General features: G+C 43.9%; 1 protein-coding gene across 1 annotated transcript; it reads right to left on the reverse strand.

Moving 5' to 3' along the window:
• Window positions 1-38,198: 38,198 nt before the first annotated feature.
• On the reverse strand, window positions 38,199-49,512 carry LOC123058718 (probable LRR receptor-like serine/threonine-protein kinase At1g06840). Its single transcript, XM_044481414.1, has 19 exons — window positions 49,133-49,512; window positions 48,675-48,702; window positions 47,878-47,949; window positions 47,343-47,414; window positions 46,581-46,724; window positions 46,417-46,488; window positions 46,249-46,320; window positions 45,810-45,884; window positions 44,568-44,636; window positions 43,746-43,812; window positions 43,603-43,676; window positions 43,054-43,122; window positions 42,345-42,835; window positions 41,539-41,691; window positions 40,354-40,640; window positions 40,113-40,164; window positions 39,344-39,594; window positions 39,047-39,181; window positions 38,199-38,860 (listed from the first exon to the last, which is right to left on the reverse strand). The coding sequence occupies exons 1-19, from the start codon at window positions 49,230-49,232 to the stop codon at window positions 38,495-38,497; spliced, it is 2,649 nt and encodes an 882-aa protein (XP_044337349.1). The 5' UTR covers window positions 49,233-49,512; the 3' UTR covers window positions 38,199-38,494.
• Window positions 49,513-72,089: the final 22,577 nt, after the last annotated feature.

Here is a 72,089-nt window from a genome sequence, read left to right on the forward strand (position 1 = left end):
CTTCGGGGAAATGTCACGCATTGAGTACCGGAGTCCTGTTAGCCCGCTACAGCCCGGTTTACCGGAGTCCTGCTAGCCCAGTGCTACAGCCCGGACCCACTTGCTGATGACCGACACGTTCGAAGCTGGGTCATGGATGCCTGTCCCTGTAAGTCTGTGCCACTTTGGGTTTACGACTAGTCATGTCAGCCCGGGCTCTTTATCATATTGATGCTAGCGACACTATCATATACGTGAGCCAAAATGCGCAAACGGTCCCTGGTAAAGGTAAGGCGACACCCGTGGGGATACCGTGCGTGAGGCCGCAAAGTGATATGAGGTGTTACCGGCTAGATCGATGTGACATCGAGTCGGGGTCCTGACAGCGTTGGCATCAGAGCCGGACTGCCTGTAGGTTCTCCAAGCCAAACTGGTCGATGTTGAGTCTAGAGATTCTTTAGTTATATGTAGGGAATTGTTTGTGGGTTGGAACGTAAGGCTCTTTTACTCCTTTATCTTATGACATTCTGATCTGAGTCAGTCCATTCTTCCACCGGGGGTTAAGGAATTAGGATCTGTTCTCTCTATCAGGATCACGTGTTACTAATCAGTAGTACCTTATAAGTTTGATGGATACAAGCCTAGTTCAGTTCTACTACCACATTATGTTGTTAGGATGGTCTCAGAACTTGATATGATGATGATGAGTGTGTATGTAATCCTTTGTCAAATGTCTCAAAATCCTTCTTGAGCATTTACAGCTGTTATGCTGCTGAAATTTTGCTAGAAATTCTAATGCCTTTGCATTATGATTGTGCTTTCAGATGGCCACTCGCGACCTCAATCAAGTGGTTCGCTTGACTCGATGCCTAGATGTACCCGGCCATACTGCTAAGTTGGTCAGGGTAATGACTGAGGCTGGATACCGCTGGTATCCCGAGTACACGGTCGAAGAGCAATTCCGAGACTTTAATAAAAGCCAGTATCTCTGCACTGTCAGCATATTTCCATCTTATCCTGGATCCACCGAGCCTCTTCACTGCTCCTATGGACTCGGGGTTACTATCGAGATGGCTGTGCAGGACGCCGCCTACTCTATGATGACCATTATGCGAGTCAGATCTGGTCTATTTCGGGACTCTGATTTCTGGTATATGCCAGGATCACTTCCGGGAGCACAAGGGTATCTCCAGGCTATCTATGCTGACCCCACTCAGGAGGATTCACGGACTCGCACCACTGCTGAGATGCTCGAGGATAAGGACCGTGAAAATCGGGCCTTAAGGTTAGAGCTCTTCAATACCCGTGCTGACCACTGGGCCACTTTGACTCGGTTCGCACCGGCGGTGCAAGCTGGATATTCAGATATGCGCGATCTCTATCCTGTGAGATCTGCTCTGCCAGACGTGATGGTTTGGCGTGATGTAGGAGGCATCACCCCACCTCGCGGTCCCCGCAGGCCACCGTTTGTTGGTCCACGACCTCATCCTAGCCCCTATGGTCCACAAGCTCCGCGAGATCGTCTGTTTCCGGATGATCATGTTGAGCTTCCAGGCTATGGAGGTGACTTCTACGAGGACTACTACGGATCGGTCTGAGTTAGTGGTAGTATCACTAGTTCGCACTAGCTGTGTCGTCTATCGTCCCGCGTGACTCGTGGGATATGACCTAGTTTGTACTCTTTCCGGAGGTGTAGAAAAATAATGTATAGGAGCTTGGGATGCCTCCGATGAGATGTAATCCTTTTCTCACCGTAATAGTACTTTGTTTGGTCTTGTACTAAACCCTGTATGGTGTGTATGACGATGGAATAAAAGAAGCAGTTTCTGTATCTACCATGTCATACGGATGATCATCTTGCATTTTGAGTTATTCTTTACATTTTATATCCTATGTCGGAATTTTATCATCCTGACTAAATCTTGTCATGTTTACCTAGGATGGTCAACACGCGCACTAACCCTGCTCCTCAAGAGCAGGCCGAAGGCAGTGAAGTCAGGGATGCAAATCTGCCTCATCCTCCTTCCCTAGCCAAGGTTATGATGGAAGCTGAGAGAAACAAGCGGGAGACCAACCGTTTGTTGGAGCGTATTGAACAGAACACAGCACACCATCAGAGGACTAACGTGGTGTCACTCAGTGATTTTATCAAATTGCATCCACCCACGTTCCACCATTCCGTCGAGCCTCTCGACGCTGATGACTGGCTTCGCAGTATTGCTCACAAACTGCGTTCCGCGCTGGTAGAGGAGGTTGACAAGGTCACCTTTGCTGCATATCATCTTGAAGGCCCCGCCAGCCTATGGTGGGAAAATTATGGAGCTATGCGCCCAGCGGGCCATGTCACTACTTGGGCTGATTTCAGCGAGGCTTTCCGTGAACATCACATTCCGGAGGGTCTCATGGACCGTAAACGTGAGGAATTTTGCAGTTTCACCCAAGGCCGACTTTCTGTGGATGCTTACAGCAGGGAGTTTGGTAATCTCGCACGATATGCAACTGAGGAAGTGTCTACTGATGCCAAGAAGCAAGCAAGGTTCCGTAAGGGCCTTAGTCCTGAGCTTCGTTGCGACCTCCGTCTGCATGAGTGCACATCTTTCCAGAAACTTGTCAACAAAGCCATCAGTGCTGAAACTGGTCAGACTGACTATGACGCAACACGCAAGCATGGCCGTGACATGGGTTCCTCATCCGGTGCTGGTCCTCAGAAGCGCCGCGTGTGGGTACCCAACACCGCCCTGCCACCCAGGTTCACACTGAGGCCATCTTTCCAGGCGCCTCGCCCTGTTCAACAGTCTGCACCGGCCAAGCCCTATGGGGGTCTAACCAATAATGCTCCTCCACGTACCAGTTCCGTGACTTGTTTCAAGTGTGGGGAATCTGGTCACTATATGCGTGAGTGTCCCCAGACCAACCCCAATCAATCTGCTAAAGCTGTTGGCCGAGGCAAGCCGACAGGAAAAATATTCCACGCCAAACCGGTCACCGTTTCACGTGGCCATGTCAACTGTATCTCTGCCGAAGAAGCTCAAGAGGATCCCAACATCGTTCTCGGTACGCTTCTTGTTAACTACCACCCGGCATCTGTTCTTTTCGATACAGGAGCCTCTCATTCATTTATATCCGAGAACTATGCTCGTTTGCATAACGTTGCATTCTGTGACATGCCATCCACTATGGAAATTTCTACTCCCGGGTCTAGATGGCAGACCTCTAGGGTAAGTTATGGAAATGAAATCCAAGTCGACAGACTTGTTTTCCTTGCATCGTTGATAGCCCTTAAATTTTCAGATATTAATATCATTTTGGGTATGGACTGGATGTCAGCTCATCATGCCAAAATTGATTGCTTCTCTAGGACTGTTCAACTCACTCACCCTTCGGGCAAGATAGTCAATGTCTTGACCCGATTAGCCAAGCGACAGTTATATTCTCTTAACGCCAGCCCTTTGCCAGACCTGGAGGACGTTCCGGTAGTCCGTGACTTCCCGGATGTCTTTCCAGAGGAATTGCCAGGTGTCCCACCTGACAGGGATGTTGAGTTCGTAATAGACCTCATTCCAGGAACCGTTCCGATTGCTAGAAGACCTTATAAGATGGCACCCTTAGAACTAGCCGAGCTTAAGAAACAACTCGATGAGTCCTTGAAAATGGTTTCATCCTACCTAGCTCATCTCCGTGGGCTTGCCCCGTCCTATTCGTCAAGAAGAAGGATGGTACGGACCGGATGGTTGTAGATTACCGACCTGTCAATTTGGTCACAATCAAGAACAAATATCCACTTCCCAGGATCAACGATCTATATGATCAGCTCGCTGGATCCTCAGTCTTCTCCAAGATGGATTTGAGGTTGGGCTACCATCAAATCAAAATCAGAAACGGGGACATTCCTAAAACGGCCTTTGTTACTCGTTATGGCCAATACGAGTACACCGTCATGTCCTTCGGATTAACCAATGCTCCAGCCACCTTTTCTCGGTTAATGAACTCAATCTTCATGGAGTATTTGGATAAATTCGTCGTAGTTTATCTCGATGATATACTCATCTACTCCAAGAACGAGAAAGAACATGCCGAACATTTAAGGCTAGTGTTGAAGAAACTTCGAGAGCATCGCCTTTATGCCAAATTTTCTAAATGTGAATTCTGGTTGTCAGAGGTGACCTATCTGGGTCATGTAATATCTGGTAAAGGTATTGCTGTTAACCCTGAGCGAGTTCAAGCCGTCCTTAATTGGACTCCACCTGAATCGGTCAAGCAAGTTCGGAGTTTTCTAGGCTTAGCGAGCTATTGTCGTCGCTTTGTCGAGAACTTCTCCAAGGTTGCTAAACCTCTAACTGAACTCCTCAAGAAAGATAAGAAGTTCGAATGGACTCCACAATGTGAGCACAGCTTTCAGGAACTGAAAAGACGCCTGACTTCTGCTCCCGTACTGGTACCGCCAGACTTCTCCAAAGACTTTGTTATCTACTGCGATGCCTCGCGACAAGGACTAGGTTGCATCCTTATGCAAGATCGACATGTAATTGCCTACGCTTCACGGCAATTGCACCCACATGAGGAGAATTATCCTACTCATGATCTAGAACTTGCAGCCGTAGTCTATGCACTTAAGACCTGGCGACATTACCTCCTCGGTAATCGTTGCGAAATATTCACTGATCACCAAAGTCTGAAGTACATCTTCACCCAACCGGATCTGAATCTCAAGCAAAGACGTTGGGTTGAGTTGATCACAGACTTCGACTTAGGAATAACCTACACCCCAGGGAAAGCCAACGTCATGGCTGATGCGCTAAGCCGTAAATCTTATTGTAACAACCTGATGTTACAACAAAGTCAACCGCTTCTCCATGAGGAATTTCGGAAGCTTAACCTTCACATTGTACCTCAAGGTTTTCTTTCCACCTTGGTAGCGAAACCTACCCTTACGGATCAGATTATCAAAGCACAGAAGGTAGATCCGGGAATCTCCCGCATCAAGAGAAACATTCAGAAAGGAATTGCGAATTGCTTCTCCATTAATGATCAAGGGGTCGTATACTTCGGGAATCGACTAGTGGTTCCCAAAGTGCGAAACCTGAGGCGTTTGATCCTTAAGGAAGCTCATGAATCTCCTCTCACTATTCATCCCGGTAGTACTAAGATGTATCAGGACCTACGCCAGAGGTTCTGGTGGACTAGGATGAAGAGAGAAATTGCTCAGTATATTGCTAATTGCGACGTCTGTCGTCGTGTAAAAGCAGAGCACCAACGGCCTGCTGGCACCCTTCAACCCTTAGCTATTCCTGAATGGAAATGGGATAAAATTAGTATGGATTTCATTACCGGTTTTCCCAGGACCAAGAGAGGGAATAATGCTATTTTCGTCGTTGTCGATCGTCTTTCCAAAGTAGCCCATTTCCTACCTGTTCGTGAGAGTATAACCGCTAGTCAGCTGGCAGACTTATACATCTCCCGAATAGTGTCCCTCCATGGTGTTCCTTTGGAAATTAACTCGGATCGAGGAAGTCTTTTCACCTCTCGATTTTGGGAAAGTTTCCAAAATGCTATGGGAACCCGCCTCTCCTTTAGCACCGCCTTCCACCCTCAGTCGAGTGGTCAAGTGGAACGCGTCAACCAGATTCTAGAAGACATGCTTCGAGCCTCTGTTATCTCATTTGGAATGGATTGGGAGAAGTGCCTTCCATTTGCCGAATTCGCTTACAACAACAGCTATCAATCTAGCTTGGGTAAAACCCCTTTTGAAGTTCTCTATGGACGACGGTGTCGAACACCCCTTAACTGGTCAGAGACCGGGGAAAGACAATTCTTTGGCCCGGATATGATTCAGGAAGCAGAAGAACAAGTTCGCATCGTTCGTGAAAAGTTGAAAACAGCCCAATCTCGTCAAAAGAGTCAATATGACCGAAAACATAAGGCTATGACTTTCGAGGTTGACGAGAAGGCTTATCTTCGGGTCACCCCTCTGAAGGGAACCCATCATTTCGGTATCAAAGGCAAATTGGCTCCTCGTTACATTGGACCTTTTCGCATTCTCGCCAAACGAGGAGAAGTTGCCTACCAGTTGGAACTACCTCCGCATCTCTCCAGAGTCCATGATGTCTTCCACGTTTCTCAACTCAGGCGTTGCTTCTCGGATCCTATCCGTGAAGTGGACCACGAAACGCTTGATCTCCAAGATAATCTTACATATCGAGAGTACCCCATCCGTATCCTCGATCAGGCCGAGCGTACCACTCGACGTCAGAATATCAAGTTCCTCAAAGCTCAGTGGTCTCATCATTCTGAGGATGAAGCAACTTGGGAAAGGGAGGATCGTCTTCGACTTGAGTATCCCGCCTTCTTCCCGGAGGAACCCAAAATCTCGGGACGAGATTCTTTTGAGTGGGGGTGAGTTGTCACACCCTAGCTAGTCATGCATCAGAGTGTGTGCATCATGTTTAAATTTCCATTTAATTTGAAATGAGGATTTGTGAAACCCTCAGAATCATTTTTGAAAATGACCCAAATAAAAACTTCTCCAAAAAGGTCCAAGAAAATGCTCATGTTGCTCTCTGAAAATATTGGACAGAGATAAAAATCAAACCAATATTTTTAAGAGCTCATAGGTATTTATTTTGCGCATTTGGAATTAATGCATAAATATTTGCATTGGAAATATATTAGTTATATATATTAATATATGTCCAAATATTATGCCAAATATAAAGGAGCTCTGGAATAATATATCTAGCTCCTGCAAAATTTGGCATAAGGTAAATAAATGATTTAATATTTTATTTAAATCAAAACAAATGTCAGAAATTAGAAAACAGAAATAATTAAAAAGGGAGAAGCTTACCTGGGCTCCTCCCTGTGCAGCCCATCCAGCTGGCCGGCCCAGCCAGCAGGCGGCCCAGCCCACCTCCCTCCTCTGTCGTCTTCGTCCTCGACAGAGGGAGGGGAGTGTGGCCGGCGCGCGCGCTCGCCACCGCGCCACGCCACCTCTCTCCCTGCCTGCCTGCCCTTCCCTCCTCGCTCGATGCCCCGGACGACGCCACGCCTCTCCCCCCTGCTCTCTCTCACTCTCCCTCAGTTCCTCCCTCCTCTCCCTCGCTCTCTCTCTCACACGGCCGAACACCACCGTCGCCGCCGTTCGCCATAGCAGCCGTCCCCGGCCACCCCTCGCTCCCCCGACTAGCTCAGGAGCTCCGCCTCGACCCCCTCTTCCTCCCCACCACTCCACGGGCCTCCGGAAGCCCTGCATCGCCGCCACGTCGCCGTTCCCCTCCTCGGGCTCCGACCACCGTCGCCGTCGATTCGCCGTCTCCAGCGCGTCCCCGAGCCCGCTTCGACGCCCACTGCAACCGCGGTGAGCTACGCCACCGTTTCCCCCTCTCCTCCCCCTCGTTCCCTCACCGTAGCCTCCTCCCCACCACGGCCGAACCTCCGCCGTCGCCGAGCTCGCCGTCGACGCAGCTCTGGTGACCATTTGGTCACCCCGGCGAGTCCAACAAGTCCGTAAGGACCCGTAGCACCCCTCCAGTGCCTCAGCTCCCTCGCTTGCGAGCAGCAGCACCGTTCCCGTGCACGACCGAACCCCGGCGGCCGCAGCCGAGCTCGCCGCCGTCAATTCCGGCCACCTCCGGCACGGCTACCACCACCATTCGATGCGCGGGAGCAAGGGCTCTCCAACGAGCCCAAGCACGGCCTCGCCCGTGCCCTATAGCGTGATTCCGCATCGCGCCGCCGTCTCGGGCCTCGCCGGCGTCATGTCGCCGGTGGGTTTGACCCACTTTGACCACGGCAGGACCCCCCCTGAGTCCCTGACAGGTGGGCCCAGCCCTGTAGCTAATTAGGATTAGCGCTAACCACCGTTAGTTAACCCCCTGCCACTGACCAGTGGGCCCCAGCGCCACTAATTAGTAATTAGGATTAAATTAACCCTGTTTAACCCCCCTGTCACTGACGTGTGGGCCCCACACGTCAGGTTTGACTTCAGCCAGCCGCAGTTGACCACTGACGTCATGCTGACGTCATGCTAGCGCAATAATTGTATTTCTGGATTTAATTTAAATCAGGAAATTCCAGAATATTATTTAAACTTCAAAAATTCATAACTTTTATTCTGTAACTCCAAATTAGACAAATTATATATGAAAAATGATCAGAAAAATCCAATCTATCCATCTGTACTATTTTCATGCATGATCAAACAAGTTAAATTGATGTTTTAAGCAGAACAAGGAAAAGCACTTTAAAAGGCCATGTTTGAGTTTGAAATTTGAATCTTTGATTCAAATTTGTTCAAACCCTTCTGGTTTTAGTTGCATTAGCCCAACACACTCATTTTGCCATGTTTCATACATGCATCATATTGTTGCACATTGTTTGGTGATGGTTGTGTATCGGTGTTCCTTGCGACAGGTTCTGCCTCCGAGGAGTACCGTGATTACCCTAACGAAGAACCGTATCAGTGCATCGAACCATCAGGCAAGCAACCAACCATTTGATCATATCGATACAAACCCATGTTCTCGCTCCTGCTCTCTGTTACTGCATTAAGACAACGCGTTTCAAACTGCTGTGTGCTACGGTAGTTGAACCCATTTCCTCTGCATGACCTGTCATTGCCACAGTAACTAGATGAAACCCACTAGCATGTGTAGGAGTTGATTGAGCCATATGTATGTGTTGTTCCTACCTTGCTATGCCTGCTATGCTTAGAGTCGTGTCAGGTCTGGTTCATCTGGGTGATGGGCTAGAGTGAAATGATTATGTCGGAAATGAGAGTGGTGTGGTGAACACGATTTGGTAAAGGTATTGATGAGAGGCCATGTAGGAGTACATGGTGGGTTGTTTCATTGAAGCCGACCTTAAGCACTGAGATCTGTATGTGTGATTTAAGAATCAGCTACTACCATGCATTGGGCCCGAAACCAATGGACCCTCTCGGCTTCTTATTCACCCTAGTTCTCCGTCCAGGAGTTGCAAGTAGTTTCTGGTGTTTGTAGCCTACTGGAGGCTGTGGACAGCGCTGACCGTAGGGGTGGGCTGTGATGCGGTAGGTACGTGGCCGGGTGTACCGAATACCCGTTAGGTATCTCGGGAACCTTGTTCACATCGTTCGGGGCCGTATGGGAAACCTCGGTCGGACTCCCTGCGGATGGAACCTGGATAGGCGATAAACCTGGACTGGAGGCTTAGGTGATTAGGTAGGTCGTGGCCGACACCCGCGTTGGGCTTCCGCTTGAAGGTTGCCGAGTACATGTCGTGTAAACGACGGTAAGTGGTGAGAGCGTGTATGAAGAAGTACACCCCTGCAGGGTTAACATGATCTATTCGAATAGCCGCGTCCGCGGTAAAGGACTACTTGGTTGCCTATACAGTTCATAGACAAGTAAATGGAAACTGCTAAAAGCCTCAAGATAAGTGTGAGTGCCGAGGATGGCTCTTCCGTAGGAAGACGGAGGTGGATCCTCGGTAGTGTATTGAAGTGGTGACTAGTGGACTCGTGTGCGCAAAACCATTTCAAGTTGGAGTATCGTAGGATAGCCTAGCCAAGAGTCAAAGCTGGCTTGCTGCAATAACTCCACCAACCCTTCTTGATAATATGCATGTATGTAGGATCTGATGTAAGTCTTGCTGAGTACCTTTGTACTCATGTTGCTATAATCTACATTTTTACAGAAGACGCTGCAACCCCTTCTGATGGGTTCTATGTAGACGTTGACATCAACGAGTAGGCTAAAGACCCAGGTGGTGACCCTGAGCTTGTGAAGGACCACGTAGTATAGCTAGGCTTTCCAAGCCTCTTTTATTTTACTAGTTGTCTGTACTCAGACAATGTACTTCCGCTGTTGGTTTGTATGACTGTATGACTTGAATGCTGGGTCGTGTGATCCGTATCTGTGTGTATGCTATGTATGGCTCCCTGAGCCTTAAATAAAGTACTTGTGTCGTAGAGTCATGTTGTGATGCTTCGTTGTATTTGCACATATCGAGCATATTGTGTGTATGATTGAAATGCTTGGCATGTGTGGGGTCTGACTATCTAGTTGTTTATCCTTAGTAGCCTCTCTTACCGGGAAATGTCTCCTAGTGTTACCACTGAGCCATGGTAGCTTGCTACTGCTCTGGAACACTTAGGCTGGCCGGCATGTGTCCTTCTTCGTTCCTGTGTCTGTCCCTTCGGGGAAATGTCACGCATTGAGTACCGGAGTCCTGTTAGCCCGCTACAGCCCGGTTTACCGGAGTCCTGCTAGCCCAGTGCTACAGCCCGGACCCACTTGCTGATGACCGACACGTTCGAAGCTGGGTCATGGATGCCTGTCCCTGTAAGTCTGTGCCACTTTGGGTTTACGACTAGTCATGTCAGCCCGGGCTCTTTATCATATTGATGCTAGCGACACTATCATATACGTGAGCCAAAATGCGCAAACGGTCCCGGGTAAAGGTAAGGCGACACCCGTGGGGATACCGTGCGTGAGGCCGCAAAGTGATATGAGGTGTTACCGGCTAGATCGATGTGACATCGAGTCGGGGTCCTGACAGATACGTTGGAGACGTATCAGATACCTAGAAATTTTGAGTATGTGTTCACTGACATAATTGTTCTCCTCATCTTACAGATATAGAACTTGTTGGAGACTTCATATCTCTCAACCCAAGCATTAGCTTGAAATATCAACTTCAGCTCTCCCGGTTCTAAGCCGTAAATCATTACACACTGAACTATCAAGTTGTCATCAAATCGAGCCTGCCATAAGTTCATAGCATCTGCATCAGCTCCTTCAACGGGTCTGTCACCTAGCGGTGCATCAAGGACATAATTCTTCTGTGGAGTAGTGAGGATAATCCTCAAGTTACGGACCCAGTCCATGTAGTTGCTACCAGCAACTTTCAACTTAGCTTTCTCTAGGAACACATTAAAATTCAAGGGAACAGAAGCACGGGCCATTGATCTACAACATAGATATGCAAAAACTATTAAGACTAAGTTCATGATAAACTTTAGTTCAAATAATCAAATTACTAATAAACTCCCACTAAAAATAACATCCCTCGAGTTGTCTAAGTGACACATGATCCAAATCAACTAACCCATGTTCGATTATCACGTGAGATGGGGTAGTCTTCAATGGTAAACATCTCTATGTTGCTCATATCTACATATGACTCACATTCGACCTTTCGGTCTCCAGTGTTCCGAGACCATGTTTGTACATGTGCTACCTCTTGAGCATGCATTGGTTTTCCCTTGAAGAGGAAAGGGTGATGCAGCAAAGTAGCGTAAGTATTTCCCTCAGTTTTTGAGAACCAAGGTATCAATCCAGTAGGACATAACATGCAAGTCACCTAGTACCTGCACAAACAATCAAGAACCTCGCAACAAACATGATAAAGGGGTTGTCAATCCCTTCATGGTCACTTGCGAAAGTGGGATCTGATAAAGATAGTAAGATAAATATTTTTGGTATTTTTGTTGTATAGATTGGAAAGTAAAGATTGCAAAATAGTAAACGAGATGCGATAATAAAAAGAGATGCAATATAATAAGTAAGAGACCCGGGGGCCATAGGTTTCACTAGTGGCTTCTCTCATGATAGCAAGTATTACGGTGGGTGAACAAATTACTGCCGAGCAATTGATAGAAAAGCGCATAATTATGAGAATATCTAGGCAATGATTATGAACATAGGCATCACGTCCGTGTTAAGTAGATCGAAATGATTCTGCATCTACTACTATTACTCCACACATCGACCGCTATCCAACATGCATCTAGAGTATTAAGTTCATAATAACAGAGTAATGCTTTAGGCAAGATGACATGATGTAGAGGGATAAACTCAAGCAATATGATATAAACCCCATCTTTTTATCCTCGATGGCAACAATACAATACGTGCCTTGCTGCCCCTACTATCACTGGGAAAGGACACCGCAAGATTGAACCCAAAGCTAAGCACTTCTCTCATTGCAAGAAAGATCAATCTAGTAGGCCAAACTAAACCGATAATTCGAACAGACTTGCAATGATATCAAATCATGCATATAAGAATTCATAGAAGAACCAAATATTGTTCATAGATAAACTTGATCATAAATCCACAATTCATCGGATCTCGGCAAACACACTGCAAAAAGTATTACATTCAATAGATGTCCAAGAACATCGAGGAGAACTTGGTATTGAGAACCAAAGAGAGAGAAGAAGCCATCTAGCTAATAACTATGGACCCGAAGGTCTGTGGTAAACTACTCACAAATCATCGGAGAGGTTATGGTGTTGATGTAGAAGACCTCCGTGATCGAATCCCCCTCCGGCAGATCGCCGGAAAAGGCCCCAGATGAGATCTCATGGGTACAGAAGGTTGCGGCGGTGGAAAAGTGGTTTCGTGGCTCCCCCTGATGTTTTTAGGGTATAAGAGTATATATAGGCGAAGGAAGTACGTCAGTGGAGATCCGTGGGGCCCACGAGGGTGGGGGCGTGCCTACCCCCTTGGGCGCGCCCTCCTGCCTCGTGGAAGCTTCCTACACTTCCAGACTTCCACTCCAAGTCTCATGGTTTGTGTTTGTTCCAAGAAAGATCCTCACGAAGGTTTCCTTCCATTTGGATTCCGTTTGATATTGCTTTTCTGTGAAACACTAAAATACGCAAAAAAAACACAAAAACTGGCACTGGGCCTCCTGTTAATAGGTTAGTCCCAAAATAATATAAAAGAGCATATTAAAGCCCATTAAACATCCAAAATAGATAATATAATAGCATGGAACAATTAAAAATTATAGATACGTTGGAGATGTATCAAGCATCCCCAAGCTTAATTCCTGCTCGTCCTCGAGTAGGTAAATGATAAAAACAGAATTTTTGATGTGGAATGCTACCTAACATAATTTTCAATGTAATTTTCTTTATTGTGGCATGAAAGTTCAGATCTGAAAGATTCAAGACAAAAGTTTAGTATTGGCATAATAATAATAATAATAATAATAATAATAATAATAATAATAATAATAATAATAATAATAATAATAATAATAATAATACTTCAAGCATACTAACCAAGCAATTATGTCTTCTCAAAATAACATAGCCAAAGAAAACTCATCCCTACAAAATCATATAGTTTGGCCATGCTTCATCTCCGTCACACAAAATGCTCCCATCATGCACAACCCCGATGACAAGCCAAGCAATTATTTCACACTTAGCATTTTCAAACTTTTTCAACTTTTACGCAATATATGAGCGCGAGCCATGGACATATCACTATGGGTGGAATAGAATGGTGGTTGTGGAGAAGACAAAAGGGAGGAAGATAGTCTCACATCAACTAGGCGTATCAATGGGCTATGGAGATGCCCATCGATAGATATCAATGTGAGTGAGTAGGGATTGCCATACAACGGATGCACTAGAGCTATAAGTGTATGAAAGCTCAACAAAATAAACTAAGTGGGTGTGCATCCAGCTTGCTTGCTCAATAAGACCTAGGGCAATTTGAGGAAGCCTGTCATTGGAATATACAAGCCAAGTTCTATGATGTAAAATTCCCATTAGTATATGAAAGTGACAACATAAGAAACTCTCTATCATGAAGATCATGGTGCTACTTTGAAGCACAAGTGTGGAAAAAGGATAGTAACATTGCCCATTCTCTCTTTTTCTCTCATTTTTTTGTTTGGGCCTTCTTCTTTTTTTGGCCTCCTTTTTTCGTCCGGAGTCTCATCTCGACTTGTGGGGGAATCATAGTCCCCATCATCCTTTCCTCGCATGGGACAATGCTCTAATAATGAAGATCATCACACTTTTATTTACTTACAACTCAAGAATTACAACTTGATACTTAGAACAAAATTTGACTCTATGTGAATGCCTCCGGTGGTGTACCGGGATGTGTGATGAATCAAGAGTGACATTTATAAAAATTACGAAAGGTGGCCATGCCACAAATACGATGTCAACTTCATGATCATGCAAAGCAATATGACTATGATGAAGCGTTTCATAATAAACGGGACGGTGGAAAGTTGCAAGGCAATATATCTCGGAATGGCTATGGAAATGCCATAATAGGTAGGTATGGTGGCTGTTTTGAGGAAGGTAAATGATGGGTTTATGGTACCGGCGAAAGTTGCGCGGCACAAGAGAGGCTAGCAATGATGGAAGGGTGAGAGTGCGTATAATCCATGGACTCAACATTAGTCATAAAGTGCTGGGAACGTAGTAATTTCAAAAAAATTCCTACGCACACACAGGATCATTGTGATGCATAGCAACGAGAGGGGAGAGTGTTGTCCACGTACCCTCGTAGACCGAAAGCGGAAGCGTTAGCACAACACGGTTGATGTAGTCGTACGTCTTCATGATCCGACTGATCAACTACCAAACATACGGCACCTCCGAGTTCAGCACACGTTCAGCTCGATGACGTCCCTCGAACTCCGATCCAGCCGAGCTTTGAGGGAGAGTTCCGTCAGCACGACGACGTGGTGACGATGATGATGTTCTACCGACGCAGGGCTTCGCCTAAGCACTCGTACGATATTATCGAGGTGGACTATGGTGGAGGGGGGCACCGCACACTGCTAAGAGATCCAAGAGATCAATTGTTGTGTCTAGAGGTGCCCCCTGCCCCCGTATATAAAGGAGCAAGGGGGGAGAGGCGGCCGGTGATACGTATCTATAATTTTTTATTGTTCCACGCTATTATATTATGTGTTTTGGATGTTTATGGGCTTTATTATACACTTTTATATTATTTTTGGGACTAACCTATTGACCCAGAGCCCAGTGCCAGTTTCTGTTTTTTTTCCTTGTTTTAGAGTATCGCAGAAAAGGAAAATCAAACAGAGTCCAATTGACCTGAAACTTCACGGAACTTATTTTTGGAAGAAAAGCAACCCGGGTGACTTGGAGTCCACACAAGGGGAGCTTCAAGGAAGCCACGACGTAGGGGAGCGCGCCCTCCACCCTCGTGAGCCCCTCATGGCCCCCCTGACGCACCTCTTCCTCCTATATATACCCATATACCCTAAAACGATCGGGGATCACAATAGATCGGGAGTTCCGCCGCCAGAAGCCTCCATAGCCACCGAAAGCCAATCTAGACCGTTCCGGCACCCTGCCGGAGGGGGCAATCCCTCTCCGGTGGCCATCTTCATCATCCCGGTGCTCTCCATGTCGAGGAGGGAGTAGTTCTCCCTCAGGGTTGAGGGTATGTGACAGTAGCTATGTGTTTGATCTCTCTCTCTCTCGTGTTCTTGAGGTGATACGATCTTGATGTATTGCTAGCTTTTCTATTATATTTGGATCCTATGATGTTTCTTACCCCCTCTACTCTCTTGTAATGGATTGAGTTTTCCCTTTGAAGTTATCTTATCGAATTGAGTCTTTAAGGATTTGAGAACACTTGATGTATGTATTGTGTGGGATAACCATGGTGACAATGGGTTATTCTATTGATTCACTTGATGTATGTTTTGGTGATCAACTTGCGGGTTCCACCCATGAACCTATGCATAGGGGTTGGCACACGTTTTCGTCTTGACTCACCGGTAGAAACTTTGGGGCACTCTTTGAGGTTCTATGTGTTGGTTGAATAGATGAATCTAAGATTGTGTGATGCATATCGTATAATCATACCCACGGATACTTGAGGTGACATTGGAGTATCTAGGTGACATTAGGGTTTTGGTTGATTTGTGTCTTAAGGTGTTATTCTAGTACTAACTCTAGGGCTGTTTGTGACACTTATAGGAATAGCCCAACGGATTGATTGGAAAGAATACCTTTGAGGTGGTTTCGTACCCTACCATAATCTCTTCGTTTGTTCTCCGCTATTAGTGACTTTGGAGTGACTCTTTTTTGCATGTTGAGGGATAGTAATGTGATCCAATTATGTTATTATTGTTGAGGGAACTTGCACTAGAGAAAGTATGAACCATAGGCCTTATTTCCTAGCATTGCAATACCGTTTACGCTCACTTTTATCATTAGTTACCTTGCTGTTTTTATATTTTCAGATTACAAAAACCTTTATCTACTATCCATATACCACTTGTATCACTATCTCTTCGCCGAACTAGTGCACCTATACAATTTACCATTGTATTGGGTGTGTTGGGGACACAAGAGACTCTTTGTTATTTGGTTGCAGGGTTGTTTGAGAGAGACCATCTTCATCCTACGCCTCCTACAGATTGATAAACCTTAGGTCATCCACTTGAGGGAAATTTGCTACTTCCTACAAACCTCTGCACTTGGAGGCCCAACAACGTCTACAAGAAGAAGGTTGTGTAGTAGACATCAAGCTCTTTTCTGGTGCCGTTGCTGGGGAGGTGAGTGCTTGAAGGTATAGCTTTAGATCTTGCAATCGAGTCTTTTAGTTTCTTGTTTTATCACTAGTTTAGTTTATAAAAGAAAATTAAAAATATGGAATTAAGTTTGCCTCATACGCTTCCTCTTTTTAATATCTTTTGTGAGTATGATGGAAAGGAAAATTGTGCCAAAGTGTTAGAAGAAGAATGCATTAAAATGTTTGGCACTAAATATTTGAATGATGAGCATGATTGCAATGTTGTTAGTATGAATTCCTTGAATATCCATGATGCTAATGATATGCAAAGTCACAGGCTTGGGGAAGCTATGTTTGATGAAGATGATATTTTTGTCCCCCAAGTTTTGATGAGCAAATTTATTATGATGAAAGCATGCCTCCTATTTATCATGATTATATTGATGAAAGTGGATTTGGAGAGGTCATGACTTTATTTTGTGATGAATCCACTATTCCGGAAGAGGTTCCAATTGATTATGAGGACAAAGTTGCTATCTATGATGATTATTGTGATGACTTGTATGCTATAAAGAATAATGATATCCATGAAACTTGTCATCATGATTTTAGTTTTCAATTGGAGTATGCCTCACATGATAATTATTTTGTTGAGTTTGCTCCCACTATTATTCATGAGAAGAATTTTGCTTATGTGGAGAGTAATAAAATTTCTATGCTTGTAGATCATGAAAAGAATACTTTAGGTGCTGGTTATATTGTTGAATTCATTCATGATGCTACTGAAAATTATTATGAGGGAGGAACATATGCTTGTAGGAATTGCAATAATACCAAGTTTCCTCTCTATGTGCTTAAAGTTCTGAAGTTATGCTTGTTTTGCCTTCCTATGCTAGTTGATTATTGTTCTCATAAGTTTTTTCTCACAAAATCCCTATGCATAGGAAGTGGGTTAGACTTAAATGTGCTAGTCATATTCTTCATGATGCTCTCTTTATGTTCCAATTCTTATCTTTTATGTGAGCATCATTGAAATCATCATGCCTAGCTAGGGGCGTTAAACGATAGCGCTTGTTGGGAGGCAACCCAACTTTATTTTTGTTCCTTGCTTTTTGTTCCTGTTTAGTAATAAATAATTTATCTAGCCTCGGTTATGATTGATTTTTTATGTTTTAGTTAGTGTTTGTGCCAAGTAGAACCGTTGGGAAGACTTGGGGAAAGTCTTGTTGATCATGCTGTAAAAACACAGAAACTTTAGCGCTCACGAGATTTGCTGCCATTTTTTATTGGAGAGTGATATTTAGTTAATTATTTTTTCAGATGATTAATAGATAAATTCCTCACGTCCAGCAATTTATTATAGAATTTTTGGGGTTCCAGAAGTATACGTTTGATCCAGATTACTACAGGCAGTTCTGTGTTTGATAGATTCTGTTTTCTATGTGTTGTTTGCTTATTTTGATAAATCTATGAGTAGTATCGGAGGGTATAAACCATAGAGAAGTTGGAATACAGTAGATATTAAACAAATATGAATTTATAATGAGTTCACAACAGTACCTAAGTGGTGATTTATTTTCTTATACTAACGGAGCTTACGAGATTTTCTACTTTAAATTTTGTGTTGTGAAGTTTTCAAGTTTTGGGTAAAGATTTGACGGATTATGGAACAAGGAGTGGCAAGAGCCTAAGCTTGGGGATGCCCATGGCACCCCCAAGATAATCTAAGGACACCTAAAAGCCAAATCTTGGGGATGCCCTGGAAGGCATCCCCTCTTTTTGTCTACTTCTATCGGTAACTTTACTTGGAGCTATATTTTTATTCGCCACGTGATACATGTTTTGCTTGGAGCGTCATTTTATTTTATTTAGTTTTGCTTGATGTTTGAATAAAATACCAAGATCTGAAATTCTTAAATGTTAGAGAGTCTTCACATAGTTGCATAATAATTCGACTACTCATTGATCTTCACTTATATCTTTTGGAGTAGTTTGTCATTTGCTCTAGTGCTTCACTTATATCTTTTTAGAGCACGGTGGTGGTTTTATTTTGTAGAAATAGATGAACTCTCATGCTTCACTTATATTATTCTGAGAGTCTTAAATAGCATGGTAATTTGCTTAAATAATCCTAATATGCTAGGCATCCAAGAATAGTAAAAACTTCCTTATGAGTGTGTTGAATACTAAGAGAAGTTTGATGCTTGATGATTTTTTGAGATATGGGGGTAATAATATCAAAGTCATGCTAGTTGAGTAGTTGTGAATTTGAGAAGTGCTTGTGTTGAAGTTTGCAAGTTCCATAGCATGCACGTATGGTAAACATTATGTAACAAATTTGAAACATGAGGTGTTCTTTGATTGTCTTCCTTATGAGTGGCGGTCGGGGACGAGCGATGGTCTTTTCCTACCAATCTATCCCCCTAGGAGCATGCACGTAGTGCTTGGTTTTTGATGACTTGTAGATTTTTGCAATAAGTATGTGAGTTCTTTATGACTAATGTTGAGTCCATGGATTATACGCACTCTCACCCTTCCATCATTGCTAGCCTCTCCTGTACCGTGCATTGCCCTTTCTTACCTTGAGAGTTGGTGCAAACTTCGTCGGTGCATCCAAACCCCGTGATATGATACGCTCTTTCACACATAAACCTCCTTATATCTTCCTCAAAACAGCCACCATACCTACCTATTATGGCAATTCCATAGCCATTCCGAGATATATTGCCATGCAATTTTCCACCGTTCCGTTTATTATGACATGCATCATCATTGTCATATTGCTTTGCATGATCATGTAGTTGACATCGTATTTGTGGCAAAGCCACCGTTCATAATTTTTCATACATGTCGCTCTTGATTCATTGCACATCCCGGTACACTGCCGGAGGCATTCATATAGAGTCATATCTTGTTCTAAGTATCGAGTTGTAATCATTCAGTTGTAAATAAATAGAAGTGTGATGATCATCATTAATAGAGCATTGTCCCAAATAAAAAAAGAAAGGCCAAAAAAAGAGGAAGGCCAAATAAAAAAATAAAAAAAATAAAGAAGGGGCAATGCTGCTATCCTTTTTCCACATTTGTGCTTCAAAGTAGCACCATGATCTTCATGATAGAGAGTCTCTTGTTTTGTCACTTTCATATACTAGTGGGAATTTTTCATTATAGAACTTGGCTTGTATATTCCAACAATGGGCCTCCTCAAGTGCCCTAGGTCTTCGTGAGCAAGCAAGTTGGATGCATACCCACTTAGTTTCTTTTGTTGAGCTTTCATACATTTATAGCTCTAGTGCATCCGTTGCATGGCAATCCCTACTCCTTGCATTAACATCAATCGATGGGCATCTCCATAGCCCATTGATTAGCCTCGTTGATGTGAGACTTACTCCTTTTTTGTCTTCTCCACATAACCCCCATCATCATATTATATTCCACCCATAGTGCTATATCCATGGCTCGCGCTCATATATTGCGTGAAAGTTTATAGGTTTGAGATTACTAAAGTATGAAACAATTGCTTGGCTTGTCATCGGAGTTGTGCATGATGAGAGCATTCTTGTGTAACGAAAATGGAGCATGACTAAACTATATGATTTTGTAGGGATGAACTTACTTTGGCCATGTTATTTTGAGAGGACACAATTTCTTAGTTAGTATGCTTGAACTATTATTATTTTTATGTCAATATGAACTTTTATCTTAAATCTTTCGAATCTGAATATTCATACCACAATTAAGAAGAATTACATTGAAATTATGCCAAGTATCATTCCACATCAAAAATTCTGTTTTTATCATTACCTACTCGAGGACGGGCAAGAATTAAGCTTGGGGATGCTGATACGTCTCCAACATATCTATAATTTTTGATTGTTCCATGCTATTATATTATGTGTTTTGGATGTTTATGGGCTTTATTATACACTTTTATATTATTTTTGGTACTAACCTATTGACCCAGAGCCCAGTGCCAGTTTCTGTCTTTTCCTTTTTTAGAGTATCGCAGAAAAGGAAAATCAAACGGAGTCCAATTGACCTGAAACTTCACGGAACTTATTTTTGGAAGGAAAGCAACCCGGGAGACTTGGAGTCCAAGTAAGGGGAGCTTCGAGGAAGCCATGAGGTAGGGGGCGCGCCCACCCCCCTGGGTGCGCCCTCCACCCTCATGGGCCCCTCGTGGCCCCCTGACGCACCTCTTCCTCCTATATATACCCATATACCCTAAAACGATCGGGGAGCACAATAGATCGGGAGTTCCGCTGCCAGAAGCCTCCGTAGCCACCGAAAGCCAATCTAGACCCGTTGTGGCACCCTGCCGGAGGGGGCAATCCCTTTCCGGTGGCCATCTTCATCATCCCGGTGCTCTCCATGACGAGGAGGGAGTAGTTCTCCCTCGGGGCTGAGGGTATGTACCAGTAGCTATGTGTTTGATCTCTCTCTCTCGTGTTCTTGAGGTGATACAATCTTGATGTATTGCGAGCTTTTCTATTATATTTGGATCCTATGATGTTTCTCCCCCCCCCCCCTCTACTCTCTTGTACTGGATTGAGTTTTCCCTTTGAAGTTATCTTATCGGATTGAGTCTTTAAGGATTTGAGAACACTTGGTTTATGTCTTGCGTGGGATTTATTCTATTGATTCAGTTGATGTATATTTTGGTGATCAACTTGCGCGTTCCACCCATGCATGAACCTATGCATAGGGGTTGGCACACGTTTTTGTCTTGACTCTCCGGTAGAAACTTTGGGGCACTCTTTGAGGTTCTATGTGTTGGTTGAATAGATGAATCTGAGATTTTGTGATGCATATCGTATAATCATACCCACGTATACTTGAGGTGACATTGGGGTATCTAGGTGACATTAGGGTTTTGGTTGATTTGTGTCTTAAGGTGTTATTCTAGTACGAACTCTAGGGCTGTTTGTGACACTTATAGGAATAGCCCAACGGATTGATTGGAAAGAATAACTTTGAGGTGGTTTCGTACCCTACCATAATCTCTTCGTTTGTTCTCCGCTATTAGTGACTTTGAAGTGACTCTTTGTTGCATGTTGAGGGATAGTTATGTGATCCAATTATGTTATTATTGTTGAGGGAACTTGCACTTGCGAAAGTATGAACCCTAGGCCTTATTTCCTAGCATTGCAATACCGTTTATGCTCACTTTTATCATTAGTTACCTTGCTGTTTTTATATTTTCAGATTACAAAAACCTTTATCTACTATCCATATACCACTTGTATCACTATCTCTTCGCCGAACTAGTGCACCTATACAATTTACCATTGTATTGGGTGTGTTGGGGACACAAGAGACTCTTTGTTATTTGGTTGCAGGGTTGTTTGAGAGAGACCATCTTCATCCTACGCCTCCTATGGATTGATAAACCTTAGGTCATCCACTTGAGGGAAATTTGCTACTGTCCTACAAACCTCTGCACTTGGAGGCCCAATAACATCTACAAGAAGAAGGTTGTGCAGTAGACATCAGCCGGCCAGGAGGAGGTACGCCAGGGAGGAGTCCTACTCCCACCGGGAGTAGGACTCCCTCCTTTCCTAGTTGGAGTAGGAGAAGGGGGAAGGAAGAGGGAGAGAGGAAGGAAAGCCCCCCCTCCTTGTCCAATTCGGACTAGAGGGGGAGGGGCGTGCAGCCTGCCCTGGCCGCCCCTCCTCTTCTCCACTAAGGCCCATCTTGGCCCATTAAACCCACGGGGGGTTCCGGTAACCCCCGGTGCTCCGGCAAAATCCCGATTTCACCCGGAACACTTTCGATATCCAAATATAGGCTTCCAATATATCAATCTTTATGTCTCGACCATTTCGAGACTCCTCGTCATGTCCGTGGTCACATCCGGGACTCCGAACTACCTTCGGTACATCAAAACACATAAACTCACAATATAACCGTCATCGAACTTTAAGCGTGCGGACCCTACGAGTTCGAGAACTATGTAGACATGACCGAGACATGTCTCCGGTCAATAACAAATAGCGGAACCTAGATGCTCATATTGGCTCCTACATATTCTACGAAGATCTTTATCGGTCAAACTGCATAACAACATACATTGTTCCTTTTGTCATCGGTATGTTACTTGCCCGAGATTCGATCGTCGGTATCTTAATACCTAGTTCAATCTCGTTACTGGCAAGTCTTGTTACTCGTTCTGTAATACATCATCCCTCAACTAACTCATTAGTTGCAATGCTTGCAAGGCTTATAGTGATGTGCATTACCGAGTGGGCCCAGAGATACCTCTCCGACAATCGGAGTGACAAATCCTAATCTCAAAATACGCCAACCCAACAAGTACCTTCGGAGACACCTGTAGAGCACCTTTATAATCACCCAGTTATGTTGTGACGTTTGGTAGCACACAAAGTGTTGCTCCGGTAAACGGGAGTTGCATAATCTCATGGTCATAGGAACATGTATAAGTCATGAAGAAAGCAATAGCAACATACTAAACGATCAAGTGCTAACTAACGGAATGTGTCAAGTCAATCACATCATTCTCCTAATGATGTGATCCCGTTTATCAAATGACAACTCATGTCTATGGCTAGGAAACTTAACCATCTTTGATCAATGAGCTAGTCAAGTAGAGGCATACTAGTGACACTCTGTTTTGTCTATGCATTCACACATGTATTATGTTTCTGGTTAATACAATTCTAGCATGAATAATAAACATTTATCATGAAATAAGGAAATAAATAATAATTTTATTATTGCCTCTAGGGCATATTTCCTTCATAAAGAACTCACATACTTATTGCAAAAAAATATAAGTCATCAAAACTAAGCACTACGCGCATGCTCCTAGAGGGATAGATTGGTAGGAAAAGACCATCGCTCATCCCCGACCGCCACTCATAAGGAAGGCACTCAAAGAACACCTCATGCTTCAAATTTGTCACACGACGGTTACCATACGTGCATGCTACGGGACTTGCCAACCTCAACACAAGTATTTCTCAATTTCACAATTACTCAACTAGCACGACTCTAATATTACCATCTTTATATCTCAAAAGAATTATCAAGTATCAAACTATTCATAGTTTTTAATGCACCATATATGAAAGTTTTTATTATACCCATCTTGGATGTCCATCATATTAGGACTAATTTTATAACCAAAGCACATTACCTTGTTGTTCTAAAAGACTCTAAAAATAATATAAGTGAAGCATGAGAGATCAATAATTTCTATAAAATAAAACCATCACCGTGCTCTAAAAAGATATAAGTGAAGCACTAGAGCAAAATTATCTAGCTCAAAAGATATAAGTGAAGCACATAGAGTATTCTAATAAATTCCGATTCATGTGTGTCTCTCCCAAAAGGTGTGTACAACAAGGATAATTGTGGTAAACTAAAAAGCAAAGACTCAAATCATAGAAGACGCTCCAAGCAAAACACATATCATGTGGTGAATAAAAATATAGCCTCAAGTAAAGTTACCGATAGATGAAGACGAAAGAGGGGATGCCTTTCGGGACATCCCCAAGCTTAGGATTTTGGTTGTCCTTGAATTTTACCTTGGGGTGCCTTGGGCATCCCCAAGCTTAGGCTCTTGCCACTCCTTGTTCTAAAATCCATCAAATCTTTACCCAAAAACTTGAGAACTTCACAACACAAAACTCAACACAAAATCTCATGAGCTCCGTTAGTATAAGAATGCAAACCACCACTTTAATGTACTGTAATTAACTCATTATTTATTTATATTGGTGTTAAACCTACTGTATTTGAACTTCTCTATGGTTCATACCCCCCGATACTAGCCATAGATTCATCAAAATAAGCAAACAACGCACGAAAAACAGAATCTGTTAAAACAGAATAGTTTGTAGCAATCTGGAGGTTTCGAATACTTATTCAACTCCAAAAATTCTGAAAAATTAGGACGACCTAAATAATTTGTATATTTATCTACTTCAGTTGGAATTGGTATTTTATCACTCTCTGATAAAAATGAAAATGATTTTCGTGAGCGCATACTTTCTGTTTTTTTCAGCAAGATCAAACAACAATCACCCATGAAGATCCTAAAGGCTTTACTTGGCACAAACTCTAATTAAAACATAAAAACACAATGATAGCAGAGAATAGATGAATTATTTATTACTAAACAGGAACAAAAAGTAAAGAACAATAAAATTGGGTTGCCTCCCAACAAGCGCTATCGTTTAACGCCCCTAGCTAGGCATAAAAGCAAGAATAGATCTAGGTATTGTCATGATAATGATAAGGCAAATCGCGAAAACTCATCTCATACTCCCTACGTTCAGCAGCAAGTTTTCTTTGTGGCAAGCAAAAGTAATCAAAAGGGCTAAATTTAATGGGACAAAAGTCCCCAAGATCAAGCTCGGGAGGTATTGGTTTCTCCTTTGGCCCCTCATATTGCACAACCAATTCATCATTATAAGCATTCTTTTGGCAAAAAAGGCATGAGCCTTTATTCAAGGGAAAAACCTAACCCATTGTTCTGGATAGCAAAGTTATCATTAATTTCAGAAATCCTGTCAACTAGAACATCGGTAGGAACCTTTTTCCTAAGGTTTTCATTAAAAGCAACATGATCTAAAGATCGTAAGCGCATTATGTATTCTTGATAAAAATGATCGATTCTATGGGAGGACGGCCGGCATCCACCATATAATGCGCAAAACTTTCGTTGGCCTCTTTTATTATAAATCTAAACTCATGAGCTAAAAAGATATTAGTTGCTCGCTTAACAGAAGAATGGTCAATATTGGAAAAATTTAGAAAAATCCTCTGTATGCAAGGATGCATGTGGATAAATTGTCTTTCAAGTTCAACCACGAGCAAAGATATAGCATCCTCAAGACTACTAGTTTTATGAAGAATAGACCCGCCCATAGTGGGTAAAGCGCCGGTGCAATTAAAGAAATCTTGAATAACTCTTTTTCCAATAATATTACCACTACCAATCTGAAACTTTTTAGTGTGTAAAATAGTAGGTTCTTCATGAGGATAATCAAAAGCATCAACGTTTCCCCCATCGTTACTACTACCCTTTTCAATGATAACCTCCCCACTTTCAAACATGATTGCAACAAACCACACTAAGAGTGAACACACAAGAGGCAAGCGGAAAGAGGCGAACGGAAAAGGGGTGAATAAAACGGCAAAGGTCAAGTGGGGGAGAGGAAAACGAGAGGCAAATGGCAAATAATGTAATGCGCGGGAGAAGAGTTTATGATGGGTACTTGGTATGTCTTGACTTGAGCGTAGATCACCCCGACAACGTTTTCCATGCAACATTCCCCAACAGTGCCCACCGCTCATGATGCCACTGTTGGGGAACGTTGCATGGAAAACAAAAAATTTCTACGCACACATAAGATCTATCCATGGAGATGTATAGCTACGAGAGGGGGAGAGCATCTGCATACCCTTGTAGATCGCTAAGCGCGAGCGTTTATCAACGTGGTTGATGTACTGGTACACCTTCACGATCTGCCCCGATCTAGTACCGAACGTATGACACCTCTGCGTTCAACACATGTTCAGCTCGATGATTTCCCCGCCTTCTTGATCTAGTAAGAGGGGCGAAGTAGTAGATGAGTTCCGGCAGCACGACGGTGTGGTGATAGTGCTGGTGAAGAACAATCTCGCCAAGCACAACGAAAACTGTGATGGAGGATAAATTAGAGGGGGCGGGGTTGCCGACACACGGCTTGGTGAATCTTGATGTGTTCCGGGTGCTAGCCCTGCCCCTCTATTTATATGTTGAGCCCTGTGGTCATTTCTTGGAGAAAGAGCCTCCTCAAAGTCGGTTTGGCACGCAAGGCAAGAGTCCTTCTCGGACTCCAGGACCACACGCCCATGGTCTGATCGGGGACTCCGAACAACATTCGATCACCAACATACATAACTCATATAATATTATATCGTCAACGAACGCTAAGCGTGCAAACCCTACGGGTTCGAGAATGATGTAGACATGACCGCGACGCTTCTCTGGTCAATAACCAATAGCGGGACCTGGATGCCCATATTGGTTCCTACATATTCTACGAAGATCTTTATCGGTCAAACCTTTATGACAATATGCGTAGTTCCCTTTGTTCGTCAGTATGTTACTTGCCCGAGATTCGATCGTCGGTATCTCCATACCTAGTTCAATCTCGTTACCAGCAAGTCTCTTTACTCGTTGTGTAATACATCATCTTGTAACTAACTCCTTAGTCAATTTGCTTGCAAGCTTCTTGTGATATTGTATTACCGAGAGGGCCTAGAGATACCTCTCCGTCATACGGAGTGACAAATCCCAATCTCGATCAACGCCAACTCAGCAGACACCTTCGGAGATACCTATGGAGCATCTTTATGATCATCCAGTTATGTTGTGATGTTTGATAGCACACAAGGTATTGCTCCGGTATCCGGGGGTTGCATGATCTCATTGTCGAAGGAATGTGTATTTGACAATAAGAAAGCGGTAGCAATAAACTGAACAATCATATGCTAAGCTAACAGATGGGTCTTGTCCATCACATCATTCTTCTAATGATGTGATCCCGTCATCAAGCGACAACACATGTCTATGGTTAGGAAACATTAATCATCTTTTGATCAACAAGCTAGTCTAGTAAAGGCTTACTAGGGACACGGTATTTGTTTATGTATCCACACATATATTTAAGTTTCTGGTCAATACAATTCTAGAATGAACAATAAACATTTACCATGATTAAGGAAATATAATAATAACCACTTTATTATTGCCTCTAGGGAATATTTTCAACATTTGAACCACGGTACATATGATGTACAAGTATACTAGTGTGACATATCCAACCCTAACAATTATGAGAAACTACACTGTATAGGAACTGCAATAGATGGTCATCAGCTGAACATCATTGTTGCGGGCATGCCTACCCGAGCCCAAGTGGAGCCACATTGCCACATGAAGCAGCCTTAGGGCATGTACAATGGTTGATAAGGCAGTCTTATCTTAAGCCTTACATTTAATTTAGAGATGACAAAAATGTATGTCTACAATGGGTTATATCTTAGCCTTATCTTCAATAATTAGCTATTTCTAAAAATATGGTAAGGCATATTGTGCTAAGAGATCATCTTTTAAATAAGAGAAGACAAGTCTTTTATTATAATTTCTCTCCCTTCCACTTCAGCATTTATCCTACATGGAACTCCTAAGATAGCAACATTGTACATGCCCTTAGAATGTAAGTATTTAGTGTTGTCTTGTTTATTTATGGATCCTGATAAGTGTCATATGTGTGGCATGAACACATGACAATTCCGAAAATTTAGTGACACAAGGATGGCAACTTTAGTTATGAAGCATGGTAACTTTCTTTTTGGATGACAAGTTTCAGTTTTTTTTGGTTTGTTTTTTTCTTTTAGGATGGCAACTTTAGTTGTTAAAACCGTTAGGGTCAAATTGCTTCGTGCCACACATGTAACACTTATTATTTAGGTTATTTGTTTGTTTCTATTGATGTTAGACTACCTATCCGACATCCATCACAATGACAGGGTTTCAAAAGCCTTATCTCCATGCCGCCACTTCCGGAGATGACCATTGCCATGCTACGAGACGAGGCTTGACCAGATCCCATATGAACGACATGTTAGGTTGGACACCTATTCAAAACTCGCGCAATTGTATCACTTTTGTTGCAAGCAACATAGTACAAGGTTGTATATTTCTTGTTGGGGGCAACATGACAAGATGGATGGTGGCATTTCCCAACCACTTATCTTCGCAAAGACGGATTTCCTAGCCGTATCTAGTTGCTAAAGATTCAAAGTGAAACAAACATTTCTCTCTCGTAATTAGACCAACCTAAATGTGTTAACCCCACGTTTTCAATAGATCAAGGACATGGATTTTTGGCCAATATACGTATTGCATATGGGTCTTTGTGAAACACCTTCCTCAGTAAGAAGCTTAAAATGTCATTAACTTGATGTAGTATTTTTATTTTGCAAGGAAGACTTCCAATATATTTATCAACTATCAAGGTAGTATAAAGAACACCAGAAGAAAAAACATACATTCAGGTCCGTAGACCACCTAGCCACGACTACAAACATTGGACCGAGCCAAAGGCGCACCGCTGTCATCGCACCTCCCTCATCAGAGCCGGGAGATCTTTAATATCAAGGCCACCTAGATCCTTAGGTTGACAAACAATGTTCCACTGGGCCAGCTGATATTTTTCAAGACATTTTTATTATCATTTTTGTAAGAATAAACGGGATCTATACACCATCTTTTAACCCCATGTGGGAACTTTGAATAAAAATATATACAGAGAACCATACCGCTTTAGGACAACGTCGATAAGGATGAGCATCCCTCCAGCGAAAAGGAGCTTGCCTTTTCAACTACTCGGTATTTTCTCTAAGTGTTCCTTCACATATTTCCAATGAGCATCGGAGAGTCATCGATAATATATGGAAGTTCCTAAATATTGAAGTGGAATCGGTCTTGCTTGCAATTAAATAGTTCGGCATATTGTGTAGCTGTTTCATGGGCTTCTCCAAAACAAACAATTTGCTTTAATGGAAGTTGATTTTACCGAAAGAAGCTTTCATCCTGCTTTATATATAAAGCAAACCACCAGAGCACAAAATCTGACACAAGTTCACCGCACACACACACAGAGAGAAGTAGCACAAGACAACACAAATGAGTTCTGCTAAGGGCACAACTCAACAAACCCTAAAAGTTGATTTTTAGACTCAATAGTTGTTCAAATGTTGAAGACGCTTTAGATTTTTAGTTTTTCAAGGTCATGTTTCATGAAAAGAATCGTTTCATCGACATATTATAGGATAGAGAGACCACCAACCACCATGTATGGCCCTACCTCTGCAATCTCTCCTAAAGTTTTTGTGTGCTCCATCAGACGTGCGAGCATAACATTAGCATCGTTGACTTTGATGGCCACATTACCTCAAAAAAAAATTATCATCCCAAGTGCGTCATTTCTCATAGTAGCCTTTCATTCTGCCGAAGAATAAGACTATTTTTTGCGGGGAAAAAGAAAAATAAGACTATGTGACTTCATTGGGTCGATCTAACAACTGCATAATGAAGGCATCACTTACTTCATGAAGGCGGTTGTATGAAGGCGGTTGTTTTGGTGGTTATGTTGGTCACGAGATGACGAGAGTAGCATGTTGATGTTGGCCACAATACGACATTGCTTTTTGCCACTCGGTAAGCCAGTTTCAACATTGCATGACGCCCGGAAAATTAATCATTTAATTTTACAAAACAAAAAAATTAGTGCAAGAAATACAGTTTGTAAACAGAATCCTTGTGTTCTTTTTTCCTTTGTATTTTGTATACAAGTTAGTGTCTCCAAGCAATATTCAACGGATAGACTTCAGTATTTTTGTTGCATTGCGTGTTTGTGTGTCCGCACATTCTTCAACGCATAGAAACTTGTATGTTGTACTTTTTTTTGAGCATCAGTACAGACACAAGCGCTCATATACACGCGCATACACTCACCCCTATGAACGCACACACGCACACCCTATCTCTATGAGCACCTTCGAGAGACTGAGCCGGCATATCATCTTGAGATTTACGAAGTCATCGTAGGCGTCTCGTCGTCGACGGGAACGTCTCCTCCCACTGAAAGCACATCGCCGAAAATCCTGAAATAAATTCAGGAATAATGCGAACACCAGGATTTGAACCCTGGTGGGTTGGGGATACCACTGTCCACCTAACCAACTCAACCACAGGTTGATTCGCTTGTTTGTTGTACTTTTCTCGATGTAGATTTGCCCAATTAGTCACATTAGAAATTAAAAAAAGCTGCAGCCGAACGGATTTGCCATTTCCAATCATGAACAATACTCCTATATCCCCTGCAAAAAAAAACAATACTCCTATATGGTATGACAATTCCATTTAAACGTACCTTACCAACTGTGAATTCACAATATCTATTGAGGAACACAGAATTTAGATAATATTTGATGGAATCGTATCGTACTGGCTTCAATTCGTCGAGTGAAGTACGCGGCTTGAATATAGTAGGGCAGTACGTATGTCTACCCAGTAGATGCAAGGAGCCAATGATGATTCAGCTACACGTACTCCCTACTTGGTCTCCCGGCAAAACAACTGGCTACCAAAGTCAGCGAGATGGGTTGCGGTTGAGTTGTTGGCAACATTGCGTCTCTTGATTTTGTACAAGGGGGGTCGATTGGTCGACGCGTGCGACTTTCATTTTAGTACGGCGCCGTTGATCAGTCCAGGATAATGACACTCCTATACTTAGTGCGAGCCCCGTGGTACTATTCTCTTTTTTTAAGCACTGACCGTAGAATAATTGTTCTACGGTATTTTTATTAATAATAAATATTTACATAAGTTACATCGAACACATGCCCAACTCCAACCAATATCAGTTTTATGAAACATGTAAATTAACAGTGTTGTTTTATCCAAGCCCTGATCCTTTGCGCCTTAGCTTGTTTTGCTCTGATTTGCACTGCTTTGAGCCCTTCCTGAAGATAGTAGCATCATCCTTGAACATGACAGGCAGCATGTCTGAAAATTTTGTCATTCCTGACCGACCAGATCCCCCAACATCCCATGATGACAATCTCTAGGCTATGCTTGGGGGCAGTTGTTGAAGAGCCAATTGAATATCATCTAGAACCGAGATGCCTCTTTTCCTATCTGGGATGATCCTATCCCAACAAAGCAAAGCAAAAGGACAATTATAGAATAAGCGCGGGCTAGTTTCTTCAGTACTTTCTGCACAGAGAGCACAATTGTAGCTGTCTAGGACCATTGATATCCGGTGAAGTAAGTTCCTGGAGTTGACTCTATCATGTAAGAGCAACCAAAAGAAAATTTGGTGTCTCAGTCTGCAAGAATATTTCCAAATATCCTGGAACAGAGTATGAACTTTACTTGGTCCCATCATATGAGCATACATCTTAATGGATGAATAGCCTCTAGAGTACCCAATTACTGACCATCTGTCATTTCCTTGCATTTCACTTCTTTCTTGTAGAAACCCTTGGAGGGTGTTGAACTGAAGATATGCTTGATGTGATAAATGTGTGTGAAAATGAGTTGCCAGATCTTCTGAGTTCAGTATTTGCTGAAGAGAAACAGTGTTGTTATTTTTGAAAGAACTTAGCTCAGGAAATTTGTTTTGGAGAGGCTGATCCCACTAGAAACCTGACCAGAAAAGTGTTGTGTTGCTAGATTGAGCTGAAGAAACAGCAAATTCTATGTAGAGGGGCAGTAGTTTGAGCATAGTTTCCCACCAAAAATATCCCAACATTCTTTCTCCAGGCAAAGAGGTTTGATAGTATGATTCCCAAATGATATTCACCCATGGGATATTCTCCTTATTGAGAAATTTGTGCACTTGTTTCAATAGCAATGCTTTGTTGTGCACCTCAATGTTTAGAATGCCTAGTCCCCCATTAGCCTTGGGTTGACAAGCAATATTCCAAGCAATCAGTACTGCTCCTCTCTCTTGAGATCCATATTTCCTCCCAAAAAAATTCTGAAATAACTGTGAAGTTGATTCACCACTGTTATAGGTATATGTAGGGAGCACGTGAAGTAAATGGGCAGACTGGAAAAGACAGACTTAATGAGGGTGAGCTTATCTCCAGTAGATAGCAAAGTTGAGCAACCCAGCAGTCTGTTCTCTACTCTTTTTAGTAGAGGAATAAAATCTTCAATCCTTGGCTTGCTGATACTGAGTGGAAGACCTAGGTACTGAAGTGGCAAAGTGCCTATCTGACATGCCAAAAGGTTTGAGAGAGCCTGCATCTTGTGTTCAGCAGTATTGATGGAGATCATTGTAGATTTAGAGTAATTAACTTCCAAACTAGTATATGCAGCAAAGCGAAGCAACAAGTTCTTGATGTTATGAAGTTCGGTAGCATCAGCATTTGCTATCAAAATGGTATCATCAGCATATTGAATAATGAGATAATCTTGGCTGGAATGGTGTACCAATGGTGCTGAAATCAGATCACTTCTTTTTGCCTCATTCAACATAGTCTGAAGGATATCTGCTGCTAGTACAAAGATCAGAGGAGACAGGGGATCACCTTGTCTGACTCCACATTTACACTTGAACTGTTTACCTGGGACCTCATTAAGCAGGACAGAAGAAAACCCAGTACTTTAGATCATCTTAATCCACCTAATCCATTTGTTCCCAAACCCTTTGGCTTCCAGAATTTCCACAACGGTATCATGATTAAGCATATCAAATGCCTTCTCAAAATCCAGTTTCAATAAAACCAGTTCCTTGATGGATTGCTTGCACTGATAAATATATTCATATGACCATGCTAGACAATCTTTAATGCATTTGTTAAATAGAAAACCATATTGATTTTGATGCACTAGAGAAAGGATAACTTTCTGTAGTCTGTTAGCCAAAAGTTTGATGATGATCTTGAATGTGCAGTTCAGGAGAGAGATAGGTCTAAAGTCATTTGGTAAAAAAGCAGCATCTTTCTTTGGAATAAGTGTGATGAAAGAATAGTTTATGCTCTGAATGTTAACAGTCCTCTTCTGAAAATCTTCTATTAGCTTATAGAAGTCAGGAGCTATGATGTCCTAGCATGCCTTGAGAAATTTAGCATTAAAACCATCTGGACCTGGGGACTTGTCTGCGGGCATATGTTTAACCACTTGGAGAATTTAATAACCAAGGAATATGAGAAAATCAGGGGCTTCTATTGTGTTTCTCAGAACAGATTTTCGCTTTGCTTTATATTTATAAAACAACAATCGAACAAAGTATATGATCGAACAAATAAGATACTGAGATAGCCCTGCCAAAATCCATAGGAGTGGACGGGCTCGCGTGCTCACGGAATCGGCGAGCACACGTTTGTACCGGGATATGGGCCGTGTCAGGTACCATTGGGTAGGAGCGCGTAAATTAAGTATTCCCTCGTGCAGACCCACATGCGCTGCGTCACAGCTGAGTTTCGATCGTTCACTGCAGACATGACGTCCTGTAGTTGCCTCCATGATAACGGCATCCAAAACAGCAAAACTGACGTCCGGCAGACCGCTTCTCGATGGTTTACATCTCACAATCATTTCTTAAGGAGCCAAAATGCTAGACACTTCCTCTGACAAAGAAAAGGCAAGGAACACAAAATGTAAAAAGGAGCAAAGCGAGCACTATTTTTTTCTTCCTTTTACTTTTTTTTACATTTATGTGTTTTCATTGCTCTTTGTGTAAAATACATGTTTTTAAAAAAGTTCACGTGCATAAAAAATGGTTATGGATACAATAAATGTTCATGTTTATTTTGAAAAATATGTTTATACACATAAAAAACAAATGTTCAGCGTGTGTTAAGAATGTTCATGTTTTATTGAGAGTCTTTTGTAAAAAGTTTATCATGTATTTTTTTAAATGTCGCTCATAAAAAAATCATAGTATATTCAAAAAATGTTCATGAAAAAATGCCATTGTGCGTTAACACTTTTTACAATTACATTAGCATTTTTAAAGTTGTGTCAACACTTTTAAGAAGTTGTTCATCACACATTAGACAACCGCTTCATTGTGTATTTAGAAAATGTTCATTGTGCATTAAAAAGTGTTTCATCACAAATTAGGCAACCATTCATCGTGTATTTAGAAAACGTTCATTGTGCGTTTAAAAAGTGCTCATATTGTATTTCAAAAACATTACCGTTCACTAAAAAGTGTACATTGTGTAAGATGAAGGCAAGCAAAAATTAATCAAATCTACCATGCCTAATTCCATGTACTTCCTCTCAAACCTCTGCTATGCCACGGGCACCAGCGACGAGTCTACCTGACAGGAATGACCTCAAATTGGTAAAAAAAAAAAATCTCACCCCGACGCCGTTTGCGCACCGCGGTCCAAGAAGGTTGGCTTCCTGTTTCGACGAAACGTTGTCACTTTGTTGTCATCGCAACACACCATGCAGCCGTTTCGATATACAGGTCCAGCCCTGTATGTAGACAATTTAGGTTGGTTATAGTGAGGAGTAACATATACTAGTATCATGCATATGATACTAGTGTATGATACTATATTCATAGTGCGTAGTATCATAAAGTAGTATCATAAGTGGTCTCATTTATTGCCATGCATAACACATAGTAGCATAATATTTATTATGTTACGGTATCTATCTATGTTACTATGACCCTCTCTCTCTTCTTTAATTATCTGCCACGTAAGTATGTTTGTGAGTCTCAAATATATGATACTAGTTATGTTACCTCATTATGGCCAGCCTTACGTCTTCAAAACTCCACTTGTTTCAGCGATCAATTAATGCCACCTCCGGCCACACGCTATTTCATTGGCCCAAATAACAGGAGCATGTGCGCTCGTCCGCGTTATGGCCTCTCTTGGTAGCCCTGATACAATGGTAATTCCATGGGAACTAGACCAATTCTATATGTCAGTCGTCCAAGTAATTTCTGCCTTTTATCCTTCATGTAGTTTTACTAATATATTTGGCGACTGGTTATAAAGGATTGATTACATGTTTAGAATTCTCAGGTGAGAGTGCTCAGCGATAGTCAACAACTACTTATCGAACAATTGCGTTACGGCTCAAATGCCCCCCTCCTCTGATTTGTTTGCGGTGACTTCAATATGACCTACCACGACGAGGACAAGAACATCGACAACCTCCACCGCGACATGATGAAAAGATTTCGCCACTTTTTAAATGATTGCAAGCTCAAAAGAGTTGCATTTTCACGGTTGTTGGTGCAACGAAGCATGGCGCTCCCACGCTGGTCAAGACCTAAGGGGCCAGGGCATCTCCACTATGGACTCTTAAACCGCCCGCATATGTCCAGACTGCACCGTCAGGACGTGGTTTGTCCTTGAACACGAGTCTTTATGGGTTCGCCGAGTGGTTCAGACGTACCTTTTTCGACAAACCTGACACAAATGTGGGGGCTTTGTGGGAGTCCGGACAGCAGACACGTAGGACTCCGACACCTCGCCCCACCCAAAACCCTTTTCAGACCCGCACCTCCATCCTCCCTATTTTCTCTCCTTCCTTTCTCTCTTGCCTTCACTGCCGCTCCACCTCCCCGGCCGTCACGCCACACCCCTGCTGGAACTCTACGTCTCCGTCACCTCCAGTGTTCCAGCCGGGCTCCACCCGCTTCTCCTCCATTGCCGTTCAACCCTGTCCTCCGACCGTCCCACCAGGTACCATCCACTGCTACTATAATCACCATGCCCGGCAACTGTTCGATGAATTGTCGGACATAAAAAAGGTTTTCCCTTCTCCTTTCTAGCAATGGATTCCGATTTGGAGTACATATACGGGAACTATGTTGAGTCGTCCGACAGCTCGTCCGACGAGGAGGACTACGAGCACTACGTTGAGTCGACCAACTCACGAGCAGCTGAAGGAAAATCTGATTGAGCATCAGTGGGGGGTTAAAGGGAACAACAATGTTGGGATGTAAAATTTGCACTTTTTTTAAATTTCAACTAGTGCTGCATGCGGCTATTTGAATGTTTGTACTCTATGTATGCGGCTAATTGAACGTCTGAACTCTATGTCCGCAGCTATTTAAACACGTGGACTATAAAAAATGAGGGAGGCCGGATGTATGCGGATAGCGTTGGATGGCGGCTTCCGCATTCGTGTCCGCGAACGGATGCGGGTGGCCGTTGAAGATGTCCTTATACATGGTGGACTTGTAGGAGTTGCACCCCGGTTGTTGGCTTCATTGTCTCTCTACCGTTATGTCTGGCCACTATTTCCCTTCTCATGGACTGCATGTCACGCCCTCCTTCCAACGGCGTTTCCAGTTCGGGAGGTTTTGGGTAAAGTGGAAGGGATAGGGATTCTAGGAGAAGGTTGCCGAGGGTTGGGTGGGTTACGGTTGGTGAGGTTCTACATGAGTAAGGACATCTTCAACGCTGACCCTCAAAGTGTTTGAACTGTGCGGTTCGAATATGTTGTGTCATTCAACGTCGGCATGTATCAGCCCGCAGGGCAGTCCTGACGTACTTTTTCCCGCAAACTAGAGACAAACATGGGATGCTTTGGGTGTGTCTAGGCAACACCCATGCTCGCTTCTGACCGCACTGACACACCCAAACCCCCTCCTCCCTCACCCACGCAAGTTTCCGCCCGGCGCCAGCTGCCCACATTCATGCAGCTATAGGCTGGCCGCTCCACATTGAAGCTGACCCAAAGCGGACGCGATCTCACTGCCACTGCCATTGAAGCGACACACCGGCCGAGGGCGCCGCCCGCGACGCTTCCCTGGTGTCCACGCCTGTTCAATGCCAGAGACGCGTTACTGGAGGGACCAAATGGATATCATGCCCGTTCAACGCCCCATCCATCCATATGCCGCCATTAAGCAGGCTCACCGGCCGAGAAACCAACTCCGGAGTTGTGCATTGACGCACCCGGATGCATGGCCTCACCTAAACCCGCTATTTAAAGGCGGTCACACCCGACTAACTCCACGCCACAACACAAGCCGCTCCCCATCATCCTCCCTTGCACTGCATCTGCCATGATTGCAGGTGGTGAAGCTCTGTGGGAGAGCCTTTCTACGGAGATGAAGCACGAGGTCGTCGCCCTTGCGGCCATCTGGCAGAGCTGCCATGCCAGGTGGACCGAGGCTAGCTTGCCAGCCAGCTCACTCGAGGTCTCTGACAACGAGGATGACCCCGTGATGGAGATGGGCTTCGATGACACCGCACCGGAGCCCGCGCCTGTGCACGCCAGCATCACCATGGAGCAGGCGCACTACAACACCGACATGGCAGAGGTGCAGCCTACGCCGGCGCCTATATCGGTGTTCCAGCAGGCGTAGAAAGAACAACGGGAGCAACACCGGCTGGCAGAGGGGCGGATCTACGGCGACCGGGCGAGCGAGGAGGCCGTGGAGGCCATGGCCACGGTGAACCCCAACTTCATCATGGAGCAGTGTGCCATCTATGAGGCCGTCTGCGCTCAAGCCGCCGCTCGCCAGAAAGCGGCCGCCGCGAAGGCGCAACTCAAGGCGATTGCGCAGGAGAATAGTGCTAGTTGCGCCTGCTACACGCCACTGACGAACTATCCAATGGCCCGGTGGGACGACGACGGCGTGGGCGCCACCATTTCCATCGTGGACCTCACATCAACAGGCGATGGAGAGGCCGAAGACTCCTCCAAGGATGAGTAGGGCACGGGAGCCTGCAAGGCCTCGTGTCCCATGTGGGTCGGTCTGTCTCCTGTGTTCTACTCTTCCTCACTGGAGACCGCATATTCACTTCACTTGTCCTAACGCTGGTGCTTATGGAGACGATGGATGGAGGAAACGGTCCTAGGAAGGGAACAACAAGGGCTTGGACGCCGGCGGTCGTTGTAGTTTTCTTCTTCTAAATGTTTGAAATATAATGAAAACCCGCCGTGTTTGCATGAATGACGTCCGTTTATGTAAATTATATCTGAACTTGAATGAAATCCGGCCGTGTTTACACAAATTTTGTCCGGTTAGTTCGGATGGTAGTTGAAATGTGTGCGAGCAGCGTTGGATGGCGGCCTATCATATCTATGTCCATGCACTGGTCCTCCTCTGTCCGTAGATGGATGCGGGGGGAAATCTGCGGATCGCCGTTGGAGATTCCTTAACCCCACATGCACGGAGAGGTTTCATGGACTATAGAGACGGGATGATGTGGAGAGATTTTATTCGAGAAGGAGGTGGGGGGCACCCAGTGAAATTCAAAGAGGGAGGGGGATTTATTACATTTGTAAAGATGCTTTGTAAAATCTATGCAAACCATTCGTGGATGTATAGTGGCATTTTTGGTTGTACACCTCACTTAGTCAAAAGCAATGAAAATGGAAGGAGTTTCCAACCAATATATGTTCGCTATTCGAAAAAACCAACATATGACCGTAGCTAAAAAGAATTGGTTAGAATTCTTCATTCGCCCTCGTCAATAGTGTCACCAAATACACCTCCTTAATTATTTAATCCTTTGATCTTCAAACACACAATAATTTCATTTACAGAAAAATAAACCGTCGGGCAGGCCAGACCAGCGTTCTTCAAAGCTACTCCCTCTGTCCACAAAATAAGTGAACATATAGAAATTTTAGAACAGATTATGGAGTATCACTTACGTGCCTACTATCCAAACCCATTCACAATACGAAGAGCATCGGCATGGCGGTGCTAACGAGGAGTCACCGCCATCCTGGAAGGGACGCCGCTGTCCATAAGGCCACTGCCGGAGGTGTGGGACAAATCGAAATGCTCTTCGGTGATCGTTATGATGGAATTCGATGTAGATGGAGTCAGTGTGACCAAGGAGCCCGTCTCCATGGAGGTTACAGATAGGAGGTCTTCTCCTCCAGGTAGAGCACTACGGATGTCATCGAGCTCCCTGGCGATGTCGGCCATGTAAGGCCTCGCGTCGGTGTCGTCTTGGCAGCACTTCAGGGCTAGCAAGAGGAACCTCGTGGCGAATTCCGGAGGGCACCAAGACATTCGGCTATCAATGATCCTAGAAATGTCTCCCGATTGGTAAGCTGCCTTAACCTACATCAAGGATCAGGTTACATATGTCACAGATAAAATTCTACCAAATTACTACTGACACTCTTACTGAACGGTCAGAAAAGCGCGAAAAGCTAAAAATTGATACTATATGTACCCTGCTTGTCATCTGCAAACAGATAACTGGACTGTACATTTGGATATGGATCAGGGTGGGAACCTCTTTACCTCTCTAACAATGTTTTTACCGAACTGGATTGGCTTCATTCCGGTCAATAGTTCAAGAAGCACAACACCAAGGCTATAGACATCACTTTTTTCTGTCAGCTTATTTGTTAGGAAGTATTCTGGATCAAGATAGCCCTACCAAAAGAAAAACATGATGGATATGATTAGCCCAACTAGCACACTACAAGTTCAATAAGTAGTAGGATCAGTTGTTTCCCATTGTGTTGCATGGAACATCAGTGATTAGATCATAGTGGGTGAAGATCTCGCTACGTTGCTAGGCGTGATAAGACTTACCGGAGTGCCCTTAACAACAGTGGAGATATGTTCTGCCAATGTTCCTTCAACATCCGGGATCGGAGCAAGCTTTGAAAGACCAAAGTCAGCCACCTTCGCTATGAACTTGGAGTCCAATAAAATGTTGGTGGTCTTAACGTCACGGTGAAATATAGGAGGATCTGCATCGGTGTGTAGATAGAGGATTCCCTTTGCAGCGCCCAACGCAACATTCAACCTCTGAGAAAAGTTCAGAGGTTGTTTACAAGTTTCTACATGAAGTGTTCAATTAGATTAGGTGCTTTACATCCAACACAAGTTCAAACCATGCACTTTGAGGAATGAAAAACAGCAAGAAATGAGATGTCATGTAGTCTAAATTCTTACAAGAACCAAAATAGAGGAATACTCCAAAATTGTCATTTGGATACCACACAGTAAAAACATAGGAATTCTAGACACAAGACAGAGAAAACATAAGGTAAGACCTGATGTTTGTTTTCCTAAAAAATCCTATGCATTGCCCCATTCCATAGGATTTTGGTGAGCTATTCGTTTGTTCCAAATGGCACCATAGGAATTTTTTCTATAGGAATTCAACCCTCCAAAATTCCTCCAATTTTAAGAAAGAGAGCACTAAATATACCAACACACATCACTTATAAACACACCAAATATACATTTTAGGAGGTTGTCTGGAATCATGGCCAACCTTGATGTAATAAACATGGTTATGCGAGATGAAAAGAAGCTAGGGAAAGTTGAATGTGCAATTTTTCCTCTTACTCACCAGAAAGATGATCACGTAGAGTGCCATTTGGCATGAATTCATACACCAGCATCTGCAAAACATAATTATCTATGAGCAACAATTACTGCAGTTTGCAGATACTCTTCCATATATTATAAGCTCAGCAAACCTAAGGTAACCTGAAAACCCTATCATAAGCATGTCTAGTACAACATTACCAATATATTTTTCTAAATACAATATTTTATTCTATGTAAATTATTTGAAAATTGAGACACACCTGTTCAACTTCTTCATCACAATAGCCAATTAGAGATACCAAATTACGATGATGCAATCTTGACAGCAATTCTATTTCCGTGACAAATTCATTTGAACCTTGGAGAGAATCTTCATGTGCTCGTTTGATTGCAACAGTTGCCCCATCAGCTAAATTTCCTTTATAGACTTTTCCATAACCTCCCAGACCAATTTCAGCTGAATCATTGAAATTATTTGTTGCTGTAGCCATTTCTTCCAACGTGAAGGATCTCACACCATCAACCTTGATAGAAAGCCTCGACAGTACTGCAAAATTATCTACTTCTTAAGTTGTTCTAGATTGAATTTAATGCCTACTGTAATTTTAAAGTTTACTTGCCATAGACTTGAAACATATAAGATGTTGTCTCTTTATAACTCGGATCTAATGTACTTGATGAGGCTGACAATAATAAATTCACAGTTTAAATCTAGTTTCCGGTATTACAGAGATTGTGATTGAGTAGCTTCTGACTAAAATAATGATGCTTCGATATGTTACAGTACTAGTTACTCCTTCCGTTCCAAAACACTTGTCGTGGTTTTAGTTCAAAGCAGCAAGGCATTTCCAATTTGTCAAACAGCAAGGATTTTATGTGTAGCACATGAAAAACCGGGAGTAATTTTCTAGTCCCGAGCTCAAATGAGCTCGGGTGAACAGTAAAACAAAAAAATATTGAAAAAAATTCAAAGAATTTTAGATTTTTTAGTGACAAGCATTGAAAAAGGTTTTCAACGGTTGCAAAATTTCATCATGAAATAACATTTGTAGAAGCCGTGAAATGGAAAAAAATAATCACTCAAAAATGCTTTTGGAAATGACATTGTTGGAGCATAAATTTTGTTTTTTTAGCCACGGATTCTACAATCACGATGAAATTTTGCAAGCCTTGAAATTTTTTGTCACTAAAAATGTTCATTTTTTAAAAAATGCTTTTAATTCTTTTATGTTAATGTTCACACGAGCTCATATGAGCTTGGGCTAAGAAAATCCATGTCTAGTACTCTTCTAGTCCCGAGCTCATGGGTGAACAGTAAGATCAAAAAATATTGAAAAAAAAATCTGAAACTTTTTAATGACAACCATTGACAAAAGTTTACAAGGCTTGCAAAATTTCATCGTGAAATGACAAACTATGTTTGCTAAACAAATATAGTGACTTACTTGAAGGCCTCGAAACTATTCGACGTTTTGAGCGTCTTCTCATTATAAAAAATGTTGCAACCACAGAAACTGCAATAGCACCAATAATTGTTCCTGCCAAAATCCCAGCTAGTGTGCCCTTTTTTAAACCTAATGGCACCGCTTCTGGGAATTCTGCGACAAAATAAAACATGTTATGATTAAAGTATCAGTATGAAACATGAAGTAGTGAATTTTAAGAAAAAAATATGCTCTGATTCCTCGTTAAGTTAGTGAAAAAAATTCATTATTTCTGTGGTTGGTTCCTCCCATCTCTTAGGAGAGTTTGGGTTGCCATGAACACCGGGAAACACATATTAGGGTATGGGATCCTAAATTCCCCAATCCCCTTACCTTCGTGAGCCCCTTGTGAAGGACCCCTTCTTTTGAGAAATTCTAGGGATATGAACAAGGGTAGGCCCACTTACAATTATCATGTTATGAATTACCTTAAATATCAATAAAAAATCATGGCATATAGGCTTTAAGAAGGAAAAGAAAAACCAAGATACATTATGTTGTGTGCAATAATTTATCGACATTTACCATAATAACACTAAACAACCGTATGAACTATATAGCACATATTTCGTATGCTAGGAGAATCAAATTAAGAAATTCGTGGTTTTTTTATTCTACTAGCATATAAAACAGCCACAGAAGCTCTGTTGATATTTTGTCACTTGTCTTGGCAAAATAAATGTACACAAGGATCACACATTTCAACCATTTGTTTAATATGATAGAATTATGAATGAAATCCTTCGGTGCAAAGTAAATTAACATACCATCTGCATAGGAACCAAGCGTGAAATTGAGAAGCTCGTAAGGACCGAAAATGTCTAACAGAGTAATCTCCCATCCAGCAAGTAATTGTCTGAGCCGCACAACTTCCAACATAGTGAATAAATTGGTGTTATTGGGGAATAACTTCAAATGCATATTCAGCCTTGGACCAGCCTCCCATGTGTACCGCTCAATGTATAGTTGGTATATACTCAGGTTCAGTACATAGGTTGAGTCCATCTCAAAGGCTTTTTTGTAGGAGCGGAAGTCCGAGATCCCTGGACTCTTCAGCCGAAATCCAACTCCGAGAGGCGCGGCACAAATGCAAGGTATAGGGGATAATGGGTTGTATTCATAATTTTTATCCATCGGGCAAGAAGCACAGTCTATACTAACTTGTGTTCCCTGTCCAGATGGTGCTTCACTTACAAATTTGGGTTGACAAAGTCCCGCTGCTCGAGCTGGATTGTCACATACAGGGTTTCCAGAAATCCTACAGAATAAATGATGGCAACTATTATTTGTCATATCAGACAGAGAAATGATTTGATTTATAAAACTCTTGTGATCAATATTGTATTTTTCCATATTATTGGATCTTTTGTATGCACTAGTAATAGCAATAGAATTTGCATATTCCCAGCAAACTATACAGCTGTTTGTGCAGGAAGTGCAAACTGACAAGGAAATTTTCCATGGAAAAGAACATACAGTATAATGACAGCTTTTGGAGGCTCAAATGCAGCTGGAATTGTGTCAAGGGAGTTGCTTTCAAAGTTCCTGCATTATAAAAAACATTACACATGCATATAACAAACATATTGCTGATGGAACAGCACCGTCGAGACAGTTTGCTTCAAACAACCTGTAAAATGGCATCTTCATATATCTCTAACAAAATAAGTAGCAAACTAGTGTTGGCCGACATACTTGTACTTGTAAAGTAAGTATGTTCAGATAATGTGCAAAAGTTTTGCTCATCTTTTCATTAAGCAGAAAAACAAGCTAATTTACAAGAAAATGTCAAAAGTTCTTGATCACAAGGTAAGGAAAAACCTCCACAAACCTAGAGAACACTGACACACTAGTATCAGTTTTCGCGAACTTATTTTTTCACTCACTAATTGTTTTGAGAAAGAACATGGTAATCTCTAGTTCAATAGTGAAAACATGATCATCAGTGGCATGAAAGGTTAGCTAGCACTACAAAAGCACAGTCGTTAAGGATTGGAGCATGGCTTTAAGTTAAACATTACTTACAAGAATTGAAGATTAGGCAGCCCGGAGAAGTTTGCCGGAATAGTTCCATTCAGAAAGTTATGTGATAAATCATTGTCAGAAACTAGAGGTTAGTCTGGTTATTGTAAATACAAGGTATAAAAGGTTGAAAAAACAGCATACATCGTGGTGATATTTGAAGCAAGTCTATCAACTGCTATAGATCCTGTCAGTTGGTTCCAGCTAAGATCCCTGAAAGTGCATGCCAGAATTAGCAAAGAGATGCAGAATAATCTCATGGATATTTTTTTTCTCGAACATGCACATAAGCATGCATCTTTGTATATTATAAGAAAATGCCAAGATGACGCAAAAGTACAACAACAATAGAAAAAAATAAAGCCGAAGAAAGAAAGAAAAAGAATGCCGAATATCCAATTCTGAGCCCGGGCTCATTTGCACCCGGTCAAGAAATAATTCATAAAAAATTCAAAAGAATTCAAAAAATCCAAAAAATTTGTGCATGGTAGATAATTTGGTGTGTGAGGTGCGCTCCAAATTTCAGAGCATTTGGACATTTGAGTAGCTCTCAGCAAAAAAAAAATTGGGTCAGAACAGTATACAAACAGTACACTATTTAACGGACCCCAAATTTGTCTTTTTTGCCGAGAGCTACTCAGGTGTCCAAATGATTTGAAATTTGGACCAGACATCACACACCAAATTATCTACCATGAAAAAAAATTGGATTTGTTTGAATTTTTCTAGTATTTGTTTTGATTTTTTTATTCGGCGCAGGTGCAGATGCTCCTGGGAGCCAAAACGCCTCACTGAAGGAAGGCAAACTATATATTAGGATGGGTGATTTTCTGACTGAAAGATAATTACATAGAAGTATATTGTAGGCAAAGCTATGAACAACAAATAAAGGATAATCTCTGATAGTAGGATGCAAACAATAGTAAGAATGAAAAGAAAGTGCAGCATTCATCTTGATTTGGACTTACAAATAGCCAAGTTCAGGTACACCACTCAGATCGGGAATAAATCCTTGCAAACTGCAATTTCTAAGACTCCTGGTGACATGAAAAGGATTATGAACTTGAACATATATATCTCTATTTCTATATTAAGTATGATAAAAATACAAAAGATTTACCTTTTGTTTGAACTAATCTCAACAAACCCAGAAGAAATGCCCATCATCCAAACAACCCTCGAGGCAGAACTAGAAATTTAGAATTATAGAGGTTTATAGAGATGTGGACTCAGTGCATCCTGATCTGGCTACTATATGGCACTCCTCCCATTGCATCACCGGCCTCATCTGGATTTGACCAAAGCTCGTGGTTGTTTGTTTGCAACTACGGTCCTTCCTATCTATGTTTTTCTTTTTCAGCGATGGTTGCTGCTCTGGTGCGCTGGCCTTTTAGGGCCTTAGCACGAAGGCTTTCCGACTGTCAACTACAACAAGTTTTTCTTGGCTCCAGTGAGGGAGGGGCGATAACAGTTGCTAGGTGGTCCATGGACCTAGTTGTAATCTTTTTACTTGTCTAAATATGTTGTTATTACATCTTACTAATAGATCGAAATAATTTTTTCACAAAAAAAGAGAGGGCCTTCCAAAGGAAGAAGCACAATATGCAGGCAGTGGCTTCAGACATCATGGTGGAACCGAGAACTGACGGAGTGCATTCCACCACCAGTCGCACGAACTGCCATGGGAATAGGCTTTACTGTGTGTTTCTTGTGTTTAGTTACCTTTTATCAGGTCTCGATAGCCATATCATTGCACAACTCTTTGCAACTAAAACAAATTCTTAGTTAAATGACATCCAAAAATTAGCATGTCTACAAGTCAAGAATAAACTGAAAAATAATCCACAACATTGATACAACAGGCATCTACCATGCCCAAATTTTGAAAATCTAAATTATCCACATCAAGAAACGGAAACTACAAATCCTGCTGCGAATAGTTGATACGCAGCAGAACTTTTAGCTCGGTACTATCCAGTATCCTCAGCATGATTTCGCTCTTAGTCTGACCATGTGTAAATAAATTTGAAGTTGAAAAGGTTTTATGAAAGGCAGATGCAAGTTGTGTCAGTGTTGTCGACTTCTCTTTCAGAGTTTTTCAAGACTTCCAGAGGTGGTAATTTGGATTCTAATACAATGGTATCCCTGCACCTTACTCAAGTACTAAAACGGAAAGGAAGGACGACAGGGAGGAAAGGCGTTGTACTCACAGCTTTAAAAGTGTCCTTATGTTGTTGTATGCATCAGGGATGGAACTTCCACTGAAGTTATTATTATCAGCCTGACTAGAAGTAGAAAGATACAGATGTAAGGAATGAATGTTGTTAGCTGACAGATATCCAACATCAATATGATCTTAAAGGAGACAAAAATTCTGAGTGAAAAATATTTGCTATTGTTTAGTAACACAAGAAAGGCAAAACCAAATTATATTTAAGTGACACTAATACACCAGCGAAGGTATATCATAGAGTATACTCCTAAAATTTGTACCATCACTTAATATTCTCAAACGAGCAAAACCAAAATAATCATCACGCTACCAACATCATATATGTATATTATTTGAAAGAAACCAGAACACAGTCTTAAATAAAGTAATTTCCTATGTCAAAGAAGAGTCTCATTGAGTATATAAATTGTGCTTACATGATTTTCAAACTACGTGTCTCCGCTAATTTTGGAGGAAGAGGTCCAGACAAATTATTGGCATCCACAAGCCTGCACAGATAATATTACGAGACAATTTTACACACAACCGATATTGCATAACTGGGGAAAAACTTAGAACTCAAAATAAAAGCAGGGTCCACTTACAAATGAAGGAGCTCAGGCAATCTGGACAACTCAGATGGAATTTGCCCACTTAATGAATTATTGTTCATGTGACTAATGGTAAAAGGAGAGTCAATATTAAAAAGATGCTTAAATAAGAGGCAATGTACGAATGCAAGTGAGAAGGTTATGATCCTGAAACTTACAGATGTTTTATGCTTGTTAAATTAGCAAACGACTTAGGTAAGGGTCCAGATATTTGATTTTGGTCGATTTGCAATCTATTTAAGTTCTTCAGATAGCCAATCTCATCTGGTAGGGAACCAGATAGTTGATTACCATTTAAAGCTCTGCAGAAAATGAAGATTATTATGAATGTTTACTTGTATCTAGAGATATTATACTCATCTTCCATATAGAATTGAAGGAAAATACTAGACAGTGACACATTTATGTCTGGACAAAAGGGAATGTAGAAGGGTACAAGGAAAAATCCACACCAAATATTTCCACAAGATGAAAAAAATGTTCAAAGATGTGCTAAACTAATTAAGATGAGGTAAAATCAGATATACACAAAAGTGGCTAGGAAGTTATGTACATATATATTTGAGAGAAAATATGCATTTTAAAGTTTTGTACATCCAAAGCCATGTTGTTTAAGCCCATTTACTTCAGACTTTAGATAAACAACAGAAAATAGAATTGAACCATTGTGTTGTCTAATACTCTATTTAAGCCCATTGCTTACTCTATTTTGTGTCTACAAATCTGCTTGTTATTAAAAAGATGAGGCAAAAGACAAATGCTAACCCTAAATGTTGAATTAGATACATCGGATTTTATTTGTTTTGGAGAACAAAACGGATGTCATTTTCAACATGTGGCCTAGCAAGACAAACAGTACAAGGGGTTCATGTCCACACTGGCAAATGAGTATGAAAGTTAGCTTAGATAAGAGAACTTACATAAGATTGAGTGTTGTTATATTGCCTATCTCTTTCGGGATGTTACCAGTCAAATTGTTCCACATAAAATTCCTTCCAAAATAGAGAAATATAGCAGTTAGTTCACATACGTTTGGTACCTAATGGCACAATGCAGAATAAAGATAGAAATGGTTCAAATGGAACATTCTGGTTATGTCATTTCCATAAATATATTTTGTCAGACAATCTGGGCCTTGCTAAAAAAACCACTTTACATCTAAAACATGAAGTGGTTCCCTTTAACAAGAAAACATGAAGTGCAATATTGAAACAAAAACACTTTTTTAGGTAATATTGAAGAACCACTTGAAAGCACTGAATTTACTTCGTCTGTTCACAAATATAATGTGTTTTGAATATTTCAATATGAACTATATACGTGCTGAAATGAGTGGACAAACACATTAAAATGTGTCTGTATACATTCAATTCAAAAAAGTTAGAACATCTCGCATTTATGAACGAAGGGAGTGGTTAGCAACTTTAAATAATAATACAATTATACTACACTTACAAGTTTCTCAGCTGAGACAGGAGACCAATCTCTGGTGCCAAAGTTCCAGAAAGATTCATCTTAAACAACTCCCTACGTGGGGAAAACGTATGCATTATTAAGCGGAACAGGACATGGTAATTGGTATCTGATCAACATATTATGCATTGTACAGAAACGGTAGTTAAATGAATAACAAGCAGATTTGTAGACACAAAATAGAGTAAGCAACAAAAGCATCAACCAATGGCCATTATTTTGACCAGGGACTGCAAACATGGTCTGAAATAGTAAACAAGAGGAGTACAGTACAATACAAATAATGCTAAAAACAATGTTAAATAGGGGTGTGGGGGATTTAATGACTTTATAAGATTTCAGTAATAAAGTTTGACTGTTATAGACTTTGGTCTAACAAAATATGGGAGAGACTCATACGAAATCCATGGATATCCTTAAAAGAAAATTGGAGATGTGGAAGTCTCTAGCTATTTCAGTTATAATTTAACTTGGTAGCTCCTTTTAGGCTTTTATGGTTGTTGCCATTATCTGTGAGCAGAAGTTTGTTGCGACTTGCAATATTAATTGCTTCAGCAAAGGGTTCACTGTTACACAGGAGAAAAACATCGGAGCTAACCATTAACATGAATGGGAAAAAGGAATTTTTGATTTAAATAAGGATGGTGTGCCAATCATACAACTCTGTTACATGAAGATATGTATCACTGGATATCTTGTGGCAGATGACTCCTGTCCAGTTTGATGTGCATGGATCTCCTCTATTCCATTTCTTAAGGTTGTTTATAGGATCAATTAACCTGGCTTTGATAGCATTGAGAGCATTTGCTGCATGTAAGAGAGACAATGTCAATCTTCAGAGGGATATAATGTTGATATATTATCTCTGTAAAAACCACCATCTAGTTATGCTTATATCCACTATGTTACTAACTAATAGGATATCGTGTGTGTTAATGCGAGACTACTTTCACCCCCGGTGATTACGCAAAGAAATGCGAGACTACTTTGATTAGTCCATGAGTATTAACTAATTACTTGTGGAATATACATCACATCTTGAGAAAATTGAGAAAACCAATTACTTGTGGAACTCTTGAAGATGTCCATACATACAAACAAATAAATCTAACAAAACCTGCACAAGCAGAGCGTGCAATAAGAAAATGGGATCTAATACAATAAGGTAGCGTGCAATAAGCCAATAGTGAACAATTAGGAGCCAAAGGGTATCTTCCAACTAACAACTACAGGTTACCTTCAATAGGGTGAGTGCTTTGTCCCCTTACAACTGTCATCTGGAAAATGCACAGAATAAGCAGGATTGCTACATACGGGAACCCTCCAGATCTAGCCATGTCTGTACAAGAGAACTGGCAGCAACTTGGTACCGGTGTCAATTGCTAAGAATCTGAGATCACAAACAGGCATAAAAACAAATGCTTAGGACCATTCAATAGATTGATGCCTTCAAAATGGAGGTGCTTATTCCCGCCATCTAAGGTTTTTATTCCGAGAAAACGCAAAGCTTACGTCTCGACGAATTGATGGAAAGGAAGATGTATAACTATATAGAGGAAATTGCACAAATACACAACTTTTGGGGCTGAGGTAACACAAAACAACAACTCCAGGACTAATCGGTAACAAAGAAACACAAATGAACTAGTTTTATCTTACAAAAACTGTCCAAGTTTTGAATGGTTGGGCTAAATTGGCTGAAAATTCCCTAGATTGATCATTTAAGATGTTTCGAATTACTGTAAAAAATAGTTTTTTTACTTTGAATTTTTGGAGAAAAATTGACCCATACTTACAAAAGTTGTCCAGATTTTAAAATGGATGGGCTAAATTGGCTGAAAATTTCCTAGATTGATCATTTAAGATTGAACCCACATGTCATAATTCTCCTTAACTAACTAATCAGAACAAATTTGTGTTTCTTGTTACCGAGTCCTGGAGTTGTGGTTGTCTGTTAAAATCCCCTGGAGTTGTGGTTTTGTGCTACCCCAGCTCCAAAAGTTTTATATTTGTGCAATTTCCTCAATAGTATAAAACCAAGACTAGGCCAAAACACCGGTTGTAATGTTTGTCTAACAACTCTGAGGAGAAGGCAAGGTTGGGTCGCTCCCGCTTTGAAGAAGACAGACGTGGTCACGAGTCAGTCGCCTTGAACCGGTGCCAGATGGCACCCGCCTTCAGAACACTACACCACCACACAGCGTTGCATCCCTTGTCTATCGCAACACAGACATATATCCCTCGAAACTCATAAACTGGCCCCATGCAACCAAGTCACACTATGGGATCCTTCACGGTCCACTGCCCATACTATCCATGGTAGATGCAATAGCAGGTTGCGGATGCACCTAAGATCTACCGAATAGAGCAAAAGTGTATGACACCGATTCATACACCAACCTAGGGTCAGACCTCCAAGAATTGAATAAACCAGACTACCACACTAGCGGTAGACAACACAACCACCATCAAACCGTACTACCATCTACTTCCTCTGCACCAAAATAATTGAAGTTTTAGGATTTTCTTAAGTCAAACATTTGAAGTTTGACCAAGTATATAGAAAAACCCGCAATCATCTACGATATTAATGAAAATGCATTTCATAATGAATCTAGTGAAGTAAAATTTGGTTTTCTAGATGTTTATATATTTTTCTAGACTTGGTCAAATTTAATGAAGCTTGACTTAAGACAATCCTAGAACTTCAATTATTTTGAAACAGAGCCATGAGTTGGTTGCGAGATCTTATGGGTTTCACCTCTAGCCTACCCCAACTTGTTTGGGACTAAAGGCTTTGTTGTTGTTGTTGTTGTTGTAGAGGGGGTACATAGGAATGCCACATAAGCAGTGATTTGTGGGTTTGACTTGTCAGATTGACATTTTTTAAGGTAATACTGACAACAGTTTGATTAAATGGAGTTAAATAGAGGAATTTCTTTAAATGGGATAAAACCTGACACAGATGTGAAACTTAGGGGTAAAAGATTGAATTAAATCATTAGAGAAAGTAAGTCAACTCACAATATACTCACTACTCCCACCATCTTATAATAATAGTGTTTTTTTGCAAAAGTCAAGCTACACTAATGTTGACCAAGTTTATGAAGAAAATAATCTATATTGACAATATCAAATATGAAAATACCATTCATGATCAGTCCAATGGCATTGATTTGGTACTCTATATGTCGATAATTATTTCTAGAAATTTGATCAAATTTTGCAAGACTTGATTCAAGAAATTCTAATAAGCATTATATTTAGGGCAGAGGGGGTATTAAACTCCACAACTGATGATAAAAAATACATTTAACAATGTCCAAAACAGCAATTGAGACTTTTTTTGAGATAAGAAATTCAGACTTGATCAGGCCTGTTAAGGCCGGAACCGGATCCTTAGGCCTTGTACGATGGGAGGTGCTTAGGAGAGGTGCTTAGAGAAATAAACCAGGCTTTTTTTAAGCATCAGTGCTTATTTGTACAGGGTAGACGCTTAACTAAGCGTCTCTCCTGTAGAAATAAGCACCGGTGCTTCAGAAAAACTCGGTTTATTTTCCTAAGCACCTCTCTAAGCACCTCTCATTGTACAATGCGTAACATTCAAAAGGAAAGTCACTGTGCTACAGTGCTAGTCTAGTGTAAAATGAAGAAGGAAAGTTAGAGACTCTTAGTAGGTACTCCCTCCCTCCAGTCCTTTTTACTCCGCGTATTAGATTTGAGTCAAGTCAAACTTTGCAAAGTTTGACCAAATATATACTAAAAAATATCAACACCTATCATACCAAATATATATTCCATGAAACTAGATTTCATAATGAATCTAACAATATTGATTTCGCATTGTAAATGGTGATACATATTTCTATTAGCTTGGTCAAAGTAAAGATGCTTTGACTTTAGACAAAACTTATATGCAGACTAAAAAGGATCGGAGGGAGTAGCTAGCAGGTTGTTTACTTTTGTTATGTACTATAAATATAAATAATTCGAAATTAATTTTATTTCACCATCAATTTGTTTATATATAATTACTATAAATGTACACAGTAGATCATCAATTTACAAAATAATTTAAGTCATTTTAGTCTTCATTATATGGATAGAAAGAGGGAAATTAGGATCCTGTAGCTTATCTAACATTCCTTATCAATGTTAGAGGATCCGGTTCCGTTAAGGCCGTGCACAAGTTAAATTGGAGGGTCTTTTTTTAGCGAGAAGGTAAATTGGAGTAAATGACTCCAGATGTACAGGTAAAATTTTGCACGGTAGTAGCATACACGTTTCCACAAAACATTGGCCACTATGTCAGTTTTCAGTTATGCAGACACAGATGCCTTTGGAAAATGGAAGGTGGAAACGGGGAAGTACGAGAATCCAAAAAAAAAAAAAGAACTAAGAAACCAAGAAAACTGTGATGAACAGATGAAGGAAAGACTGTGAACACAGCTCGAGTGAAAAAAACTTCAATCAGAACAAGAAGAAGAAGAAAGGTGAAGTGAACTAGCGACCGGAAAATCAATGAGTTTCTTCTTTACCCAACAGAACGTTAACGTAATTTCGGCCAAAAAAAAACAGAACATTAGCGGGCGTAGAAAGAATGGAAAGAGAAGGAGAAACTGACCTCAAGCCCTGCTCCCAGACAGCAATTGAATTGATCCGATTCAACGCAGCTGCGTCGATACAGCAGAGAGGAGCAGCAGCCGGCGGATACCTGGCCGGAGACGACTCCAGAGCTCGGGCGCAGGCGAGCAAATGCGGACGCGGACGCTTCCTCCCCGACGGCGACTACGGGTAAGCGAGGCGTCCACCTTTTGTACCCGGCCGCCCGTTCGCGATTGCGGCGTCCGCGGCACGACCCAGTGGAGCTTCAACGTAGTACGAACAGGTGTGGGGGCAACAGGACGCGGCACGGCCTTGGCAGTTGACACCAGTACTAATCACTAGTTTACTCGCGCGGCTTATTATTTTGTTGCGTCTGACACGATATAAACGCACACGTTCACACACGCGCGCACACGTAGCATTCACCTTATGAACACACGAGTGCTGCCTATGTATGGTGCTAGTTCAGCCATATTTTAGGACTCCGCTAAAAATCTGACGTCAGATTTTTTATCATGGCAAATTAAACTTTTTTTATGGCAAATTGTGTTGTCGAGGACGACAAGTTTAGTTAGCAAGCATGACAAATCTGGCCTATGCTAGGATTTTGCCGTGTCTTAAACTAAATTTGTCATCCTCACGCCAACTAAATTTGCTATTAAAAACCTTTGATTTGTCATGCTTAAAAATCTGGCGTCAGATTATTAGTATTATCGATATTTTATGTAGGCGCTCTTGGGGTCGCCACACGGGCTGTGGATTCACGCCATCTATTGATGACACAAAATTCAGATAATATTGGATGGAGTCATATCATAGTTGCTTCAATTCGTTGAATGAAGCAGGCGCCTTAGAAAAATGTAGGGTGGTACCCAGCGGATGAAGGAGCCAATGACGATGCAGCCACATGTGCTCCCTACTAACGGGTCTCCCGGCAAGACAACTGGCTAGCAAAGTCAGCGAGCCCAGGCTGCGTAAGTTGAGTGTGACCAGCCAAGGAACAATTGTTGGCAGCACCAACACTTCATCGCCTGTTTTTCGCCACTTGCATTTTTGTACGGCGCCATTGATCAGTCCAAGACAATGACACTCCGATACATAGTACGAGACTGTACTACTCTTCCCTTTTTTGTAGCCGCAAACCGTAGAACTATTGTTCTATGGTATTTTTTCATTACATAAACAAAAGTATGTTACAAATGAGGGAGGAACAGAAGGAAGAAAGAATTGAAAAGGAGATCCTCTTTGTGAGCTAGGATAATTCACAATTCAGTAATTAACCTTGGGCTTGGTCGAGGGAGAGGAGAAGATCTCTGGCGAGATCATCGCGGCTTACATTACCACCGCTCACCACAACATGCGCGTATGTTGTTGTCTCCAGGAAACCAATTTGTTGGATATTTCTCCTGTTTTCGTTATGGAAGCCTTAGACACGGATTTTGATGGTTACCCGCTGGAGGCCACCGGTGGTTGACTTGTATGTACGGTCCGTAGGAGGACGCGGACAAGATTGCTTTCCTCGACGGGATGTGAGAGGTGCAAATTGCCTATCCATGCCTCCGGTGACTTTAATATGAACTACTCCCTTCGTTCCTAAATAATATTTGTCTTTTAGAGATGTCAAATGGACTACCACATACGGATGTATATAGACATATTTTAGATTGTAGATTCACTCATTTTGCTCCATATATAGTCACTTGTTGAAATCTCTAGAAAGACAAATATTTAGGAACGGAGGGAGTAGCTAGCATGGCGAGGACAAAAAATATGACAATCTTCGCCGCCACATGAGGGGGAGATTTTCCTGCTTCCTAAATGATTGCGAGCTCAAAGAGTTGTATCTTCATGGTCGTCGTTACACATGGTCTAACGAGCGTGCCGCTCTGTAACGCCCACGATGCGGCTATATCTCCCACGTGTCGAAGCACGACTTAGAGGCATAACCGCATTGTAAGCAATGTCGCAAGTGGGGTAATCTTCACACAATTCATGTAATGAAAAAGGGAAAAGAGGTACATAGTTGGCTTACACTCGCCACGTCACACAATAGCATAAATATCATTACATTCATCCAGATACAATCAAGGTCCGACTATGGAACCAAAGTAAAGATAACCCCAAATGCATAATGTCCCCGATCGCCCCAACTGGGCTCCACTACTGATCGTCTGGAAAGGAAACGTAGTATCGTCCTGAGTCCTCATCGAACTCCCACTTGAGCTCAGGCGTATCTCCTGGAGCGGTATCATCGGTCCCTGCATCTGGTTTTGAAGGAATCTGTGAGTCAAGGGGACTCAGCAATCTCACACCCTCGCGATCAAGACTATTTAAGCTTATAAGAAGGGTAAAAGGTATGAGGTGGAGCTGCAGCAAGCACTAGCATATATGGTGGCTAACATACGCAAATGAGAGCGAGAAGAGAAGGCAAAGGCACGGTCAATAAACTATGATCAAGAAGTGATCGTAGAACAACCTACGATCAAGCATAACACGAGACCGTGTTCTCTTCCCGGACTCCGCCGAAAAGAGACCATCACGGCCACACACGCTGTTGATTCATTTTAATTAAGTTTAAGTTTCAAGTTTTTTTACAACCGGACATTAACAAATTCCCATCTGCCCATAACCGCGGGCACGGCTTTCGAAAGTTCAAATCCCTGCAGGGGTGTCCCAACTTAGCCCATCACAAGCTCTCACGATCAACGAAGGATATTCCTTCTCCCAAGACATCAGACTCGGAATCCCGGTTACAAGACATCTCGACAATGGTAAAACTAAACCAGCAAAGCCACCCGAATGTGCCGACAAATCTGATAGGAGCTGCACATATCTCGTTCTCAGGGCACACCGTATGGGCAAGACGTCGGGTTGGCATAGACCCTGGTTGCCCAGGGGGCGCCGGACATCGCCCAGTTTGGACCAACGCTTAGAGAAGCACTGGCCTGGGGGGTTAAAATAAGGATGACCCTTGAGTCCGCGAAACCCAAGGGAAAAAGGCTAGGTGGCAAATGGTAAAACCAAGGTTGGGCCTTGCTAGAGGAGTTTTATTCAAGGCGAACTGTCAAGGGGTTCCCATTATAACCCAACCATGTAAGGAACGCAAAATCAAGGAACATAACACCGGTATGACAGAAACTAGGGCGGCAAGAGTGGAACAAAAGACCAGGCATAAGGCCGAGCTTTCCACCCTTTACCAAGTATATAGATGCATTAAAGTAGACAAGATATAATAATGATATCCCAACAATAAACATGTTCCAACAAGGAACAAACTCTAATCTTCACCTGCAACTAGCAACACTATAAGAGGGGCTGAGCAAAGCGGTAACATAGCCAAACAACAGTTTGCTAGGACAAGGTGGTTTAGAGGTTTGACATGGCAATATGGGTGGCATGATAAGCAAGTGGTAGGTATCGTAGCATAGGCATAGCAAAAGAGTGAGAATCTAGCAAGCAAAGATAGAAGTGATTTCGAGGGTATGGTCATCTTGCCTGCAAAGTTCTCCGAGTTGATGTTAGCTTGATCCTCGTAAACGTACTCAATGGGCTCCTCGATCACGTACTCGTCTCCCGGCTCTACCCAAAGCAAGAACACAAGCAAAGGGACACACGATCAACCACGGTGCGATGCACAAGCAACATGATGCAAAACATGGCATGATATGCGGGACGTGATATGCGATGCATATGCATGTTTTGGAAAGGAAAGATTGAACCTGGCCTCATCTTGGAAAACCAAGAGTGCCACTGGAAAGATGAGTTGATTTCGGTCGAAATCGATATAAAGATCACCGGAATCGGATGCACGGTTTGCAAATGGCAAGCAAAACAATAATGGCGCAAAGCTGCGATTAACAGCACGGGGCCATCTAAATGCAACAAGAACAACAAGCTACTGCAGTCTAACATAGCAACAAAGCACATGGCAGGGATCCACTCAAGATGCTTGACAAAAGATGAACACTGAGCTACGGCTAATTCACTCAATAGCAGGTTCAAACAAGCATGGAAAAAGTGCAAAAGATAACAGGTTACAGACTTAGAGAAAATAACAACATGTCAGGATTTAACATCAGGAAGCAATGTTTAGAGCAAGATAACAACATGCTACAGGAACATATCATGGCAAATCAAGGCATGGCATGAAGATACTCAAAGCATACAAAAAAAGTCCCTTACTGACCATGAGCCAAAAGGGATCAGAAAATACAATGAAAATCATGTGAACACAACAACTTTCGTTAACAGATTCAGACTTAGTAGAAAACTGGAACATGGCAAAACAGATTCACGTAGGCATGTTTACGAGCTCGATGCACTCACCACAAGGCATTGCATGACAAAATAAGCATACACCCAGCAAGTAGACATGACATAGAAGGTAAACATGGCAAGAACAACCTCATAGCATGCACGGATCAACTACAACAACCTCAGCAAAATTGCTTAACATGTAAACAATCTACCAGGAAAATTTTATAGCAAAAGTAGAGCTCGATTGAGTCATGATAGGGTGCTCCATAATTGCAAACAAAGACATGGATGGATAGAGCATAACATTATCTCAAAATCACCCTTACTGAACATGCTCAAAAGAAGCATGGATCACTCTGTAGCAACAAGAATACATGGCATAAAATATTATCAGGGAAAAGACTTAGAAGATTTCTAAGTCCCTGAAATCAGCAACATTATGAGGGCTACTTTGCATGCTTGTGCTAGTCACCACAGAGATCACAAAAATACATGGTATACACCCCTGTAAAGATGGCATGGCATACTTCAAAACACATGTAGGGCTCAAGTTCATAGGAGGCACACATTAATCATGGCAAAAATGACAAATGTCCAATTACTGATAAGAATCTGAAACTAACATTGCATAGCACTCTTGCAACAGCATTTAGGGCAACAAGATGAACTCAAATGAACATGGTGCAATGGAATGAAATGAAGTACTCGTCGAGACGAACAATTTGATATGCTGCACGCCCGAAACGGAGCCACGGATGCAGAGATATGATGCAATGAAAAACGCTAAAATTAATAGGACTTAGGGCAAAATTAGGTCAACCTCTCAGATCCGGATCTAGATCGGGCACGGACTTCGAGGAGGACCGGAGCTTCTAGCCGGAGCAGAGGCCGTGGTGGCCGGACTTGGCTGGATCCGGTCGCCGGGGCGGCGCGAGGCGGCGAGGGACGGCGAGGGCGGCGGTGGCGCGGCGGGGCGGCGCCGGAGCAAGCGCGGCGGACGGCGGCGCTTGTCAGCGTCGACGGCGAGGCGGCGCCGGCGTCAAGGTGGAGCAGGGCGGAGCGGGGCGGCGCGACGAAGGGACGGGCGACGCGGTGAGGGGCGCTCGCCTCGAGCGAGTGGCGGCGGCGACCAAGCCTCGGGGGCCCGTCCTGGGCTTGGCTGGCCGGCGGCGCGGGAGGCGGCGGCGGGCCACGTGGCGGTGCGGGGTTCGTCGGGTGGAGCCGGACGGACACGTCCGGCCTAGTGGTTTGTGTCCAGCGGCACGAGAAGAGGGAGGGGGCTAGGGTTTGATCCGAAAATTTCGAGGGAGAAGCCTTTTTATAGGTAGAGGGAGCTAGGAGGCTCCAAATTGAGCACGGTTTGCGGCCACGCGATCGTGATCGAACGACCGAGATGATGGAGGGGGTTTAGGTGGGTTTTAGGCCACTTTGGAGAGGTGTTGGGCTGCAACACACACGAGGCCTTTCCGGTTCTTCGGTTAATCGTTGGAGTATCAAACGAAGTCCAAATGGCACAAAACTTGAGAGGCGGTCTACCGGTAGTAAACGAAGGCCGCTTGGCAAGTCATGGTCCAATCCGAAAATGTTTAACACCCGCACACGAAAAGAGGTAAAAGGGGACACCGGAGGACATAGGAGCGCCGGAATGCAAAACGGACAACGGGGAAAATGCTCGGATGCATGAGACGAACACGTATGCAAATGCGATGCACATGATGACATGATATAAGATGCATGACAAAGACAAAACAATACGCAGACAAAAACCCAACAACAAGGAAATATCATAACTTAGTGCCGGAAATGGCAAGAGTTGGAATACAAATAAGGCGGGTTACATATGGGGCGTTACACGCTCCCACGCTGGTCAAGCTTGACGAGGTTGCTCACTTTTTTTGGAAAAGAAGGCTCACCCCCGGCCTCTGCATCCGAAAGATGCATGCGGTCATATTATTGAAAAGTTCGAAGCAAAACATAGTCTTATATCCATTACAGCTCGCAAATGGAGCAAAATGATAAATAAAAACTCATTGCCACAGCCAGCACGAAAAAAGGACAAGATCACTAGACTCTTATCATATTATGAGACCGCCATCCAAACCGGTTGAATATAGTCCGTGCTACCATCTCCCACTGATTGCACCAAGTAACCGAAGGCTCCCTGGAGTTCGTAGGAGTGAGTAAGGACTACGTACGAATCCATGTCGTAGCTCTGAAGATGACCCGCAAGAAAGTTAAAATATGTTTTCTGTTAACGATCATATCGTTCCTGCAGTTCCATATAGCCCAAATAAGTGCGCATATTCCAATCCGAATATGAGATGCAGTGATATGGTCTACTCCAACTAGCCACGTCCCAGATAACGCTTCAATGCTAACTTGAGGAGTAATGTTAAAGGCTATATGAATCATTCGAAAAGGTGTTGTATTGTTTCGTCGTGATCATAAAAACAACATCGTGCATTACCTACTCATCGTCGCTTTAGTAAATTATCTTTGGTAAGGATCACTTGCTTGTGGGTAAACCACATAAAAAAATTTATACGCAAGGGAACCTTAATTTTCCAAATATGTATCATTCTTGGGATTGGGCTAGAATTAATTAGATCCAAATACATAGATTTTACCGTAAACACTCCGTTTCTAGTTAACATCCGGTGAAAGGAATTAGGATTGGCCGGACATTTGAATCTCCATCAACCTCCGTACCAAGTGTAGCTAGGAATTCCAACACTCCCCAACTAAAGATCGCCTAAACTGAATATTTAAGGGCACCGCCTGTAATACTATAGCCACGTAATCCTCCTTACGTTGTACAATATTATATAAGGTGAGGTACTGTAGGGCTAGAGGCGTCTCCCCTAACCACGTATCCTCCCAAAATCTTATTGTCATCCCATTGCCAACAAAGAATTTGGCCCTACGAAAGAACATGTCTTTTGTTCTCATAAGCCCCTTCTGGAATGACGAATCATTAGGTCTTGCGGTAACTTGGGCAGAGATTTAGATTGTAAATATTTGTTTGGTAATATATGTGCCCACATACCATCAGTCTCTACTGATAACCTATATAGCCATTTACTCATTAGGCATTTATTTTTAATCTCCGATTTCTCAATTCCGAGACCCCCCTGGTCCTTGGGTCGGCAAATGATATCCCATTTTGCTAGGCGATATTTTGTCTTAACATCATCTGACTGCCAAAAGAATCAAGATCGATAGAAATCTAGTCTCTTCTGTACCCCTTTAGGTATTTCGAAGAATGATAACAGGAATATTGGCATACTAGTTAGGACTGAATTAATGAGCACCAGCCGACCTCCATAAGACATAAGCTTGCCCTTCCAACAGCTTAACTTTTTTTAAAATTGATCTTCGATGCATTTCTATTCTTTATTAGTAAGTTTACGATGATGAATCGGGATGCCCAGATAGCTAAAAGGCAGAGATTCCAATTCACATCCGAACAATTGTTTATATGCATCTTGTTCCTCTTTGGCTTTACCAAAGCAGAACAATTCGCTCTTGTGAAAATTAATTTTTAGTCTCGACAATTGTTCAAAGAGACATAGCACCAGTTTCATATTCCGAGTCTTTGCGAGATCATGCTCCATGAAAATAATAGTGTCGTCGGCATATTGTAAGATGGGTACTCCCCCATCGACCAGATGGGGAACGAGTCCACAACTTGGCCGTTCTCCTTGGCCCAGCCTATAAGAACGTCAGCATAACAGCCACTATATTGAATAAGAGAGGAGACATCGAATCTCCTGTCTCAAGCCCTTATGAGTCTGAAAATAGTGACTGGTATCATCATTAACCTTTACTCCGACACTACCTTTTTGGACTAGGGAATCCATCTGGTTCCTCCATGTCTCATTAAATCCCTTCATGCGCATTGCCTGCTGAAGGAAATGCCACTTTACTTTATCATATGCCTTCTCGAAATCCATTTTAAAGATAACCCTGTCGGTGTCAAAACCGGCAGATCTCGGGTAGGGGGTCCCGAACTATGCGTCTAGGCCGGATGGTAACAGGAGGCAGGGGACACGATGTTTTACCCAGGTTCGGGCCCTCTTGATGGAGGTAAAACCCTACGTCCTGCTTGATTAATATTGATGATATGGGTAGCACAAGAGTAGATCTACCACGAGATCAGAGAGGCTAAACCCTAGAAGCTAGCCTATGGTATGATTATTGTTCGTCCTAGGGACTAAAACCCTCTGATTTACATAGACACCAGAGAGGGCTAGGGTTACACAGAGTCCGTTACAATGGTAGGAGATCTACATATCCGTATCGCCAAGCTTGCCTTCCACGCCAAGGAAAGTCCCTTCCGAGAACGGGACGAAGTCTTCAATCTTGTACCTTCATAGTCCAGGAGTCCAGCCGAAGGTATAGTCCGGCTATCCGGACACCCCCTAATCCAGGACTCCCTCAGTAGCCCCTGAACCAGGCTTCAATGACGACGAGTCCGGCGCGCAGATTGTCTTCGGCATTGCAAGGCGGGTTCCTCCTCCAAGCACTTCATAGAAGATTTTGAACACAAAGGTAGTGTCCAGCTCTGCAAAATAAGTTTCCACATATTGCCATAGAGAGAATAATATTTACACAAATCTAATCTGCTGACGTATTCCGTAGCGTGACATCACACCACGACCAAGTCTTTATTCGAATCGTTTTACTGTCCCACCTCAGCACGTTTAGCGAGGCAGTTTCCTTGGCACGTCTTGTTAAAGCAGAGATCGTGTCCCCTTATTCCGGGATTCTCATCAATACGGGCGTGGGTAACCCAACCGTACCCATTGGTATATTTTCTCGATCAAAGGCGAGTCCAAACGGTCACGAGGAAGGCCCTTGGTATTCAACCTCTTATAAAGAGACCAAGGCCTTACTCCTTTCTTTCAATCTCAAACGAGTTCGCCCTTCGCCTTGAGTTCCAACACCCAAGGTTCCAGATTTCAGGCGCTTCGGACCTTCGACAATGTCCGGTTCCGACCTTCGAGGTTGATGGATGCCCTTCTCCGTCACGGAGGAGGACGTGCTGAAGTTGAGAGAGGCCAGGTTCTTGACCGGCGAAATCTCGCATAGGCTGCCTGCTCAAGGGCAGGTCATTCCCACTCCCAAGCCCGGTGAGAGTGTGGTGTTCATGTCTCACTTCCTTCGGGGGCTAGGCTTCCCGACGGATCCCTTCGTGAGGGGGCTCATGTATTATTATGGGCTGGAATTTCATGACTTAGCCCCGGAGTCCATCCTCCATATTTCCTCATTCATCGTCGTGTGTGAAGCCTTCCTCCGTATCACTCCTCACTTCGGACTATGGCTCAAGACCTTCAAAGTAGAGCCGAAGATGATCGAGGGACGGCACGCGGAGTGCGGAGGTGCTTTTATAAGCAAGAAAGCTGGTACTCCATGGCCCAAGGGCTCTTTTCAAGAGGAGTCCAGCTTATGGCAATGAGAGTGGTTTTATATTACCGCTCCCAGGGCCCCTAAGTGGGTGGCGCCACCTGCCTTTCGCTCGGGTCCCCCGCCACGACTGGCGTCATGGGTCAATACGGGGCTGGACTGGGGGTCGGCAAAGGACGTGCCCCTGTTGCAGGGCCACATCCGAGATCTCCTAGAAAGAGACATCAGTCTGGTCATGGTGACACAGGTTATGTTAATTCGCCGAGTTCTACCCTGCAAACGTCGCCCCCTCCGCATGTGGGAGTTCAACCCGGAGGGACCACGAGTTCTCCAACATTTTCTTGGCATGACGCCCGTGGAGATGTACAAATTGTTCTTCGGACCACAAGTAGTGTGTCCGGATTCTACGGAGGACGCAGGTCTGAGCTGCAATCGTCCGGATACTCAAGTAAGTAGCCTTGTGCCCGGACTTGCTATCCGTATATTTATCATAAAATTGCCCCTAAAAGAGATGTCCTTTAAACAGGAGTGGGTAGCGAAAGCAAAGCTAATCAGGTTTCCGGCCCCCCTCCCCGAGACCATGCCGGGTCCCATGCTAGTCAGGATGTTGGAGGTTGTGCCTTCAAAGGGAAGCGAGGGAGGGGACAAGGAAGCTACAACATTCTCAAAGGAGGTTGTCCGGAAGGGAGGAATCGAAAATTCCTCTCCTCAGGGGAAGAAGAGGACCGCCTCTGAAGACTCGGAGACCATGGCCTTAAAGCGGGGGAAGAAATCTTCGCCAGAGGGTCCTGTGCTAGGGGATACTTCGGCCGAATTATGCCCTCAAGGGGATCAGCCCTCCACCGAGCCGTAAGTAGAGAGGAGTTTTCTTTTTAAGAAATGAGAGAAATCCCTGCTTTATATCTAAGAAAAGTAATCGAAAATTTACCTTGTAGCTCGGACCTTAGCCCTTCTCAGCAGGGCTCGTCTTCGGGGGATCTTCTTCCGGAGATGATGGAGAGCGGAACGCCTCTCTCTGCCGTACCGCCTTGCGAGGTGGGCGACCCTGAGGTATCGTCGCGGAGGGTTTCTCCCAATCCGGCGGGGCCGGAAGGTAGTCATATGGCCCCCCAAAGCCCTCCGCGTCCGGCCTTCGAAAAGGGCCATCGGACGAGTCCGGCGCCGTCGGGTGCGCGGTCGGAGGAGCTGAAGGATCTGCTAGGGCGAGCATCCATCTCAGAGGAGCACCGTGCATTGATGGGTACGGTGATTGAGAGGATTTCATCCGCGGAGAGCGGATTGCACGAGGCCGTCAGGAGTTTACTGACAGGTTTTGAGGTACGCGAAATAATGTACCCTTTTTGGACAGTTGCGCATAAATAAGATGCGCCCTGTGTAGATAGTAGCCCCTGAGACTCTGTGTGTTGTCAAAAGTGACGGCGCACAGAGGATCATAATCCCAGGTCTAATATGCCGCCTTTATACGTAGGTGGTGAAGTGTCCGATGGCCAGCCGGACTGATGGATTTGCCGAGCTAAAGCGGCAACTTGACGTGGCAGATGCCGACATCACACTTGTCCACAAGCGGCTTGACGAGGCACAAGGTATGTAATTCCGTCGGCGGCGCCTGGTAAGAGGAGCTTTATGCCAGTATCTTACAATGTGTGCGCTTGATGCAGATGGTGCTGCTGCCATGGAGAATCTTCGGGCGGAACTTGCCCGAGCCAAGGAGCAAGCCAGGAAAAGTGATGCGGCTGCCGGAAAGGCAATTGAAGAGCTGAAAGCTGAACAGGCTGCTCACTGCCGAAGCAAGAAGGAAATGGACGAAATGGCCGTGAGGCTGAAGAATGCTGCTGACCGTTGCAAGCTTCTTGAAAAAGAAGATCGGGTGGAACGGACGGACCTGAAGAAGGCCGTTGCCGATGCCAAGGATGCTCGCTCTGCAATGAGAGCTATGAAGGAGGAGCCGCGTCAGGCCGGAGAGATCGCGGCTGGAAAGCCCTTTATGCTACGGAGGAAGTTCTGTGATCCTAAACATGCTCCGTTAGACCAGATGTGGAGTACGGCGGACACCTATCTGGATTTAGCAGCGAGTGTCGCAGATGCGGCCGAACACTTCCAAGATCAAGAAGATCGCGAAGTGGAAAAGCTCTTCTGGTCGCAGTTCCACAATCCAGAGCGTCCACTGTCATTAGCCGATCGTTTGGCCGAATGGGCCGAGCTAAATAGGTTGTCCGGACTCGCCATGAAGTATGTCATGAATCATTTGTGGCCAGAGAGGCCAGAGCCGAAAAGTTATTTCAACTTGGTGCAGCAGTTCCTTGGTGCGGCGCCACATATCAATGCGATGAAGAGGTCAGCGTGCATAGAGGGTGCGCGGATGGCTCTTGCCCGTGTCAAGACATACTGGGCGGAAATGGAAGCCACCGCTATTGCATCCCCAGACTCAGATGGAAGCCGAGTACCTGCCGAGCGCTATTTTCAGGAAGTTCTGCAAGGCGCTCATTTAATAGAGACGCAGTGCTCGAAGGATACTATATTCGAATAGCATGTATTATTGCAAAACAATACTTTGATAAATTGTAGAAGCTTTTTATACTTGTGCCTGCAAGTATTGGAATACCTCCTGTGCGGCCGTTTAACATATATGTGTATATAATCTGAAAGATGGCAGTCGTCGGCTTCAGCCCCCACGCACATAATGCGGGGGTGTTCGCAGAAGGCGCATTTTCACACTTGATCCACCGTCTTGGTCCTACAAAGGAGGTGATAGCGCAGCAAACTAGGCAATCGGACTATGATGCTTTATCACTTTCACTTAGCCATAGGAGTTTGACATTAAGGCTACTTATATAGCCCCTGGTGGCGCCTGCGCTCGCCCGAACTCGGGGCGCGTATGTGCCTGGCCGGGAAACGGAGGAATCCTAAAGATTCCGGTAAGTCATCGAGTGGTTGACCTGTCTCATGCTATATCATGACAGTCAGTTTTCGGCTTTCTCTACTGAGGTGCTCGCCTGGCCGAACCAGGGCACAATCGCAGTAGTTCTCCTGGTGCCGCCTTAGCCGATAGAGCGGAACGTAAGGCAGCAAAACACAGGAGCCGGGCAAACCCAACATTTGACCAAAGACATGATTCGGAGTTGATGCATATAAGGCCAAACTCGCGACGCCGAACACTCCCTAAGGTATTCGGTCTTTATGAGGGCGGGCGGGATAACGCCCTTAGTAATAAGCCCCTAGTGTCCAGGTACGCACAAAACTCTGACGTGGCCACATGCCAAAACGCCAACCTCCTCCTTAGTTATACCAAGAAACCAGGGGATGTGTATCAACAAGAGACAGTAAAAAAGATTTACGCAGGGTCTTAATCTGAAAAGAATCCTTGGAACGGGTCCCAGCTGCACGTCTGTGCCCGTGTCTCCGTTGTGTCGTATCCTGGACGGGCGTAGCACGTTGTTCATCTGTAAAAGAGAGGAACTTAGTTAAAAAAAGATCGTGTCAAACATGAGTTATACTAAATAAACAAAGTATAAATCAAAATGGGTAAAATTGAGCTTTATTCTCTCTTGTTTTATATGTGCGGAGCCCCTAGTGCAGGGGTGTACGGTTATTAAGCCTGTATCAATTGCATGTTTATGCCGGACTCATCTAGCCGTGTCTGTGGTCTTGACGACCTGTTTAGATGCTTTGGCTAGTGAAGCCGCTTTATTGTGGGGCTGTCAAGGCAGCCGCACTATTTTTCCCGCGGGAGGAACACTCAATGTTTTCCCTTTAATGAGATGATGCCTCGTGGACCGGGCATCTTAAGCGTAAGAGATACATAATGCGGTATTGTGCTAAAGCAGGCGAAAGCTTCGCGTCCCAGCAGTGCTTGATAGCTACTTGAGAATGGGGCAATGTGGAAAGTTAGTTGTTCGCGACGGAAGTTATCGGGGGAGCCGAACATAACTTCTAGCCGGAGAGAACCCATGCAACGGGCATCCGGGCTGGCGTTACCCCTTGAAAGGAGGTTTTGCTATGGCGAATTTTGGTTGGGTCTATCCCCATGTTGCGGATTGTGTCCTGGTATAACAGGTTTAGACCAATGCCACCGTCCATCAGGACATTTGTAAAATGGAGTCCGCCAATTATTGGATCTAATACCAAGGCAGTCCAGCCTGTGTTCCGGATACTTCTAGAGTAATCCTGATGGTCGAAGGTGATCGGTTTTAACAACCATTGGCGAGACTCCTTTGGGATAGGCCGTATGGCGCGTATCTCTGGGGGCGCCGTTCTGTTCGTCACGTGAAGTAAGTGTACTGTTTTGACTTCTTGTGGGAAATCCTTTTGTTTTCTGGTGCTCTGCTTGTGGGGTTCGTCGTCGTCCTCACTTGGTGTGTCGAGCCCCTTGTGTTCGGCGTTGAGTTTGCCGGCTTGCTTGAAAACCCAACAATCTCTGTGGGTATGGTTCGCAGGCTTCCCGGGAGTACTGTGTATTTGACATATCTTGTCCAAGTTTTTGTTTAAGTTGGATAGCTCGTCCCTGTTATCCTTGAGGGACGGTTTTCTCTGATTCTGCCGCGAGCTTTTGAATCTGGCGTTGACCGCCGTGCTCTTTGGGCTGTTTCCCTTATTCTAGCACTGGTCCTTGCTGCATCGGGGTTTTCCGTTTCCATCCCTAACTTCGGATGTACTTGGGTCACTGGTGCTACATCTTGCCAACCAGCTGTCCTCTCCTGCGCAGAAGCGGGTCATGAGGCTTGTTAATGCGGCCATTGTTCTTGGCTTTTCTTGGCGGAGGTGTCTGGCGAGCCATTCGTCTCGAACGTTGTGCTTAAAAGTTGCTAGGGCTTCAGTGTCCGGACAGTCGACTATCTGATTCTTTTTAGTAAGAAATCTGTTCCAGAATTTCTGGGCTGACTCTCCGGGTTGTTGAGTTATGTGACTGAGATCGTCTGCATCCGGAGGGCGGACATAGGTCCCTTGAAAATTTGCCCAGAAAGCATCCTCAAGCTCTTCCCAACTTCCAATGGTGTTTTCGGGAAGGCTTTTGAGCCAATGCCGGGCTGGCCCTTTAAGCTTGAGGGGTAAGTATTTTATGGCGTGGAGGTCATCTCCTCTGGCCATGTGTATGTGGAGGATATAATCCTCGATCCAGACCCCAGGGTCTGTTGTTCCGTTGTACACCTCTATGTTTACGGGCTTGAATCCCGCTGGAAATTCATGGTCCAGCACCTCATCGGTGAAACATAGGGGGTGTGCGGCACCCCTGTATTTGGGTGTGCCGTGTTGTTCGGATATTTGTTGTGTTGCATTGCTTACTAGAGCTTGCTTTCTTGGCCCGTATATAGATCTGGCAGAGCCGTCTTTTTGATGAGGATCCTTCGGTGGATCGTGTGCCGGCTTGTGTGCGGTGCCGCTTGCCGCTCCATGCTGGCCATGCGGTCGTCCATCTGACCGGATGGCTTTCCTATTTTTTGACTGCGGGGGCTCTAAGGCCTCCTCGTCAAATTCAGGCAGTAGCTTTCGCTTTGGATAGCTTTTTGTGCGGCGACTGTCGGCATATTTGTCTGCGGTGTTGCGTACTTTGCTCCATCTGATTCTGAGTGCATCTTCCGCAGTTTTGAGCTTTCACTTCTGCTTTTTCAGGCTATGCGCAGTGGTGACGAGCCTTTTGTGGAGGTTCTTCTGCTCCATGAGTTTATCCGGACTATCGTTTTCGCCGGGGACGGGGTGTTCGGTTTGTTTATCCAAGTTTCCCTGTTCAGACGCTTGCTCGAAGGCATGTTCGTTGTCCGCCGGCTCGTCCTGCTCTATGGCTGGGTCTGTATGGCTGCTGTCTCTGTCGAGGCGGGGCTTGGAGCGGCGCTTAAGTCGCCGCTTTGATTGCTTTTCGAGTGAACGATCCCTCGTTGCATCCCTGTGTTCCTCTTCGTCGCTTCCTTTGGGTGTGTCCACCATGTATACATCATGAGATGAGGTGGTTGTCCAGTGCCTTATAGGCGTTGGTTCGTGTTCATCTCCTACATCGTCGTTCATACCGTCGATGTCTTCGGAGTCGAAGTCGAGCACGTTGTTTAAATTATCGACAGTGGCTATGAAGTGGGTGGTGGGTGGGCTTTGAATTTCTTCATCATCCGCATCCCAACCTTGTTGACCATAGTCCGGCAGGGCTCTCCTGATAAAGAGAGAGACTTTAGTGAATTCAGAATATCGCCGAAGTGTGAGTGCCGAAAGATGTCCGTGGTGGAGAACTCCATGATCGGCGCCCAATCGATCGGTCGGGGCGCGGAGGGCTCAGAGTCTGGAGAGGAGTCCGGCTCCTTGGAGTCACGGGCTTCGCAGAGAATAGGGCTGGTGTTCGGCTCAATCGCCATAGAGATTGCAGCCCTCGAGGCGGTGTCTAACCACCCATTCTCGATTGGTGTGATCGGGTCCGAGCTAGGGGTCGGAGCAGACACATGTGCGGCCTCCATGGCACTGTTTGGCGGCAGAGCTAAATCATGCCCATCGTGACAGTGCGGCGCGCTCGGCTGTGGCTCGAATCCGTCGAAGATCAAGTCTCCGCGGATGTCGGCCGTGTAGTTCAAACTTCCAAATCTGACCTGATGGCCAGGGGCGTAGCTTTCGATATGCTCTAGATGACCAAGCGAATTGGCCCGCAGTGCAAAGCCGCCGAATACGAAGATCTGTCCGGGGAGAAAAGTCTCACCCTGGATAGCATCGCTGTTGATGATCGGAGAAGCCATCGGGCATAAAAGTGACGACACAGAGGAACTCTCAATGAAAGCACCAATGTCGGTGTCAAAACCGGCGGATCTCAGGTAGGGGGTCCCGAACTGTGCGTCTAGGCCGGATGGTAACAGGAGGCAGGGGACACGATGTTTTACCCAGGTTCGGGCCCTCTTGATGGAGGTAAAACCCTACGTCCTGCTTGTCATGGTTCTAAGTCTGACAGTAATGTAGGGGTGTAGGTATGGAGAGGCAAGATCTTAGCTATGGAGAAGTTGTAAGCACACGAGGTTTACGAGTTCAAGCCCTTCTCGGAGGAAGTAATAGCCCTACGTCTCGGAGCCCGGAGGCGGTCGACTGGATTATGCGTGTATGAATTACAGGGGTGCTAACCCTTTACACTGAGGAGGGGGTGGCTTATATAGAGTTCGCCGAACCCCTCCGGCCCTCAGTTGTGCAGGGTTTTAAATACATTAAGGTCGGGCGTTACTGGTAACGCCCCTAATAAAGTGCTATGATGACCATAAAAGCTACTTAATAACTGACCGTTAGCGTGCGGAGTGCCTTTAGGTCTCCTAGCCGTCGAGTGGTTTGGTCTTGGTCGAGTGATTGCTTCTTGGTCGAGTGTCTTCGAGTCTGTCGAGTGGAACACCTCCAAGTCGATTGAAAGGTGATTTATTCTAGAGATGTCCTTGGGTAGGGCAGTTGGGACAGGTCCATGACCCTACCCTAGGTACATAGCTTCATCATTAGCCCCTGAATGGATCGAGGTTTGAGTGGGGAAGGGGTTGAGCACTTCTCCGACTCATTTTTCATGTCATGAGCATATCTTGTTTCGAATCAATGAACCTGAGTGATGACAGCAACTTCCTTTTCAGTCGCCTTGATCCATTCTTAGTTTTTTGTGGAGTGAGTTTCTTTACTTGAAAGGCTCCGAGTGACAGTGCGGAGGAGATCTTCGGTCTGACAAGTTGTTCTGCTGCCCGCAGATTTCGCGGGATCCGAATTTTGGGAAGCGCACGGGACGGGGGAGGCCCCAGTAATCGGATGGGATAGGGCGGAGCCGCCTTGATCCCCGCGCCACCTTTTTCGCCACGTATCGCGCGCGCAATTGTTACGGGATTTAACAGGACCGCCCGGGCCAACCAGTCAGCTGCTCGGAAGCGGCCTCATATAAGGCGTCGGACCGAGGGTCTCTCGAACCGTGCGTCCCCATTATCTCTTCTCCTCTTCAGGCTCCTTCGCCGCGCTCGCTCTCGCCCCAGCGCCACCGCTCCGTACGCGTCTCGCCGGTGATGATGGGGAAGGAGAAGATGGTGGCTCTGGAGCGGGCGAAGAAGGCGACGGCAAAGGCGAAGGGGAAGGCGACCAGTCGGGGTGGATCTTCCTCGCGAACCAGCCTGCCGAAGGGCTGGATCCAGGGCAACTGGATCCGCTCGACGATCACCCAAGAGGATCTCGACGACCTAGCCGAAGGAGGGCTGATCCCCCATGAATCGGCGCGGCTTCCGGGGAAGGAATCTGAGCCGCAACCTCGGGAGGGTGAGCGCGTTCTCCTTGCCACCCACGTCGACCGTGGATTTTCCTTGCCTCCTCACCCTTTCTTTCGGGGATTTCTGAACTTCTTTGGGGCACAAATCCACCACTTCACTCCCAACACAATTGTTTATCTCGCCGCTTTCATTTCTTTGTGTGAGAATTTCCTGGGTTGTCGGCCTCACTGGGGTCTTTTCCAGCACATTTTCACTTGTCGCTCTCAGACGGTGAAAAAGGCCAATCCGAGTGATGAGAGAACTCAAGTAATTCAGATGTGTGGGGGTCTTGGTGTTCAGATGAGAGGGAAAAGTTCCTTTCCGGCCATGATTCTTCCCGATTCAGTTCGCGGATGGCAGTCAACCTGGTTTTACTGCAAAGACCAGTCGACGCCAGGTCAGTCGACTGGCCTCCCTACTTTTACCATGGACCGAGTAAGGAAACCCTCCTCTTTGAAGGTGCTCCCGGAGGAGAAGGCGCGGGTGAGGGTGCTGGTCGAGCGAGTGGTCCAGCTTATCCGTGACGGGGTCACCAGTATGGATCTCTTGGAGGTCTTCCTTCAGCGGCACATCCAGCCTCTTCAAGACCGAGACCATCCGATGTGGATGTATTCGGGTCTTGACGACTCCACTCGGATTCACCCGGAGGAGGTCGATGACGACACACTAGAGAAGTGGCTGTCGGGCATGACCGGAAACAAGGACAACCCCAAGGGAGCCAGGAGAGTTCCTCCATTCGACCAGTCCCACGTACCAGAGAAGGTCCGATTCCGAGCTTTTGATTGTAATCTGAATTCACTCGCGCAACTGTCTATACCGCGTCGACTGACTTTACTCTTCCTGCTTTCTTTCAGGCCCTTATCGAAATGTATTCAATGCCCAATGGAGAGCAACAACAAGATCTGGAAAGAGAGGCGAGCGGCGGCGACAGTGGCGAATGGACTTCTGACGGTGAAGGGGACGGAGAAAGCGACGACTCAAGTGACGAAGAAGAAGTCGAGTTGCCTCCTCGCAGGGAGAGGCGATCCAAGCTTGACCAAGAACGACCGAGCGCCCGCGAAAAGGCGACTGCTCAGGCCGGTCAGTCTTCAAAGCGTCCTCGGATCTCTTCACCAACCCCGACCGAAAAAGCGCCAAAGCATCCCAAAGTTGCAGAGCCGAAGTCTCGGAAGGCGTTGCCGAAGATTAAGATTGACATCGCCGTCGCTTCTGCGTGAGTGTCTCCCTTTGTATTCACTCGACGCCCCATGCTGTTTGTTTTTCTTGTTTTAACCAGATGAACTTTGGAACTGGCAGCGCTGCTACTTCCGGGACCTCAGCTTACAGGGACGAGGATGAGGTAATGGAGGATGTGGTCACTTCCAATCTGGGTATGATTTCTGCCATTCTGTCTTTATTTGGTCGACTCAACTGCAATGTGCACCATTGGGTGATGTGATTTTGGCGATTGAACTTTGCACAGCTCCCAACATTATCGACCTCCCCGATGATGATGAAGAGCCCGAGAGGCCTTTGACGAGGAAGAATAGGCAAGCTCCTGCAAGCAAGGTGCCACAGTCAACGCCGAGGGCGGAACCAGTCGTTCAGGACACTGGCGATGCCAATCGGGGTTCTGTTACCTTCGCCATGCCACTGTCGAGTCCCTTGCCTTCTTCGTCGACTGCTCAGGCCCCTGTCGACCCACCTTCAGTTTTTGCGACCCAT

This window comes from Triticum aestivum, chromosome 3A (genome assembly GCF_018294505.1).
Source record: "Triticum aestivum cultivar Chinese Spring chromosome 3A, IWGSC CS RefSeq v2.1, whole genome shotgun sequence".
Classification (NCBI taxonomy): domain Eukaryota; kingdom Viridiplantae; phylum Streptophyta; class Magnoliopsida; order Poales; family Poaceae; genus Triticum; species Triticum aestivum.

Excerpts from the sequence above, each read along its gene's own strand:
- LOC123058718 (XM_044481414.1), bottom strand. The coding sequence starts at position 49,232 with ATGGCTAGATCTGGAGGGTTCCCGTATGTAGCAATCCTGCTTATTCTG. Across the intron at positions 46,321-46,416 it reads TTGCCTGAGCTCCTTCATTT|GCTTGTGGATGCCAATAATT; the intron begins GTAAGTGGACCC and ends TTATCTGTGCAG. Across the intron at positions 41,692-42,344 it reads GCTTGGTTCCTATGCAGATG|AATTCCCAGAAGCGGTGCCA; the intron begins GTATGTTAATTT and ends ATTTTGTCGCAG.